The sequence below is a fragment of the Setaria viridis genome, chromosome 2, assembly GCF_005286985.2.
Source record: "Setaria viridis chromosome 2, Setaria_viridis_v4.0, whole genome shotgun sequence".
NCBI lineage: Eukaryota > Viridiplantae > Streptophyta > Magnoliopsida > Poales > Poaceae > Setaria > Setaria viridis.
The window spans coordinates 45,250,920-45,317,260 of NC_048264.2; the positions used below are offsets into that span (position 1 = coordinate 45,250,920).

General features: G+C 45.6%; 11 protein-coding genes across 21 annotated transcripts; 6 read left to right on the forward strand and 5 right to left on the reverse strand.

Annotated features, from left to right (window-relative positions):
- Positions 1-4,986: 4,986 nt before the first annotated feature.
- On the forward strand, positions 4,987-5,758 carry LOC117844686 (dirigent protein 5). The gene has a single exon (XM_034725439.2). The coding sequence runs from the start codon at positions 5,153-5,155 to the stop codon at positions 5,756-5,758; it is 606 nt and encodes a 201-aa protein (XP_034581330.1). The 5' UTR covers positions 4,987-5,152.
- A 3,724-nt stretch (positions 5,759-9,482) lies between these two features.
- LOC117843068 (CBL-interacting protein kinase 21) lies at positions 9,483-14,053 on the forward strand. Of its 2 annotated transcripts, XM_034723632.2 has the most exons (13): positions 9,499-9,701; positions 9,814-9,876; positions 11,476-11,547; positions 11,675-11,782; positions 11,890-11,970; positions 12,045-12,098; positions 12,215-12,340; positions 12,433-12,642; positions 12,738-12,839; positions 13,087-13,203; positions 13,291-13,362; positions 13,519-13,593; positions 13,710-14,053. In XM_034723632.2, the coding sequence occupies exons 1-13, from the start codon at positions 9,552-9,554 to the stop codon at positions 13,812-13,814; spliced, it is 1,335 nt and encodes a 444-aa protein (XP_034579523.1). In that variant the 5' UTR covers positions 9,499-9,551; the 3' UTR covers positions 13,815-14,053. The 2 variants fall into 2 exon arrangements, with proteins under 2 accessions (XP_034579524.1, XP_034579523.1); XM_034723633.2 differs by lacking the exon at positions 12,738-12,839 and having other exon boundaries at positions 9,483-9,701.
- Positions 10,201-16,247, reverse strand: LOC117843066 (pentatricopeptide repeat-containing protein At5g50990). 2 transcript variants are annotated; one of them, XM_034723627.2, is made up of 2 exons: positions 14,055-16,247; positions 10,201-10,949 (listed from the first exon to the last, which is right to left on the reverse strand). In XM_034723627.2, the coding sequence occupies exon 1, from the start codon at positions 16,117-16,119 to the stop codon at positions 14,275-14,277; it is 1,845 nt and encodes a 614-aa protein (XP_034579518.1). In that variant the 5' UTR covers positions 16,120-16,247; the 3' UTR covers positions 10,201-10,949; positions 14,055-14,274. The 2 variants fall into 2 exon arrangements, with proteins under 2 accessions (XP_034579518.1, XP_034579519.1); XM_034723628.2 differs by having other exon boundaries at positions 10,201-10,967.
- A 66-nt stretch (positions 16,248-16,313) lies between these two features.
- On the forward strand, positions 16,314-17,741 carry LOC117843069 (uncharacterized). Of its 2 annotated transcripts, XM_072291664.1 has the most exons (7): positions 16,314-16,485; positions 16,686-16,778; positions 16,981-17,016; positions 17,102-17,132; positions 17,244-17,270; positions 17,371-17,491; positions 17,581-17,741. In XM_072291664.1, exons 1-7 carry the CDS (start codon positions 16,420-16,422, stop codon positions 17,633-17,635), a joined length of 429 nt encoding a protein of 142 aa, XP_072147765.1. In that variant the 5' UTR covers positions 16,314-16,419; the 3' UTR covers positions 17,636-17,741. The 2 variants fall into 2 exon arrangements, with proteins under 2 accessions (XP_072147765.1, XP_034579525.1); XM_034723634.2 differs by lacking the exon at positions 16,981-17,016 and having other exon boundaries at positions 16,319-16,485.
- A 526-nt stretch (positions 17,742-18,267) lies between these two features.
- Positions 18,268-22,830, reverse strand: LOC117843064 (uncharacterized). 3 transcript variants are annotated; one of them, XM_072291663.1, is made up of 4 exons: positions 22,470-22,830; positions 19,694-21,245; positions 19,406-19,597; positions 18,268-18,617 (listed from the first exon to the last, which is right to left on the reverse strand). In XM_072291663.1, the coding sequence occupies exons 1-3, from the start codon at positions 22,699-22,701 to the stop codon at positions 19,411-19,413; spliced, it is 1,971 nt and encodes a 656-aa protein (XP_072147764.1). In that variant the 5' UTR covers positions 22,702-22,830; the 3' UTR covers positions 18,268-18,617; positions 19,406-19,410. The 3 variants fall into 3 exon arrangements, with proteins under 3 accessions (XP_072147764.1, XP_072147763.1, XP_034579517.1); XM_072291662.1 differs by having other exon boundaries at positions 18,268-18,819; XM_034723626.2 differs by having other exon boundaries at positions 18,268-19,597.
- A 1,816-nt stretch (positions 22,831-24,646) lies between these two features.
- On the reverse strand, positions 24,647-28,602 carry LOC117843067 (pyruvate dehydrogenase (acetyl-transferring) kinase, mitochondrial). The gene is made up of 6 exons (XM_034723631.2): positions 28,239-28,602; positions 27,165-27,426; positions 26,498-26,678; positions 26,145-26,292; positions 25,554-25,758; positions 24,647-25,451 (listed from the first exon to the last, which is right to left on the reverse strand). Exons 1-6 carry the CDS (start codon positions 28,506-28,508, stop codon positions 25,393-25,395), a joined length of 1,125 nt encoding a protein of 374 aa, XP_034579522.1. The 5' UTR covers positions 28,509-28,602; the 3' UTR covers positions 24,647-25,392.
- Positions 28,603-36,354: 7,752 nt separating this feature from the next.
- Positions 36,355-39,730, forward strand: LOC117845084 (novel plant SNARE 13). The gene is made up of 10 exons (XM_034725983.2): positions 36,355-36,730; positions 36,940-37,032; positions 37,222-37,315; positions 37,402-37,439; positions 37,611-37,702; positions 37,825-37,904; positions 38,102-38,158; positions 38,553-38,645; positions 38,726-38,800; positions 39,346-39,730. The coding sequence occupies exons 1-10, from the start codon at positions 36,654-36,656 to the stop codon at positions 39,445-39,447; spliced, it is 801 nt and encodes a 266-aa protein (XP_034581874.1). The 5' UTR covers positions 36,355-36,653; the 3' UTR covers positions 39,448-39,730.
- Positions 39,731-40,716: 986 nt separating this feature from the next.
- On the reverse strand, positions 40,717-46,787 carry LOC117845083 (serine/threonine-protein kinase haspin homolog). 3 transcript variants are annotated; one of them, XM_034725982.2, is made up of 16 exons: positions 46,554-46,785; positions 46,363-46,474; positions 46,169-46,249; positions 44,872-44,968; positions 44,627-44,796; positions 44,252-44,389; positions 44,029-44,152; positions 43,843-43,958; positions 43,496-43,607; positions 43,284-43,376; positions 43,135-43,196; positions 42,546-42,688; positions 41,651-41,721; positions 41,519-41,571; positions 41,222-41,291; positions 40,717-41,117 (listed from the first exon to the last, which is right to left on the reverse strand). In XM_034725982.2, the coding sequence occupies exons 1-16, from the start codon at positions 46,567-46,569 to the stop codon at positions 40,956-40,958; spliced, it is 1,620 nt and encodes a 539-aa protein (XP_034581873.1). In that variant the 5' UTR covers positions 46,570-46,785; the 3' UTR covers positions 40,717-40,955. The 3 variants fall into 3 exon arrangements, with proteins under 3 accessions (XP_034581873.1, XP_034581872.1, XP_072147766.1); XM_034725981.2 differs by having other exon boundaries at positions 44,252-44,796; positions 46,554-46,787; XM_072291665.1 differs by lacking the exons at positions 46,169-46,249; positions 46,363-46,474; positions 46,554-46,785 and adding an exon at positions 45,684-45,944 and having other exon boundaries at positions 44,252-44,796.
- A 425-nt stretch (positions 46,788-47,212) lies between these two features.
- On the reverse strand, positions 47,213-58,101 carry LOC117844868 (kinesin-like protein KIN-12E). 4 transcript variants are annotated; one of them, XM_034725684.2, is made up of 33 exons: positions 57,561-58,098; positions 57,018-57,173; positions 56,845-56,928; positions 56,705-56,765; positions 56,455-56,591; positions 56,284-56,376; positions 56,017-56,177; positions 55,878-55,952; positions 55,274-55,361; positions 55,120-55,178; positions 54,965-55,028; positions 54,813-54,878; positions 54,589-54,735; positions 54,411-54,515; positions 54,059-54,255; positions 53,854-53,923; positions 53,713-53,769; positions 53,417-53,496; positions 53,240-53,297; positions 53,115-53,171; positions 52,092-53,021; positions 49,986-51,188; positions 49,797-49,904; positions 49,368-49,519; positions 49,190-49,277; positions 49,038-49,112; positions 48,731-48,967; positions 48,502-48,600; positions 48,338-48,412; positions 48,194-48,252; positions 47,988-48,099; positions 47,723-47,818; positions 47,213-47,640 (listed from the first exon to the last, which is right to left on the reverse strand). In XM_034725684.2, exons 1-33 carry the CDS (start codon positions 57,984-57,986, stop codon positions 47,509-47,511), a joined length of 5,607 nt encoding a protein of 1,868 aa, XP_034581575.1. In that variant the 5' UTR covers positions 57,987-58,098; the 3' UTR covers positions 47,213-47,508. The 4 variants fall into 4 exon arrangements, 3 of the variants coding, with proteins under 3 accessions (XP_034581575.1, XP_034581574.1, XP_034581573.1); XM_034725683.2 differs by having other exon boundaries at positions 49,190-49,274; positions 56,455-56,568; positions 56,646-56,765; positions 57,561-58,097; XM_034725682.2 differs by having other exon boundaries at positions 56,455-56,568; positions 56,646-56,765; positions 57,561-58,097.
- A 3,138-nt stretch (positions 58,102-61,239) lies between these two features.
- Positions 61,240-63,477, forward strand: LOC117844489 (uncharacterized). The gene has a single exon (XM_034725185.2). It carries the CDS (start codon positions 61,315-61,317, stop codon positions 63,313-63,315), a length of 2,001 nt encoding a protein of 666 aa, XP_034581076.1. The 5' UTR covers positions 61,240-61,314; the 3' UTR covers positions 63,316-63,477.
- Positions 63,478-64,361: 884 nt separating this feature from the next.
- On the forward strand, positions 64,362-65,607 carry LOC117845850 (1-Cys peroxiredoxin PER1). Its single transcript, XM_034726934.2, has 2 exons — positions 64,362-64,628; positions 64,741-65,607. Exons 1-2 carry the CDS (start codon positions 64,511-64,513, stop codon positions 65,286-65,288), a joined length of 666 nt encoding a protein of 221 aa, XP_034582825.1. The 5' UTR covers positions 64,362-64,510; the 3' UTR covers positions 65,289-65,607.
- The last annotated feature ends 734 nt before the right edge of the window (positions 65,608-66,341 follow it).

The window sequence follows — 66,341 nt, forward strand, 5'->3', positions numbered from 1 at the left end:
TTCTGGACAGAGAATTAGTATGGACAAAGAATTAGTATGGACAAGTTCTCAATTCATTTTGCGAAGGGCTGCAGATGGTCTCTTCGTGAGGTGATCAAGGGAGTACTTGATATACATAATGAATCTCTGAGTGAAAAATACCTGGGTATGCCGACAGACGTGGATGTTTCCATTAATGGGGCTTTCAAATACATTAAAGATCGTGTGTGGAAAAAGATCAAGGGTTGGCTGGAGCAGTGTTTGTCATCGGGTGGCAAAGAGGTACTGATTAAATCAGTTGCGCAGGCTATACCTACCTATTCGATTTGCTGCTTTAAGCTCCCTAGAGGTTTATGCCATCACATCAATAATTTATTGAGGAACTTCTGGTGGGGTAGCAAGGATGGAAAAAGGAAAATGTGTTGGGTCGCTTAGGATGAGATGATCAAACCAAAGTGCATGGGCGGCCTGGGCTTCAGGGATATTGAGCTGTTTAATCTTGCATTATTGGCGAAACAGGCATGGCACATCCTCATGGATGAGAGCTCGTTAAGTGCCTCAATTTTAAAAGCAGTTTACTTTCTAAATGTGGATTTATTATATGCTAATCTGGGGTCCCTCTCAGATATGGCAATCCATACTTGATGGCAGGGAAGTTCTGGAGCGGGGATTAATTAGGAGGATTGGAACTGGAGAATCAACACATATATGGAATATGAATTGGATTCCGGGAGCGAATTATCTTCACCCCATCAGGATGGACTTGACAGATCCTCCGCAAATGGTTAGCGGGTTGATAGATCACACGACAACCTCATGGGATGTCCAAAAGCTTCATGCTGTTTTCTATCCGTCTGATGTTGAGGCGATTCTGAATATACACCTTTGTACTCGGAGACAAGGGGATTTCTGGGCATGGCACCATAAAAAGAGGGGTATTTTCTTAGTTCGTTCAGCTTACAAGATGTTGGTTGTAAATAAAGAACGAGCTACAGCGTATCTAGAGAATATTGTTGGGAGATCAGATTTAAGGTCTAAGGAAAATGAATGGAAGTCGCTATGGCAGGTTAAGGTACCATCAAAGATACATGTGTTCTTGTGGAGGCTTGCTCATCACTCCTTGCCATCAAGTGATGTGCTGCACCATAGGAACATGGCTACTCGAAGCACCTGTTCGATCTGTAGTATGTCTGATTCTTGGAAGCACTCGTTGATAGAGTGTAATATGGTGAAATGCGTGTGGGCTCTGGAACGCGAGGAAATTACACAGCTGACGAGTGAAACTCAGGAGACTGAGTCTAGGGGATGGTTAGCGGCTATTATCAGCTCGCTAAAGCATGAGGATCTGATGAGGATGGTGGTCACTCTTTGGGCCATCTGGTATGCTCGCAGGAAGGCGATCCACGAGAGCTCTTTTTAGAGTTCTTTATCCACTCATTGTTTTGTGAACAATTTTATAGCTGGCCTAGAGATGATCAAGACGGTGTAGGCAGCGTCGGTGAGACGTACCCAAGGTGTTCCACCTCGGTGGATCCCTCCACCACCGAGCCTTGTAAAAATCAATGTCGATGCAGCCACTTCGAAGAATTCAAGCAAGGCAGTGGCGGCTGCCATTGCTAGGGACGTTGTAGAAAACTTTCTGGGAGCATCTGTGCTGGTGATTCATGGACTCTTAGATGCAGAGATCGTTGAGGATATTGCGTGCAGGGAAGGCTTGGCATTGTCGAGTGACCTCATGGTTCAACACTTCATGCTAACTTCGGACAATGTTAATGTGATCAAAGGAATCAAAGAGAAAGAAATAGTCGCTCATGGCCATATTATCATGGAGATAAAGGCTACAGCAGTGCAGTTTGGGACTGCTGATTTTATTCATTTTCGCTCCAATGTGGATGCTCACACCATCGTAAGGAGTACGATTTATACTGAGTTTGGTAGGCAAGTTTGGCTATTAAATTCGCCTCAAGGCGTTTTTAACTCTTATAACTATGTTGACAAATAAAGAGTTATACTAAAAAAAAGCTAATCATTCGTTCCTCTGATTCTTCTCTTGATCCCAGCTACTTGCTGCTGCTAACACCTTTGCGAACGCACGATCACCCGCTCCTCCAATTGAATGTTTACCGCTTGAGCAGTTGAGCTACAAGTTCCTGAGCTCTCTACTCCTTGAGTGGGCTGGGCGTGCGGCGTGCCGCTGACGCATGGCCTCTCTCTCCTCATCTGCGCACGAGTTAGATCAGCAGCCCCACCGAATTTGGATTTTTGTTCATCCATGCATACCACACCATGCTTAATTATATGATATTGTCTACAGAGAAAAGATAGGAGAGCTCAGTCAGGCCCGTACATTAGGCAGCACAACTGGAGCGATCGAGCCGGACCTCCAAAAATTAGGGGGCCCAACTTTTAGACTTTAACTAGAGGTTAAGAAGATATTGGTACGTAATATTCGCCCTTTAATCAATACTATAACATGAGTACCTAATTTCATATTGCAGTTCTTTGTATGCAAAAAGGTATGTAAATTATCTCGATTATTTGTATTTCACTACTATAGTATATATAGGCTCCCATTTCTTGGTTTGCTCCAGGGCCTCAAAATCTCCAGTACGGCCCTGAGCTCAGTTCACCGTCATCACCTTTTTTCCAAAAGTGGAATCGTTCCAAAGGAATCTCCGTTTGCTTTCACTCTCTATGTCCTACCTAGCTACATTTGCAGAAAAACAGCCTTCATCCTCAATAAAAATCTCAATTGCTTTTAGACCCGAGACTAAAGAGGTTTTAGTCTCGGATCTAAATTTTATAGTCCGTAGAGAAACCTTTAATCCCGATTGGTGCAACTGATCCTTTAGTCCCGATTGGTGTTACAAATCCAGACTAAAGTTCCGAGGGCTTACTAACCGAGCCTAAAGGGTCCCCCACGAGTTACTAAAAAAGGATTGCATCCCCTGCTTAGTTTTATGTGCTGTGTAGGTGAGATGGTAAGGAACCTACATGCGAGGCTTGAGGTCGTGGGTTCGAATCCTACACACCGCGCATACGCATATTTCGCGTGAAAAATCGTGTGACTTGTGAAAGACCTGGGACTTAGGCCCTGTTTGGCACAGCTCCACTCCTAAACTCCAGCAACTCCATCAAAAAATTCAGCCAAACACTCCAACTCCAAAACTCCATGGAGTTGCCAACTCCATGGAGCTGTAGTGCAAAGGGAGGTGGAGTTTTGGAGCACCTCTTTTGGTGCTCCAGAAATCTCTCTTTTGAACCTCCTCGTGGAGTTGGTGGGTAATTACCCACCAATACCACTCGTTATGGAAGAAAACGTTTCGTTCTATTCTGTTCCCGTTCTTTTTCCCCGTCCCGCGCCTCCCTCGGTCGTATCCTCTTCCATTCGGATTTGGGCACCGCCGGCCGCACCCCCCGCCGCTTCCCTCTGCTCCCTGCCGCCAGCCGTACCCCCTCCCGCCCCCGCCGTCGGCCGCACCTCCCGCCGCCGGCACCGAGCGCCCTCTCCGCCGCCGGACTGAGCGCCCTCTCCGCCGGACCGAGCGCCGCGGCGTTCCCCCAGGCCGCCTCGACGACCCCCCGCGCGCCTCGACGCCCCCCGCGCCTCAACCCCTTCGATTGAAGGTCCCCGCCGCCGGCCGCCCTAGACGTCGCCGCCGGCAGCCTTTGTCCGCCGCCGAAGCCCGCCGCCAGGAGCCTTCGTCCGCCGCCGGCCGCAGCGCCCGACCGCCGGCCGGAGCGCCCCGCCGCTGAAGGCCGCCGACAGCCGCCGCGCCCCGCCGCGCCCTGCCGCCGAAGGCCGCCGCCGGCCCCAGTGCCCCGCCGCCGAAGGCCGGCCACCGGGTTGGAGGAGATCCCCCCTGTTCAAAGGTACTTATATCCAAAGGCCCGCCGCCGGCCTTTGCGCCCCGCTGCTGAACCCCCCCCCCCCCCCCCCCGCCGGCCGCTGCGCCCCGAGGCCGCCCATCTCGCCCCGCCGCCGGCCACAGCGCCCCACCGTCGGTTCGTCCCGCCGCCGAAGATCCCTCGCCGCCCGTTCACAAGGTATGGTGATGGCGCGGACAGCGGCGGTGGCCGCGGCTCTACTCCTCATGTTTGCTTTGAGCTTACGCGAGGCATCAATGCGATGCTTGTAGACGGCCATTAAGATGTTGTACTAAGAAATGCTTTTGATCATATGAGATATTTGTGCTCATAAGTGAGAGATTGTCACTTCATTTGTAAGTCTAAAATAAAAGGAAGAAGATGGGATAGAAAGGATGACAAGTGGGGTTTCAATTGGGGGGCAACAATGGCAATCTACACTGAAATTGGTCTTTTTTGGAGCTGAGAGCACCCATCTAGCCAAACACCCCATTTTATTTCTGGAGTTTTGGAGTGGAGCTGGCTCCACCTGGAGTTCTGGAGTGGAGCAGCTCCACCCAGAGCTGGAGCCATGCCAAACAGGGCCTAAAAATCGTGTGGGGAGCCTCCTGGGACTTTAGAATATTTTTTTGGCGCAAAACCTTTAATCCCAATTAATTAGTTCTGGATAGAAAAATCAGGATATACGAGATTTCTTAATCGGGACAGACGACCGTTTTTCTACAAGTGTACTCATATTTCCCTGCACTGCAGTAGGTAAGCGTGCAAGTAATAACATAACAACGGCCGCAGTACGTACGTGTCTTACGTTCAGATCGTTCCATGTTCATGTGCTACTCGAGCCCTTTATTTATATATATATACACAACAATGTTTAATTGAACAGATCGATCGATCGTCATTGTATTTGTATACATAGTCGGCATGGCACCAAGCATCTACACTAGTTAAGAAATGTACACACATGACACTGAAATCATACCAACACACATAGATGCACGAAGTGCCAACGAAACAGTACTGCCGCCGCGCCAACCATGCATTTGTCCCTCTGAATTTTCTTCCCACCCATCTGACAACCCCTCACGGCCTCACCTTACTGGCTAGCTGCTAGCTGAACCAAACCGATTAACTCCACATCAACTGTACTACCCAATCCCACAACCAGCCCTATAAATAGAGGCAGGCATGCGTAAAAACTCCGAGCCCTCAACACAGCAAAGAATTACCAAGACTTACCTGCTCAACGTGTAGTTTAGCGTTCTAGTTTTATAGAGATCAGGGTTCACGTACTGATCGATTAACGATGCAAGCCCTGAAGCCATCGTCTTCCAAGCTCACCCTGATCGTTGCTAGTGTCGTGTTTCTTCTTGGGCTGGCAGGCGTCGCCCATGGTGGCAGGAGGCTCATCTCCAGCCACGACGACAACAAGCCGTGCAAGAAGATGACGGTCTACTACCACGACATCCTCTACAACGGGAGCAACAACACGGCGAACGCGACGTCGGCGGCGGTGACGAAGCCGTCGGCGGCGCTGAGCAGGTCCAACTGGAGCAACGGCACCTTCGTCGGCATGCTCGTGGTGTTCGACGACCTGGTGACGGAGGAGCAGGCGCTGGCGTCGGAGCCGGTGGCGCGCGCGCAGGGCTTCTACCTCTACGACAAGAAGGAGGCGTACAACGTGTGGATCGCCTTCACCCTCGTCTTCGACTCCAAGGCGTACAAGGGCACCCTCAACCTCATGGGTGCAGACCTCATGGCCGAGGAGACACGGGACCTCTCTGTCGTCGGTGGCACCGGTGATTTCTTCATGTCGCGGGGCGTCGCCACGCTGAGCACCAATGCCACCGAGGGTTACTTCTACTTCCGCCTCAAGATGGACATCAAGCTCTACGAGTGCTACGTCGCCTGAGATCAGATCTCACTACTCGCTCGTCTAAGAGTATACAGAGATGCACGGGTGTCTTCACTGATTAAGTGCAAGCATGTTTAGTTTTATGTGTTAAAATGTGGTTTTGATTTCATTTCTTGTTGTGATGGATTAGTTACACGTGTGTATGTTTACTAGTGTTATGTGTTGACATCATGCATGTTTAGTTTTATGTGTTATTGGGATGTGTGGTTTGGATTGATGCAATATGGGTGTGCTTGACTCACCATTATTCAATAAAAAGGAGGAGATGCGAATGCTTCTTACTATTAATTCTGAAATTGTGGTACACAATAGCTTCCACTATGCATTCCTCGAGTCAAATTTCAGTTAGCACCATTCTGAACAAGAACCTCAGCTAGCACCACATGTGTGAAATACCCGGGTTTTGCATTTGACGAATGAAATTCAGAACAAGTGTGAAATACATATGTGGGATTTCTTTTTGTTACATTTATTATACTTAACATGGTGGTTCAAACGGAATAAAAAAACTCACAGTTCAACAAAAAATGCATTTCAAGTTTAATTAAATAACTAATCACCCATCCATCCCATACACTCAATTTTTTTAAACGAACCGGCACGAGAGCTACCTATTATATTAAAATGGAGAAGAGGCCGACCGGAGGGTTACAACCTAGAAGAAGCTACAAAAGCTCCAAAACAAACGAACACAACTCATATTCTATTTATAAGCCTTGCTAAGTGCTTTGCACCAGCTAAAATCCATGATGCCGCTTCTTCCTTGATTCTTGTTGTGATCCTAAACGATAGTGCCTCCGAGCGATCAAAAATACGAGCGTTACGCTCTTTCCAGACCTCCCAGCAGGTATGTACACTCAAATTGTGCCACATGATTATGCAAATGAATGATTGGCTTGTTCTCCCAGTCCCACCTCATCTCGAAGTCATATAAGCTAAAACCTTATAAAAGATTCATAGGATTTGATGTACTCTCGCCTCTTTCCATCCACGGCTCACAACACGACCCAACTACGGCTGCATGTCAAAGTGGTAGGGTGTGAATGAAGGTTGTGCCATTTCCGGATCTGGCCCTCCAAAACACTCTCAATTTGTTTTTTTTTTTGAGAGAAACGTTCCCACAGCTTGACACAGGGGATCGCAGGATACGCTGGTCCACCATGCGTAGTGGCTCTCGTTTTTTTAGAGGAGGTATAAAAAAGTAGACAACTCGCGCAAACTTGCAAGAAAGGCAAGATTTGCAAAAACAAGTGGAGAGAAAAGGCTAGCTAACACGCACGAGGCCCAGTACGCGCGGGCCGGAAGCCGATCTTCCCGGCCCGTGGCTCCCGCTGTCCTTCCGCGTGGGCTGGTGGGACGGGTCCATGCGATGCGACCACGGGAAGTCGGGCGGTGGTGCTTGGGCTCGTCCGCAGGCAATTTTTTTTTTTTTTTTTTGAGGGCGGCTCGTGCTTCACGCGCGCCACGAGGCCCGCGCGCGCGTACGGTTATTGTTTTTATATTTACCTTAGCAACGACATCGGCCGGAGATCGTGCTGTGCATGCGTGCCTGCGTCGCTGAGGAAATTTTGAAGTCGCTGGTGATGCCACCGCCCGCGGTCACCGCACGTGTTCTGGCCTCGCGTCGCGCCCCCGGGCCGGCCGCTGCGGGAGCAGCTACCACCAGGCACCAGCTATAGCAATCGCCGCTGCTGCCGTGCCCAATCTCCGGAGAAACCGGCTGGCGGCAACGACGGCCCGGGGACGCGTCGATCGTCGCGACGCGGTCGGTCGATCCATCCGTCGATCTCCGTTCCGCTGCCGGTCCCCGCAATCCTCCTCCATCCAATTAATCCAGCCGCGCGCGGTGACCCGATCGCCAGACAGCTTCGCCTTCGCATCGCATGAACCAACCACCACCACCACCACGCCGTGGGGTCGTGCTCCCGTCCCACCCCCACCGCACGCGCGCGCGCGGGTGGTGAACGCTCTCGGGATCGATGCCGACGGCCGGACCCCGGGACGGATGGCGACCGGCATGCCCGCCACCGCGACGCGAATTATATATGTCGATCCCCGATCCGGCCACCACTGTTAGGCCATCACGCGGCGGCACGAGATTTTAATTCCGCCTTGCTCTGTTCCTGTGGTGCTGGGGAGGCAGATTTAAAACTGGCGGTCTGGAACTTGGCCGAAGATAGGATCGGAGCAGCGCTAGCCGCGCACCAATTGAAAAAGGTCGTTTGCTTTGCAGCAAATTAAAAGGAATGGTTACAGTACAGGCTCTTGCTACCACCACGTAACGCTAGCACCCTAGCTACCGTATAATCAATCATTGCTGTGCACGTATGAAATGTGGATGTCGAAATGTGCTGAACCCTATCTGGTCAAGAAACCCCGCCTAGATCGCGAACGAATCAAAACGCAGATGAGCATGCATGGTCTTTCACATCATCATCATCGTCACTACAATGATGAGCAAAGACGAAAACTAACACGATGTTCTACAGCCAATTTGCCAAGTCACAGCAAAGTGCATGGCCCAGTGAAAGCTAATTAACGTGCGCGCCAAACATGTATGTAATCAGCAGTAGTCTTATACTCTTATACAAGAGAGTTGAAAAGATCAAACGCCAGCTTTTCTTATCCACATCTTTACGTTATGAAAAAAAATGAAACAAATAATGGCGGAATAACCCTCACATCACTATCGACCTAGTAAGCCAAAAAAACAGTCAATAATCAAGGGTACTCCTTCCATTCCAAATTGTAAGTCATTCCAAGAATCTTGGAGAGTCAAAGTATCTCAAGTTTGACTAAATTTATATGATAATATAATAACATTTATGATGTCAACTAAGTATCATTAGATTCTTTATCAATTATATTTTCATAGTATATCTATTTGATGTCATAAATCTTTATATTTTTCTCTATAATTTTGGTCAAACTTAAGATATTTTGACTCTTGAAAATTCTTAAAATGACTTACAATTTGGAACGGAAGGAGTACGCAATATTCTGAGTACGCAATATTCTGAAGCAAAGAGCGAGATCCGACGAGATACAACGCAAGCTGCTGGTGAAAGCAACTCATCAAACAAATGGGCAATTCGCAGTCTTATACAATAATAGAGTTTCGAACGATCATATACCCCACCTCATCTTCCTCTTATCCATATTTTTCGCATTTATCTTCTTGGAGACTGACCGACCGATCCACATCTCTCCGGCCATTAGCGAAACCAAAACCAACTACACGAACCAAAGGATTTTTTTTTAAAAAAAATGATTTCGCCTCCCCCAAATCATGAAAAGAACACCATCATGATCCGGACCAGTTTTCCTCATAAAATAAAATGCAAGGAAAGGGGGAAAAAAGGGGGCCAAGACAAGTACTAGCACACGGACGCTAGAATATTATTGAGAGGCGGGTCCCGGCCCGGTCGCCGTCGTCCCCTGCTACCGAGACACACCCCCAATCGCCATCGTATAAACCCGCTTGGCTCGACGCCGCTAGCTTCCCTCCATATCCCAGCCAAGTCCCCTTCTTCAGACTCCACCTAACGTTACACCGGCCGGTCAGCCTCCAGTCCACCACCGCGCTCGACGTCTCGACGCTTCCACCCGCCGAGGGCCGGGCGCCGCACAGCCTCAAGTTCCCCGCGCGGGCGCGCGAGAGCGTCTTCGAGCCTCGCCCCGGCCCTTACACCCGCCGCGAGGTAGGGAGCTAGCTCCGGCGTCGACGCCCGTTCGTACGCACGGCACCGGGGCCGGGCGAGGGCGGCGCGGCACGGCGGGCGGCGGAGGAATGCGGATGGGGAAGTACGAGATGGGGCGGACGCTCGGGGAGGGCCACTTCGGCAAGGTGAGGCTGGCGCGCCACGCCGAGACGGGCCGCGCCTTCGCCATCAAGATCCTCGACCGCCAGCGCATCCTCGCCATGAAGATCGACGAGCAGGTGCGTGTCCTGTTTGGTCGATGGCGATCGATTCCCTCTCAGCCCCGCTCTTTTCCTCCGATCGATCCTTTGCTCACCCAAGTTCTTCCGGTGCTGGGGATGGCCGGCGCAGATAAAGAGGGAGATCGCCACGCTGAAGCTGCTCAAGCACCCCAACGTCGTCCGGCTCTACGAGGTCAACCACCCTCACATCCTCCCCTCTCAAGATTCCTGCCCGTTCTTGAAGATTCCTGCCTGTTTCTTAGATTATATTTCATGCCGTTCTTTCCTGCTGAACTGAATTAAAAAAATACTGTTCTTGGATGGGGAAGAAGAAGGGGATGGGTAGTTTGGGCAATTAATTTGCGTGCGCCGCTGATGGCAACTTGGCAAGCAAGCAGCTCTACCGTGCCGTTGAACTTGGCGAGTTGCGTGTGAACCTCGAGGCTGCGGCCAAACATAGAAAAATCAGGCCGCAGCCCAGTCGTCTATACTCTTGTTTAAATGTTTCGCCGAAAAATAATCAGAGAAGCTTCTTTGAATAACATTATAGTCTCCATATGTTTAGTAAAAGTAATGCCACTTTCAGTTTCCTTTCCTTGACTTGGACACCCACGTTAAACAAAGAAACACATGGACGCCCTAAAGGACCTGCCGAAGTACAAAATTTCCACCCAACTCAACCAAAATCACCCAACCCAATTAAGCTCCGACTGCCCAACAAAGAGGCCCCACCTGTTGCATTCCAAGAATGATTTCTTTCCTTGTGGCTCTTATTTTTAATTTTATTGTACTTCATCCGGGTCTATTTCCAGTTGGTGCAGTGCAGACTTGTTGTATCAATTTTTTTTCAACGAAAACTTGGCTGTACCAATAATTCAAGAAAAAGATCCCGCCATGAAAACAAACCTCCGGGATGTCACGTCTCGGATCCTCCAAATCTGCTGACGGCCATCGGGCGCTCTTGCAGACGACGAGATCATCATCGTGTGCGAGGGTTGTCTGCACCCGAGGATCACGTGAGATCCCAGCCGTCAGACCTGATGATCCGATGGCGGCTGTTCCTCCCAGCACGCCACACCGAGATGAACGAGATAGCGACGGAGTTTTCTTGTCCTGAGGGTTGCCTGGTTACCTGTACGAAGTCCGGAAGCCAGCTAGTGGATAAAATGGCTTTTCACTTGTAGAAGTGGCGTGCACGGTCCCAATAATTGGATGCGCTGCGTCACCCACTCATCCTCTCTGCATTTCTTCAGGCAGCTTTTGGTCCTGCAAGGCAAAAGAAGGCTGCACAGCATGAGCCCACTGTTTCACATATGCATCTTGGGGCGTCATGGTCTCACTCCCACATCGCCAAGAATTTCATACAATAACGTATAGGTGAAGTGTTAATCAGAGTAACAAATGAATGTGTTTGGTTCACTGACTGATTTCATTAGTGGGTGATGTCCATGTCAAGCTTTGCTTCCTGCTAGAGAAATACGTATTAGAAAACGATGCCTGCCTGCTTTGGTAATTGCCGGCAGACCGATGTGGTAGTGACTCGGCCGGTATTTTAGATAGACAAGGCCAAAAGCTTTCTAGGCTGGGAAAAGTTGTTTTAACTTCTAGAAGTAAGACCATTGTTATGATAAGGGCGAAAGGGTTAGATAAGGGCATCCTTTATTGACAAGGACTACACCGAGTAATAGTCTATACTAAAATTGGCACTAGATTAAAGTATAGAGTTCTACAAGAACATAGCAGTAATTCATCCGTTTCAGAAATGGACTGAACCTTACCTTTTCTTGTGCAGGTTTCAGCAAGCAAAACAAAAATATACATGGTCCTTGAGTATGTAAATGGAGGAGAATTATTTGACAAAATCGTAAGGATTCGGCCCCTTAACTGTAAACTAGTCATGATGCATTGTGAACCAATGGAGCCAATTCTTCAATACGGTTTCTACTTTCTAATGCATATCGGACTCAATCTGTGAACTGTGATACATGTAGGCATTGAAGGGTAAGCTGACAGAGAAGGAAGGGAGAAAACTATTCCAGCAGCTAATCGATGCCGTAGGCTATTGCCACGAGAAGGGGGTTTATCATAGGGATCTCAAGGTAATCACTAACCTAGCGTTTGAGACTTGATATTTTCTGATACCATGCAATGATGGAAATAGTAAACAGATTCCATCATTAAGACCTTTCTTCTGAACCTTTTGCAGCCAGAGAATGTCCTTGTTGATGCGAAAGGAAACATAAAGGTATCTGATTTCGGACTAAGTGCACTTCCACAAAATCAACGGGTACAGCATTTTCTCTAACATCAAATCAATCTCAATCATTTTTTCTGTGCCTAAAATGATGGCTCTTTTTCCAGAAAGATGGTTTGTTGCATACCACATGTGGCAGCCCTAACTACATAGCCCCTGAGGTACGACCTAAGCACTATTTGTTTAGGGTTTAGGGACGCATGGTTCCATCATTACTATCTACTTCAGTTTTGATTGGTGCACATGGAAGAGGGAACACTGACAGTGGTACTTTTAGGTCCTTCTGAACAAAGGTTATGATGGCTCGATGGCTGATATATGGTCCTGTGGTGTTATTCTATATGTAATGCTTACAGGGAATCTTCCATTTGACGACCAAAATGTGGTTGTCCTTTATCAGAAGGTATAGAACAAGGAATGAAGCATTACAGGAACATATTTGGCTAATTCCATTTGATGCAACCATATCTCAGTGTGATATTTATTTGTTCTTAGATTCTGAAGGGGAATGCTCACATTCCAAAGTGGCTCTCACAAGGTGCCCAAGATATACTGCGAAAAATTCTGGATCCTAACCCAATTACCCGCATAGATGTGGATGGAATAAGGGCACATGATTGGTTCAAGCAAGGTTATACTCCTGCTGTGCCATTTACTGATGATGAAGATATCAGCATGGATGAAGGCAGCTTAAATGTGACTGAGGTAACCTATGTGAGCTTTACTTATATTTTTATAGTACCATGTTTTAGGATTTTAGCAGAGTGGTAAAGTCTGAAATTTGTCTGTGTTTTCTGAAGCATAATGGCATTCAAGACAACATAGCAATCAACCAAATCAATGCTTTCCAGCTCATTGGGATGTCCTCCTGCCTTGATTTATCTGGATTTTTTGAGAAAGAGGTTAGCTCAACATTTGTTTCAATTTAATTTTTAGCGTGTTTTAATTTCCTTGCATTTAGTTGGAAGGGTCCCAATTGAGATGGTAATAATGCTAAAAGATATATGGAAAGAATAACAGCCAGGAACCAGAAATTGACAACTACGTGTCAATATTGAGCATTAATACTGTTAAGACTCTAGAGATGTAGATGTTTTTCATTGTTGTTATGACCTTCCACTAAAGTCAGGCATGAAACTTGAAATGCAGGATGCTTCGGAAAGGAAAATCAGATTTGCATCAAATCATTCCCCAGCTTATTTATTTGAGAAGATTGGGAGCATCGTCAGAAAAATGGGTTTCCAAGTACATAAGAGCAATGGCAAGGTAAGTGATCTCCTAATGTATCTATGGACTTCTGGTTCTATGTGTTCAGAATCAGCACGTTGAGAATCATATTATCATGTCCTGCAGCTAAAAGTGATCCAAGATTGCAAGGGATCAGCAAATTCCAGAGGGAAAGAATCATTATTAATTTCTGCGGAGGTATTTATATTACATAACAGATTCATAGTTTAAAAATAATTTAATGCAGCTGTCTTAGAATGGTGCCTAGTGTGTTCCTATCAGACATTTCTTGTTTCTTTTTTATGATGTTTCTACTTGACATTCTTATTCTAAACACTGGTATTATGATTCCAGGTGTTTGAGATCAATGAATCTCTTTATGTTGTCGAGCTAAAGAAGTCATCTGGAGACTGCTCCCTGTACAGAAAGGTATTGCTCCCTCCCTTGACTATCCTGTATTTGAAAGGCTTGAATTTGTTACTGGTCATTTCATTTTTATCAAATATTTTATTCATTGTGTCTGTCATCTTGTTTCAATGATGCAGTTGTGTGAGACGCTCTCAGAGGACTTGGGCATATGCAAAAGCCAGCAACTTTTAAAGCAAGATTCTATTAAACAAGAAATAGGTAGATATAATAGTAGCTTTTAACAAAAAGCCCCCTGCTAACTAAGCAGTAGACAGAAACTAACAAAAACAATATACTGAATTTAAAAAACAGTATATTGGCCACGCACCTATTACAAGTGTGCGTTCTTATGCCTTTTGTCATGAATCTAGCCTTTAGAGGCTTAGATCACAACAAATTGGCAACTGACATGTATGGAATTTCTCCTAATGGATAATATGATGTAAACGAGTAAACTATACATATAAGGGTTTCTGAGTTACCTGGTCCCTTTGTTTCTCTTATATATTGATACTGGAATGTAAGATTCTTTCCTTCTGAAGCCCCTGACTGACTTTCACGACTCAAGAAAGAGATTATGATATGCTGTTACTTCGAATGAAGTCCTTTCAGATGCATGTTCAACTAAAGGAACTCTCAAGCTCTTGGATATAAGATAACGGCTCCTGCACAGTGCAGTTGTTTTGGTACAAGTTTGTGGCTTCACCAGTAGTCCTTGCATGAGCATTGTCCTTCACTGAAATGGTGGAAACGGTTACGGTCTCTAATGATTAACTTGCGATTGTATACCAAGGAAATAAGCTTAATAGCTGAATGGCAGTCTTCACAAGCTCTGAGATTCTTTGTTACTCGGAGAGTTGACCCTGCAGGAGAGGTTAGCAGACCAAAAGCAATGGCCAACTTCTCACTATGTTCAGCCAATGCACGCTCCTTAGATTGCTCATCAATGTCTTGCAAGACTAAGCCTGTCATTGGCCTATATCCGGCTTGTCTTAAGCGATCCATCATCTCTTCCAGCATTTTGTAGATCTCCTTGGACATTGGATGTGATCTATCGCCAGAAACAAACTCATGAATTGTGTTCTGCCACTCAATCGAGCTTCTTCCAGGAATTCTCTGAATGTTCTCCCTCCTAAGCATGGTCCTCATCTCTGCAACACCTTCCCACGAATTTGCTTGTGCATATATGTTTGACAGTAAGACATAGTGCCCGTCGGCATGAGGATCCAATACTCGCAGTTTAGCCATAGCTTCCTCTGCAACTTCTACATTCTTATAGATGCGACAAGCCCCAAGAAGTGCCCTCCATATAACTGCATCTGGCTCAAATGGCATGTCCCTGATGAGTTGCCTTGCCTCCTCAATATGACCTGATCGCCCCAAAAGATCGACCATGCATCCATAGTGCTCAACTTTTGGTGCTACACCATGCACTGCACTCATTGAGCTGAAATACTTCTTGCCATCACTGACGAGACCAAGATGAGTGCAGGCTATAAGAACTCCAATGAAGGTAATCTCATTTGGTGGCAATCCTTCTGATACCATCCTTGAGAACAAGCCGAGAGCATCATGGCCAAGCCCATGATTGGCCAACCCAATGATCATCGAGCTCCAAGTCAGCACATCCTTTGCTGGCATAGAGTGGAACACTCTCAGTGAATTCTCGATGTCACCGCACTTGGCATACATGTCGATAAGAGCAGTCCCAAGCTTGACATCCACCTCAATCCCGTTCCTCTCTACAAACTGATGCATCTCTACACCAACGGCCAGCGCCCCCATGTCTCCACACGCGGAGAGCACGCTCACCATGGTGATGCAGTCTGGGGTGACACGGGCCGCACACATTTCTCGCCACAGCTCCAGCGCCTCCTTGGACCGCCGACCTTTGGTGTATGCTGACATCATCGAGCTCCAGGAGAAGGCGTCCCTGTCATCCATCCCGTCGAATATCACCCTTGCCATGGAGACGTCTCCCTTCACCGCGTACCCGTGGATCATCGTGTTCCATGAGACCATGTCTCTGTCGCGCATTCCGTCGAACACCTTTCTCGCCTCCACAACCTCGCCGCGCGCAACGTATGCCGCGAGCATGACGTTGCAGAGGAACACGTCCCTGCGCGGCGACTCGTCGAACGCGGCGCGCGCGAGGTCCGCGCGCCCGGATTTGGCGTAGGCCTCGACGAGCGCGGTGCGCACGAAGAGGTCGGCGGCGGCGAAGCCGGACTTGAGCGCGCACGCGTGGAGGGACGCGGCGCGGAGGCTGATGCGGAGCGTGGCCGGCACGGATCCCGAGACCGCAGCGGTGGCCTGCAGCGCGAGTGAGAGGGAGAAGGAGTTGCCGAGGAGGCGAGGCGCCCGCGGCAGCAGCGAGCGGAGGAGGAGGAGGGCTTGCAGTGGGAGGCACGCGCGGAGGTAGCCGCGCATCGCGGTGGTGACGAGGAACGCGTCCGGGCACGCCGACTTGACGAGGCGCGCGTGCGCGGCCAGGTGCTCCGGCCGCGGCGCCGCCACCGCTCCACCTCCACCGCCCCGCACGCGCATCGCGCGAGAGAGCTCGCGTCGCGAGGCGTTCGAGTTTTGCAGCGGCGGGACCGCGGGAGAAGGGAAACCGCGCGGGCTTCCTGCTACTCTCAGTCATAGGGAGGGTTCTGGCCGTCGGATCGGCGGACGGGAGATCTGACGGCTGATGAGATGCCACCGCGGCGTCCGGGGGGCAGCAAAGCTCGTGGAATGGCTCTCGCCGCTCGATTCGTACGCGACTCGCGAGCCTTCTCCACCGACCTGACACCTGACCAGGCAACGCCTCGCCGCCGCCGCCGGAGACGGGGCCGGCGCGGCACGATGAGGAGCAGCGAGGCCATGGAGCTCCTGGGCTTCCCTCCCTACTCCCGGCCGTCCCCTTCCGAGGTCCGCCCTTGATTCCCATCTTTCTCTGTGCTCCTCCGCGAATGCGATTCAGCCTGAACTGCTCCTGGTTGCGTAGTCGCTGCTCCGCCAATTTCTGAGCTGATTCTGGTAGATTTTGGTCAAAGAGGGCGAAGGTTGAGGAGATTTTGCCTGTACGCTTCCGAATTTTTCAGTTTGTACTCTTCATCTTTACGATGCAGGTAAAGGCTGCGTATAGAAGAATGGTCATGGAGTCTCATCCCGATCGTGTCCCAACGCATCTGAAATCTCAGGCTGAGTTAAAATTCAAGGAGGTAAGGTAAATTTTTAGCAAAGAGCTTAATACCACCATGTACGTTCGTCAATATTGCTTGCTATTGTTCATCCTGAAACTGTTTGCTTCATTCTCATCTGCACTTATGATTTGAGCATTATAGCAAGCATCGCTGCCAGTTTTATATGCTATTCTAGTATCTATAGGATTCTTTAACTGACCAACAAGGCATTTCTGATCAGAGATGGTCCATATTGATATGTCCACATAGACATCAGGTATATTGCACAAGCAATTGTAGTGCATTCCTAGCTTTGGTTTTTCCTCCCCTGTACTTACAAAACATGTGTTTATACTTCGCAGATATCAGAAGCATATTCTTGTTTGAAGGATGGTATGTTCTTACTCGGATAATCACTACTTGCTTTGAGAAAACTAGAGGCAGTAAGTTGCTTACTGTGGTATGATGTTCCCTGATGAGTTGTATCTCCTCCATCGTTTGCAGGAAGAAGATCAGGGAGTAGGATGGAAGGTAAACTCGATTGCATTACGAAAACCATTCACACAATCTATATAGCTAATGAGCTTTTTTTTTTCCCGACCAAACCTAATGAGATATATCATTCACACAGTACATGTTATGAGGTCTGGTGTTCCAACTGGATACGGAAGATCAAATAAAGCACTGGTTAAAGCACCATTTCTACTCATAATGTTTGCAGCAGTTTCTTTTGGTGCCTTCAGCGCCTCAAGGTAAGACACACTTAGAATTTTTTCCATTTTGTTTTTCTTAGCACATTCTTTCTTACCTAATTGATGAAATCGTTTTTGGATTTATGAAGAGCGTATCAACGGCAAAAGGAACTCTGTTCCTCTCAGAACCCCTTTCTACCATAGAGGAAAACCATTGTACTGTGTCTATATTCATAGGCAAGAAGAGTATCTTACATTGTACAGATGTAAACAAGTCACACACTGAATAAAAGCAAACTTTCGTGCGTTATGACTTTGTTGTTCCCGAGCATGTGAAATCATATGGTTTTGGCTTTCTAATTTCGTCTGACTTTGCTGTTTCTTGTTGCTATCTTCAATGGTTGACCTTTCTTTTGAAATTGCTCCATGGGCAAGCATTCTTTATGTTGAACTGTTGGGTGTCATGGCAGATAGACAAGGTTGTACAGTTTATTGATCAAAGGAACTGTCAGAATGTGCCTTCAACAAAAGCTGCTTTCAGAATTCAGACATACCCATCTGTTAAGACTACGGAAGGGTTTCAACTAGTCGTTTCAGATTATGATATGCTCTGGTGCAAGATAAGTGTATGGGATATATGAACCAATGTAAAACCTGTTAATTGCATACGCTGTGTCGAAGCACAGCCACAAAATACAGACGTGAAGCATCTCGCAGAAACGTAGTGATTCTAAGTTTGAGGGAGTTCTTAACAGCAGAATCACACGCGCAACAGCAGTAACATGTAATGTAAAAGCATTTAACAAAATCAGCAACCATTAAACTGCTAAGCAACATGGCAACCAAAGCGCTGAGCAGAATCAGCAACCAGCATGAGATTTACAACCAGCCATAGTTTTGAGAACTGTCAGCATTACAAGATGCATACCACCATCTAAAGTGGGAAGAAGCAAAGAAAGACACCAAAAGGCGTTTAGATTTACTCCAAACCTTCCCCCAAGAATGGCAGACACCAAATAGGTAACCTACTAACCTTGCAGCAAATAGCATGACTGTCTTGAATGCAGTTTGTTTGCATTTCAGAATCCGTTGCCATGCAGCAAAAGTAGAAATCCAGATAGGATCAATCATCCAGAGCCACATGGAGTCACTGAACTTCACATGATCCATCCATTCATGTTCGTTGCTGTGAGTATATGTAGAAAATGGGGCTTCAATAATGATAGTTCAAGACTTCAAGGCTTCATAGAGTAGCTTAATTAGCAGCAGCTATGCTCATACTATGGAATATTTCCTCGAAATCAACTCATATTTTGAGGATCCTTTTAAACCATCTAGGTATAATGAGAGCATATAGTAACCACCAGCATCAGGGACTGATTTACTGCCTGAACAAAAGGCGATAGTCCTTCAGAACTACTTTATAGTCGATCGCAGAATTATCTTACCACAGCAACTAGCACCCATAAGAATAACCGCAACCAGGCTAACCGCGACGGAGTTCTTTTAACAGGCCAAATGGTGTATTGACAGACAGACTCCCACTAAGACATAACAAGTCTGAGAACTACTCCCTCCGTCCCATGAAGAGTGCAATTCTAGTTTTTCTAGGACAGATTAGTGGTGGCGTGAAAAGGCTAATACCCTCATTTGTTGGCCACATGCAGTAAGTTTTAGCATGCAAAACAGATCTGACCACTTAATTAGGCAGGTAGTTAGATCTATTTTCTAGGATTGCACTCTTTTGTGGGATTTTTTTCAAAAGCTAGGATTGCACTTTTCATGGGATGAAGTACTTACTATTCCACTGCTGCTAAGATATGTGTAAAACTACTTAATATCCCGAAACCTGGCAAAATGCAGATAAAAGCACTGTGCCAGGAAACTTCAACAGAACTTAGCTTTTGCAGACACAGATTTGCACCGACCACCAGAACCTCAAAGTGTTCATTTGATATGAGCAGACAAATGTACCAATGCTAAGCATTCCCGCTAGCATCTGTAGTCGCATCAGCCACTATTATGTTAAAGGACAATGGCTGCCACCCTGAAGAATTTGGCACAAACCACTTTTTTGTATTGATTATGATATTCAGAACCTGAAGAACTTCACCAAGGGCAAGATTCTTCAGGCATGTTTTCTTCAACATAGCAGCAGCTTGATACCTACAACCAAAAAAGAATTACAATAGTACAACCACACTCAGCCTCAGGGAAAGTATGATAAAATTCGACACATATTTCTGGGTAATGGAGCCTCACCTAGACTGAGAATTCTTTATCGCAGAGTAACCATGGGCAGAAGATATGAAAGTATGAACAGAATCTAGAGTTTCTTTTGGGTATTTTGCATTATCATCCATTATATTGACACATTTCCAGAGATTTTCATTCTTCCCAAGAAAGAATGACATTTTCCCTAACTTTTTCGTGACAACAACTTGATGCTGCATGGCAACCTGAAGAGCCTTCTTGACATCAAAATTTGGTAGATTAGCATCCCCATAATGTATACAATCTGCTATATTTTGTTCTGTTGGGGGAATCTTCTCAGTCTTCAATACTTCCAAAGCACCTAAGATATATCTTACAAGACCTTGAGGGTCCAAAGATGGTTGTGGACATCCCAGGTTGGCTCCCCAGTGTCCAGTATTTTGCATGTTGCTAGGCATGTTAGGTTGAGTTGGAGGTCTGTAACTATGATCACTGTAACCAGGTTGAACCATATGAGGGGCACCAGGATGGTTTGGATGGTAATTGACATTCAAACCTTGGTTATTATGAATTCCTCTAGGGTATTCAGAAATATTCAGCCGACTCATATCAGGATAATTGATTGGTGGTCCATGATAAGGTGGGCCGCCTTGCCAGGATTGCAACGGTGCAGTAGGAATACCATTATACCCAGCTGGTGCTGGACATGAGTTGCTTCTATGTGAAATTGATGATTGAAAATTGCTAGATCCACCATGAGGACGATGATTCACTGGATTCTGTGGTCTTGGTTGCTGAGAGGATTGGGGTTTCTGATGCTTTGGATGACCATGGCTATTAACATCTGAAGCACCATTTTTAGATGAAGACTCGGTTGACATACCAGGCTTCTTACCATGATAAAAGTCATGAGGAGCGCTCTTTTGATGGGAAAGAGCAGATTTTACAGGCTTTTTGGACAGGGAAAATGGCTGAACTTTTGGTGTATTCAGCTGATCCACCTGTGCCCCATCTTGCGAATCAGAACTAGATAATGACGCTGATGATGGCGTGAGAGATTGATTTGGTTGGCTAGCAATGCTTCCTTTAGAACTATCAGGTACTCCATCAACTGAGTTTTCCTCAGTCCTTGTTGGTTTAGATACATTGTCTGACTGGTTTTTCCGAGGTTGCCTAACTTTATATTGTTTATCTCCCTTTCCGTTACCACCTTTTTGCTGATCAAATGGAATGTTATTCAGCACTTGAGTACTGTTGTGTGGAGTTGCATCTGAAGAATCTGAAAGCATGTTCTTCAACGCATCCGAATGATCCATGCTGCCATTTGCTATGCTACTTATGTATGGCGACTCTGCCAATGGTGGTTCCCCAGCCACAAGGCTTTTCCATAGCCAAACATGTTTTGCTGCAGCTGTAAGTGCTTGAGACACATTTGGAGGTTGTGCTAGTAGAATATTATACCGTCTCTGTACTAGCTTATGAAGTGCATTTGAGAAGTCCCGGTCACCAGATATTAGCAAATAATTTGCTGGTGGAGGGTTGTCAATAGCCCAGATTAACATGTCAACTAAGATCTTTTTATCACTTGCATCTTTAATGCCTGTCATTTGTTACAAGAAAACAAACAATAATAATAATTAGACAACATTTAGACATCGCATAGATGAACAGAGAATTGTTGGACATTCAGTGCAAATGCATGAGTTTTAGAAAAATTGCTTGAGTGTGCCAAGATTATTGTATGCAAGCTATGTTAAAATTAAACTTGGAAACAGATGACAGTAATTGGTAGTTGTGCCAAGTCTGCTGGCCAATCGCTGTAAGGATATCCTAGTTTAGTGCAGTCAACCAAACATCGGCAAATATTACAGATAGAAATGCTAATTAAACAGTACTTTTCATTACTCATTCACAGGGGCGGATCCAACGTGGGGGCTGGAGCCCCCCCTACTCCCATGGAGCCCCCCAAAGCCCCCTCCCCCCCCCCCCCCCCCCCCCCCCTACAAATTTTAGACATAGATGAAGAGGAGGAAGGAGAAAAGGAGGAGGAGGAAGAAGGGAAAGAGAGGATGGAGGAAGAAGAAGAGAAAATTGAGCCCCCCTGTTGTGTGATCCTGGATCCGCCCCTGCTCATTCATAAAGAAAGTAGCTTTTACAATAGATATAAGACTAGCACGCATGCTTGTAATTGTAATAAAAATTAGTTCAGATACTATACTAGTCCTAAGAAAAAACAGGATAATAAAAAAATATACCATGGGAACAATCAACCTATTAAATACACTAAATCAAAGGAAAATACATGATAATTAGAAAATTCAAAACATAGTGTGTAAATATAATCAATAGTCTGGTCAACAAACAAAAGCAAACAAACACAGCAGACTCCACAATCCCACCAGCTATCACTTCGAGAGAAACCACATTTCTAAAATTCCACGAACAAACCAAAAGGTCAAACATCGTAAACCCTAAATCAATCACTTTCCCAACCCACACCCGGCAACCCCACCAATGCCAGCATAATCCACAAGCCAAAAAAAGTAAAAACCATCAGATGAACACATCTCCGATAAGGAAACTTCCAAACCCTAAGCTTCCACAGTTATCCCCAAGTATCACAACAGATCCATCGAACAGACGCAAACGAAAGCGTTGAAAGTGACTAGTGCAGCAACCCGGCTATTCAGTTCAGAGGCAATCGGAACGGCTCAATCCGCATGCATTGGCCAGGGTTCAGCGGATCAACTCGCGACGAGCCATTAGGGAACAATTGGGGGTGGTTGCCTGGTTGGGGAGTACGGGGCAGCGGGGTAATCCGTACCTGCGGGGACGTGGTTGAGGGCGATGCCGGTGCTGGAGAGGGCGTGCTGGACGGGGTTGGGGACGCAGTTGGTGTCTCCGTAGGCGGAGATGGTGATGGGGCCGGTGTAGCCGGCGGCTGTGAGGGCGGAACTCATGTTCTGGGCGATGAGGTGGGCATCGCAGTTGCGGGGGACTTGGCAGTTCTCGATGTCCCACCACACCGAGGTCTTCACCGTTGCGTACTCCCCCATAGTCGCCGCCGCCGCCCGCCCCGGTTTCGCCGGCGAGTACGGGGGGGTTGGGGGTTTTTTATGGTTTGCGACGGCGGCGGCGTCGAGGTGGCCTTGAAGGAAGGTACTGTTTTTCTGTTTAAAAAAAGTGTTGCAATTTTGCTGCCAAGTGGAGAGCTTATAATAAGGGGGCAGGTTGGTTTCCTTGTTTTTACATCCCGTATTAAAAAAAATTAAGCTTTGTGATACTATTCCTCTAATGAACTTCCTTTCTCTAATGGCACAAAATGGATTCCATTACGGAAGATTTTGTATAAATAAGGTCACTTGCGACATAGAGTTCTCCTAACATAGAACCACAGAGTCCAATCCAAAGGATCAAAAGAATCCTGAACCTAAATCTTGTGGATAGTTCTCTAAAGTTTCATTAACATTTGTATAGTTCCATTATAGCTAGATAATTTTGAGTCTTTGCAAACGAGCACAGTAAATCGAGCTTTTTATATTTTTATATTTTGGTTAAGAATCATATAAATATGTCATATGTAAACAAAGCTCTTCTTTGAATGAACCCAATACCTAAGTGTTTCTATAGGAAATATAAGATATATAAAACTAGTATAGTTTCTATTTACTCCGGAAATGTTTAATCTAAAAGAAGCTACATAATTTTAGTTAACAATAATTCATGGGGACAATACTACAGCACATAATGATGTGACGTTCACACTAGACAAGTAGATATCATCCTCAACTCGTCTCATGTTAGATGGATATATTCGTTCCTTCTTCGTACCGCTCTTGCTACGATTTTAATGCAAAATTTGTATTTCTAAGTTTCCCAAAAAAATGAAAAAAAATCTTAAGAGGACCTATATCCACTTATAGATATGTAGATAAAAATATTAATAAGAACCTTCTCAAAATGTCATGCAATTTAATATAGTTCAAGTCATGCTGAAAAAAGTTAGTATCCTATGACAGTCGATGGTTATTCAAGTGTAACCAGTAAAAAGAAAATATTCTAGTAACATATTCAGATCAGTTAAATAATACATTCTACCGTCGAAAAGTGGTGCGAAAATATTCCTTCAACTACTTGGAAAAAATGTTAGCCTATGAACATCTAAACATCTTACTCTTATAGGCAAACCATCTTACTTTTTCGGTCGATGGAAGATGTCAAGTTACATTTATGGGTTTTACAAGCGGATGACCTTTCATTAATGGAGGGTACATACCATAAACCACCTAAAAGCAAAGCAAAGCAAATAAAACTACAACATACTGGCATAAGAACAAGTTGCACCACCGGAGGACAAGCAAAAGCAAAACAAAGCCAATGCCGCCGCGTCAAAAGGCAAAAACCAGAAAGCTAAAATCCACAAGGGTTACGCCGAACCGACTGCGGCAGAGCGGAAAGCTGCTCGCTGGTTTCGGTTTGCTTCTCTCGTGGGGCTGCCGGAGCTCTTCCCCGTCCGCTTTACACGGCTGCTGGCACTGTGCCTTCGATCTTCTGCAGCAGGCGAGGGGGAGCCTCGGCATGCGAGCCGCAACCGTGCGTCATTTTTGTATCTTCTCATCCTCTGCAGCTGCGAACCTGCAAATCTCACACGGAGGGGAACAGAAGGTTCTGTTCAGAGCTAGCACGTGCACGTCACGTGCCTGGGGGCCCACTGCTCAGTGACTTGCAGAACTCATAAAATTTTGTAGAGGATTGGGGATTTGGGATCTGTAGTTGTAATGTAATCTGTGTCCCTTTCCCGTAATAACTGCACGAGCAGAGCTTAAAGGCTCCACCAACACTGACAGGATGACGCTCCGTTTCAAACTTTTTAGTCTTCTTAATTTAACAGGCAGTAGTCGAGTTCAGATAGATGTTTAATCATCGTGCGAGGATTTTCTCAGCGACCAAATATGCTGCTGGTGCTGGTAGAGGTTCCAGGCGTGAGGCGGTGACACTGCATTTGCTTTCGTTCTCTGTGAAGCCGAACTTTATTCCTTCAGGCAATCAGGCACGGGAGTGATTACATCGCACAGAGCAGGGGCAGCAGACCAGAGAGGCAGAGAGCTTCATCACGCGAATGGCAGATCACTCAAGTTGGTTGAGAAATCCCTGTATGCAGCAGGGCGGTGCTTCTCCATCACGGGAACTTGAGCTGGGCTCAATGCGAAGACTGCAACACTGAATCACTGATCCCACAATTCATCAGACCAGAGCTTAGAGGTACCACAGCTTGTAGTTGTAGAGACCACCCAGTCTTCATTGCTTTTTTTTTATAAAGGGTCTTCATTGTTTGTTGATGAAACTATACCACTTCAAAGACTGCACAGTGCTGAATTCAGACTCTGTACAACAAGGTGCAGTTGATGAAATAGCTGCTACTCAGAGTGAACTGCACTTTGCGATCAGCATCAACGCTCCAAGGGCCCATTTATAATGCTAATTTCTGGGAGGCCACTGCTAACAATGCTGATGGACTATTTTTTCTGAAACCCGGCAGAGGGATCATACTAATAACAGAAGTATGAGTGCCTCTGCTCCCAATGCAGCAGAGCTGAACGATGGAATCGAGGGGACTAGAAGATAGCAACCAGCTATAGCTATAGGTGGCTGGCCCGTCAGGACAATATTTGCAGACCAGCACCGGATTGTATTACAAGAAGAAGAGCATCCTAATTACAGGAAGATCAGGACATCAAATCGAGTCGTCAAGGCAAGGGCTCCTCTGAATCTCCCAGCCGTGACAAATGGAGGTAAGCATCAGTACCTACAACAACGAAACAATACTGCTGTAGCACATGAACTGCGGATAAACATGGTTAATTCGTGCTGACTGAATATGAGTCGACCAAGTGGAGTATGACCATACCATATCCTTCCATAGAGATGATTTGCAAGTCGCCACCAAAGTACTGAGCATAAAGGCGGCTGATTGGGAGCCCGAAACCATATCCGGCCATAGTTGCTCCTTCATTAGGTCCATCTAGATCAGGTGGATTCTTTGCAGTGGTATAGAGATATGTGAAAATTTTTGGGAGGCCACTTCTCGCTATCCCACCACCTTCATCACTAACCTGCATTAGCAAAGCGTTCAAGCTTAAACATCACATTGTGAACATCATATTTAGTTTTCCATATGCAGAAATACGTATTGCCTTGGTCCACAAACAAGTTTAGAAAAAAAAATAGCTGTCACATAAAAGAGAATTATATCTAGCACTTGACTTTGTATAAGTTACAATTAAGTTGATTGGTATATTATTGCACTTTGCATTAAATTTCAGCGAAATGCCAGTGGAAGTTCCATCAATTTTAGATAAGTTTACAGGTTTCTATAAAGTTGCTAAATATAGTATTGCAATGAAAAATATCCTGAAATTTACTAATTTTCCAGACTAGCTTTCATCAGTAAATAGCTGTACCAACAGTTCATGCATGATAGGTGATGTCAGACTACTACCTTGATAGTAACATCCTCTTCTCCATCAGCAACTATAATTCTAACTGGGGGAACATCTTTATCAGAATTCATATATCGTTCTTGCACTGCACGAAGGGAGTTCTTCACCAATTCAAATAACATCAGATGTAGGTGTAATGCCACATATCTGTATTCAGTGAAGTCAAAGAGTAAGCTAGCATTTCATTTTTGTATATTTATTTTCAATAAAAATGAACACAGCCAAACTATGTGAGCTATAAGAGGCATCCAAATTGAATATAAAACATATTTTAGGACAACACAACCACAAACAATATCCTCACTAAAGATCAAGCCGTCAAAGGTAACTCACGAGAGATTATAAGACTTACGGAAATGTAAAATTTGGATCGCCATAAATGTTAATATCAGGAGCTGATCCATATTCCCTTAAACAAATAGCACGGGCGTCTTCGCTGGCAGCTTGAGCCACCTGTACGGGGGACAATTTTGTATTGATGAGGCCTATGACGCCAGGCTCTGGTTCAGGATCATGCAAAGCCACATGCTGCCCTGAAATTAAGCAAGCACGAATAACTCAGGCCACGCATCTAATAACAACAGAGACTCGATTCCTGTTAATTATTTGATTTAGACCTACGCATGGGGCCAATAATATGCTCCATGTTTCAATTTAAAGTGGAACAAATTTTACACAGTGGTGGCAAATATGGATAGTGTAATTGATACAGTGGCACAAATCTAATTCTTTTCTACTATTCTAGCTGACCCAAGATAGAGTTTAGCAAAAAAAAAAAAACAGGCTGAAAAGTGCACTCTGCTTGATAGATTTACAGAGAAATTTCGTCACTAGACTGGTTTCGGCGAAAAGGTAGTATTCCCGTTACTACAGTAACTTCTAGACAAACTACCACGTAATGAGAGAAGATTTGGCATAGCATGTCCAAGTACTAAACTGGACAAGAACGAATTTTCCAGTAGATTTTACCCTTCACAAATTAAGCTCCTGACAAAAAAAAAGTTCGAAGGTTGGCAAACCTATCAGCATGCGGATGCCAATCCTTGACATGTAGAATCGATCAAGGAACTCATGGATCTCATCAAATCCAAAGGGAATATTCCTTGCGCGGCACAGGTGGTGCTTCAGCTGCTGCACCCCCAAAGCCATTGTTGGAACCACATTATTATGCCGCACCTTGACCATTTTAATCATCTCTGTGAAAGCGAGCTCATCGTTCCGATTTCTCACTTCTGGGAAGTATCTGATGTCGCGGAACGAGTCCAAGTACCAATCCCTCACCTTAAGAAACAAACAATTGTTAATAGACCAAACATCGGTGCCACTCCCACATCAGAATGGTCAATTTGGTAAGAATATTCATTTGGTTAACGAAATCTCTGTCTCTCAGTAAAATATACATTCTTTGCTGACTTCAGGTATTATAGTATTGACCAGGAAAGGTAAAGGAGATGAAAAAACCCACTAGGCCAAAAAAATAGTAAGCAAGACACCAAGCAAGGCTGCAAGAATCTCCCAGAATTTGCTTTTCAAAAGGAAGAATCTCCCACATTTAAAGATTCCTTCTCATCCAAAAAAACAACCTGTTGTTCCTCCAACAAATGCAACTACAATCTCGTAAGAACGAGGAATCAAAGAATAATTTTCTAGTGGCAAATCAAAATGAGACATGAGAGTGAATGTTGTACCACGAGTGGAATCGAAAGAAACAGACCTAAAAAAAAGAAAGAAAGAAAAGGAAGCAGCATCTACCCATAAGTGAACCACGTTTCCAGAATTATATTCGGAATTAAAATTCTGCTTATATTCGGAATCGAAATCCTGCTAAGAATCCCAAAAAGGCTACTTCAGTTACTTGGGAACTAAACCGAAAGCCAACCACAGTGAATGAAAGATGCTAGTCTGAAAAACAAATTTCCATCCCAGATGAACAGAGGTGCACCAAGCCTGTCAAATCACCCACGAGCTGATGGGAGACAAGGACAAACAATCAGGACAGCGAAATGGTCACTCAAATGAAACATCGAGTAAAAACTAGCTAAATTAATTTGGAGAGGCAGGGACAGAGAGAGGCGTGGGAGGCATCGACGGACCTTGAGGATGGCGGGCTTGTTGGAGAGCCCGAAGGGCAGGGACTCGAGCTCGAGCGCGCGGCGTGCGATGCGGATGGGGAGCTCCCTCTGCAGGAACTGCGCGGAGAGGAGCAGATTGCGCGGGGTGGGGCGCGAGCCGAACTCCATCATGTAGCGCAGGCTGACCCCCGTCTGCTTCATGCTCCCCCACCGCACCACCTCCTCCGCCACCGCCCTCGCCAGCGGCTCCGACGCCATCGCACCCCGAACCACGCCGCCGCTCGCCGCCATCTTAACCAGCCAGTAACCGCCCAATCTCACCGGTGGGATTAGCGAGCGAGCGAGGCGGCCATTCAAGGCAGGCGGGACGAGGACAACAGACGCACGACGGAGAGAGCCAAATGGCGGAGCGCTTATAAAGGCGGGCCAGAGCCCAGAGAGGGGTGGGAGAAGGGATCTGTGGTGGGCCCTTTTGTCAGTGGGCCGGTGTGCTGGCCCAGTTGTCAGACGCTGCAACGGTTTGTGCGGACGGTATCCGAATCGGGGAGGGAGGCGGTTAAGACCATGGCCCAATAGCGTGCGAGGAACCATGGGCTTATCCGCGAGGATTTGGGAATTAGAGAACCACATGTGCTTTTCATGGAACAATCTCGAGATCTTTACCAATTTTCTTCCGCAAAAGTGTGTTCGTGTTGAGACTTTAGTGTCGAGGCAGAGTATTCTGTGTGAGATTAAACGGAATTGGAAATGACTTTCCCTACCCGTTTTGCTAAAGGTGGAACAATCGTTAAGCAAAGAGTGGCGCATCAGTGCTAATCCGACCACTATTTGGGATAATTAGAACCCAGAGCTAGGATGCTGTCATTGCCGTCACTGTCACCGGCGACCATGATTTCTCCCAGAGGAATTTTTGGTACAGGGCCACTAGCAGGATTAAAAAAAGGAGTGATTCATGTGCACCAACTAATGGACAGTATCCATTGCTGGATCCACACCACAAGACATCCCCCGTTGCCCCACATACAACAAATCATAGAATACGACCGGTTGCTGATCGAGCTTTGGGTGCATGATTTTTCATTGAGGAGGTGGGGGAGTGAATGGTGACCATAGCTCTAAGAGGATTTTGATCCTCAATCTTTTCCGAGGGATATATCCATGGTTAATTTTGAGCAGGGGAGGTCGCAATTGCTAGAATCTTCAAAAGTTTTGTATATTATGATAGGAGCTGCAAAGATAATTCCAACCATAGAGTAAAATAGCAAGTCCACATGTTTATATGTGGCTCTGAGGACCTCCAATTGTACTGCACAATAGAAGAATTGCTATGCTAAACGGTCTTCTTTGATTGCCGTTGAATTAGATAAGGATAACGCACCATGCTTCTGGCCATGCATGTTAATAAATGCTTTGAGAGAGAAAAAATCTATAAACGATGTGACTAGAGTAAGTGGTTGGATATTTTGCAAGCTGCAACCTCTCGGAACCACTCTTCTATAAACACATGAGAGATAGAGCAAAAGGCAACTCCATGACCGGTTTCCTTGGGTTTCACGAGCGCGGAGGAATAGAAGGCAAATCTGAGGAGGCTACATGCTTCCTTCTTGAAGAGGTTAAATGTTTCACCATGTTGTTGTGAATTTTGGCAATTGCTTCATGAGGATTTTTAGGCCTCAATCTTATGTGGTGTGGGAATCCACGTTGAGTTGCTAGAATATGTGAGAAAGGGGGAAAAAAAGTTTCGAAAGTTGTATGTATGGTCATTGAGAGAGTTTCAACTTTCAACTATAGAGTGAATTGACTGATTTTGTAGAGCTCCAACTGTACCGGAGATTCATGTATATGTTCTTGACTGTGGGAACATCACACTTTAGTCTACTTTACTATGGTTGAATTAGACAAGCACATCATACTGTCGATCCTAATTAATAAACAAGAATACAACGTGCGTGTCCAAGTTACGCTTAACACTTAACACTTAGGGCCTGTTTGGATACACACTCATAATCTTTAGGACTTCACTTTTAATCCACTTTTAGGACTTGTGCATCCAAACATATGTCATAAAAGTGCATTCATAATGTTTAGGAGTGCTCTTTTCATTAGGAGGACCAAACCATCATAATGGGTCATTTTTCTCCTAAAAGTGGTCCCCAACCCATCATTTACCCCTCTTGCCCCTCCCTTCTCTCTCCACAGCGCTAGAAACGGAGCAGGGATGGAGTAATTAGGGGTACAAAAGTCATTTCCCCTCTAACATCCTAAAGATTATGATTCCATCCAAACAGCCCACTCATAAATTTTAGGACTACCAATTTCTAGCTCCTAAACTTTATGAGTGTCCTAAAGTTTATGAGGGTGTATCCAAACAGGCCCTTAAAAGAATCGGAGCGATCAGCAAGAGATCATTTTTCTTCCTGATTTACTACGTCCCAGTAGATCCACACTCTTGTGTGGACACTTGGAAATATAACACCATAATTATTATTACTAGATGAAATGATTAGGAGCACCAATTGTGTGCGGCCATTATGGAACGAAGGAGAGCAGCAGCAATCAGATGATGAAAGGCTCTGAAGCAAGCCCACCATGAAATCAAATCCATGGCTAGGAGCAAAGACCCTCTCCCTCCTGTTGCTGTCAGGTTTTTTCATCCAGTTCGCCTCAGCCATTACTTTGGGCGGAATTATTGGCAGGTCCCCAGCACTGACGTGGAGGGCCAAGGGACACATCCCCTCGGCTCCCAGTCCCAGTCCCAGTCCAGTTGGTACGAGCCGTGGGGCCCACCTGCCGCACAGTGTGGCTGCCTGGAGCGAGGCGGTCGGATTCGGATCGGATGGGAATCGCTGTGCGCTTGTCTGTTTGCGACCTGGATTAGCTCATGGCGCCGGCAGCTGCTTATATTAGGAGGGGAGTCGTGTGCTCTGATGAAGAAGAAGCTGATGAATGATGATGAGCTGAGGTGCCTGTTCTTCTCCGGCCTCCGCGCAACGAAAAGGAAGGAAGGAAGGAAGGTGCACGGTCTTCCTGGATAGAATTAGGATGCGGGCAGGAGAGTTTGCGTGCGCTGGGCGCAGCCGCGCTTGGATGTACGAGTAGCAGGCAGGAGAGCTAGCAGGGCAGGTGTGTGGTGGTCCAATGCCATTGCCAAAGCCCAAGAGGATCGATGGGTCACTGTTACCAACCACTGGATTGCCAGCGGCGCCCCGAGAGGGGCGACACGTACGCCGTGGTTCCGACCCGGTCGGATCAAAGCCAGATCGGCTCGCTTTGTAGTAGTAGTAGTAAGCAATTTTCCCTTGCTTGAACCTTTTCGAGGCAGAGCTTATCTGGAGTAGAGTACGTACCGTTCTTGGTCTGGTATACATAGATGCGTAGGGCACACGCACACTTACGCCAGCTCGTTAATGACTATTTCAACTACCCGTGTTTTTAGAAAACTGATTGACGATAGGTCTCGTACTGTCGACAACTGGTCGGAATCAACTCCAACTAGTCGGCTTCATCAACAACCGTCGCAACTTCATCGACAATCGTCCATGAATCAAACTAAGTCATTTTTTTAATAATTATTTTTCTCTAGCTTGTTTTTAGCATGGTTGGCGAATGCGCCGACTACTTTTTTTGTACGCCTCTAGATGGAAATTACCCTTCATAGCTACATTTTGCCAATTATTCCTAGGGCATGTTAACCGACATGTATGGGTTTGGTACACTAAATCATGGAGGCTATAGCCACAAAACCTGAGTTCCGGAAGCTCCGTCAACGAGTTTGGTACATCGAATTTCGGAGGCTATGGCCATGGGTTTGATGCACTGAGTGTTGGAGGCTCGCAGCGGCTACACCCTAAGGAGGCACAAATCCCATGCGCGGCAAACACACGCTCTCCTCGCCGAAAGGCAGAAAAGTCTCAATGACTACTTTATGCGCAATCGCACTCTCTTTTTATCGCAATGTCGACTGCTTATTTTAAATATCTTCTCTTAGCGGTCACTAATCTTCTCGAGCAGAACACACCTTGATTCGTGAAAGCTTCGGATCTTCTTTTCACGGATCTTCTACCGTGCCTAAACGTTAGGATGAGAGACAAAGATCTCCGTAGCAACAGTGCCACTACACGTACACGCGACAAAGATCTTACATGCAGTGATAATGACTAAACAGAGACCGGAAGCCTAAACGTAACAGACTAACTACTCGAGAAAAATATGAATGAAACAAGAGCATGACACACAACATTTACATTACATTTATCACTGAATAAATTTCAGTAGTTCCAAATTCTACAACTATGCTACATAATGTATGCATCTCTTTTTGCAGGTCAAGTTTCAACGACGACTTACCAAGACGCTCAACGTACCTCCAATGGCTCCGCTAGCTCTCAGCTCAACAGCTAAGTGCCAATTGCTACTCAGAATACCTCCAATGCAAGGATCTTGATGTCGCCTATGGGGTGAATAAGTGTAACCTGAAAATGTTGCCACTTAAAACAAGTTTATCAGCGACTTGCGGATTTTTTCAAAAATATCCGCAAATTACGGAATCTCTGAAGAAATCTTTGGAATTTCCGAAGATAGAAAACACATGCATTAAGCAGTGAACTAAAACTCTGTCTGCCTGAAAATCGGAACTTCCGGTTTCCAAAACAAAGAACTTCCGGTTTTGGCTCGATCAGAAAAAAAACCCCAAACCTTATGCGTAGCAAGTAAGGTAACAATCAAACCAGATTTAGAGAGTATGCTCCGATGGTGTATCTTAGTAGGATCACAAAGCTCCTGCACTTCACAAACACTAACACCCGAGTAGATCAACCAATATTACAAAATCAACAATGAAATGGAAGTGCAATGCAAATGTATGCAAACCTGTGAGGAGACACAGTGATTTGTTTCACCGAATTTTAGATTCACTACAGGCGAATCGTACATCTCCGATGGGTACTTCTAAAGAAGCTGGGTTGCACTCAACCCTTTCCCCACTTGATTAGTTAGTTTCTTCCCTTTCGGAGGCGAAGCTCGACCTGCACAAACTGTCCCGTGGCTCATCACATCTTGGGAGCTCTTGGGTGATGCCTAGCCGTTTAGGAGGAACACACCCAAGAGTAACAAATGCTTCACTTGAAACTTGACAAGGCAAACCAGTGCTCAAGCGTATGAATGCTCTTCTAGTGCTCTCAAATAGCTCCTCTCTATAACCCAACTCACAAGATCTAGCAAAAATCACACCACCTCACAAAGAGGGGTTAGGGGGAGCTATTTGACTTTAGTTCAGCTTAGAACAGGCAGAAAGTACACCAGCAACTGCAAAAATAGCAACCAGCCACTGAGGAGGTCGTGGGGTATAAATACTTCACCCCTCAAAAATAAGTCGTTAGAGTTGTCAGACCAAAACTGACACTTTTGGTTTCCCAAAATCGGAACCTCCGGTCACGTGGCAACCAAAACCGGAACCTCCTCTTTCCAAAACCAGAGCTTCCTGTTTTGCCACTGCTTGACCCGTCAGTGTGTACGTGTGGCTTTTGTGTCTCTCATCCCTCACATAGGATACTTGAGCACTGAGACTTTTGTCAAATGACCATGTGATACATTCCTCTTGATAGTACGCACATCTATACTCAAGATCAAAACATAAATACAATATTCATCCTCTCGAGCTTCATTACCATGAATCATGCCATACTTTTTCAACATATCCACTTGAGAGCTGCATCCAACTTTGTCACTTTAGTTTGAGCACTTCAACCTTGAGCTAGTGACTTGGATCAATATTCAACCACGTATGAATGAAACCTAATTTCAGATCACAAGTCATTTCTTCATATGACTCAATAAACATTTGATGCATCCCATTACTATACTCGGTAAGACTTGACTTGATACCTCAAAATACTCCAAGCACTAGCCGCTTCACCCTAGCAAAGCTCATGGCCCAAATCACCACTTGACCAAACTTTGCTTAGTACTCGTTGCTAATCACTTGCTTGATTCCTTCATCTAATCGCTGCCGCATTGAGTTTAGCTTTGTTTTGACATCAAGAATGAAATCCACTTGAGATCATATCTTGTTTAGACTTCTATATCCCATTTGTTCATAACAAGCTTCTCATTTTATTTAGAGACCAACTAATATCATAATGCCATCATGCCTCTACTTTTACTCAATTTGCTTGTCATATATCATACATAACCATCATGAAATTTACATAATATTCCTTATTATGATATTCATTTTTAACTCAAGCAATCTTGCAATATGAGGCTATCAACCAAGCCTCAACTCACTTTTACACCATTGCTTGCGTTCCATGCTTAGATGAATAATGCCATATACCACACTTGTTCTTTTCACTATATGAGCCATTTAATACAATCTTTTTCACAAAGATTATTCACCAATAGTATTATACCTGCTCATAGACTTAACGAGTTCATTAGACCTTTAATCAAGTTATTATTCAACTCACCAAAATCCATTAGGGGCCTGGATGCTCTTTCAACCTTGTAATCATACTAGAACTCCTCCTTATAACCGACTAGTAATCCCGCCCCTGGAGTATATAAAGGAGGGTAGGGATCCTGGATCGGTAGGCCAAGACCTTATAGAACCAAAATAGAGGACTAAATCCTTAACACCAAACAACACCTAAATGCTAAATGCAGGGCATAATATACAACACCCCAAATAGGATGTAGGGTATTACACTACTCTGGTGGCCCGAACTATTATAAATCTGTGTCTTGTGTCCTTACTTTTACCTTTGAGTTACAGATCCGACGATCCCCCAACAACTCATCTACTATCTCGGGATACCTCTCGGTAGGTTACCAGGTATAAAACACCGACACCGAGTTACTGTCGCAAAGACACACCAAGTGGCTAGGGGCCTGACGTGCGAGGTCTGAGCAAGAGCCTGGTTGCCGAGAAAATATAATTTCAACCGCTCTCCCGGGGGAACAGGAAAGGTCGATACGCATGGAGCCGAGTCCTTGGTGGATGGATAAAGGCTACACCGTGGATGGCTATTGGCTGAATATAACTAGATAAGCACGTCTCATGTTTTTCTTCTTTAATTTCCTTTCAAGCAGAGAAGAAGAAGGTGGTGGGCGTGTGCAAATAAGCAAATTGCAGCCTCGGGGGTGTACAGCACGAACTATAAAGCGACCTGAGGTCATGTGTAAGGCTATCTGTTTTTGTCTTGCATGCGTCCTAGACTTCCTATTTTGCTTCTCCTGTTCTGTCGACGCTAGCCTTCCAATTACAGGAGCTCGTGTGGTTTTGTCCAGATCAAAGCTTCCAACGGCCGTCAACCAACCTGAATTCCGATCCCCGCAGAGCATAGTCGTCATTCTGTCATGAGAGCATAGGAGACTGATCTGAGGTCAACAGGGCCCAAACACAAATGACATCTGTACTGGGCCACTGGACTAAGGGACGACGTCACGGCGGCCCACTGCGGCGGAGCAGGTGGATCGAAACTATACACATTTTTTATGATCACTCTCCTACTGTACGAAGGGTGTGTGGGCCCGTGACAGCGCTTGCCACCTAGCATCGCATTGCTTTGTGGCAAAGAAACCATCCTCCTCCTTTATCCGGTTATTATTCCGCAAAAAACTTTTTTTTTCTTTCCGTTGCAAGCAGTACGCGCACCAATTAAGGGGGTGTTTGGATACCCGTGCTAAAGTTTAGCACCTGTCACATCGGATGTTTGGATGCTAATTAGAAGTATTAAATATAGACTAATTACACAGATGGAGTCTAATTCGCGAGACGAGCCTATTAAGCTTAATTAGTCCATGATTTGACAATGTGGTGCTACAGTAACCATTTGCTAATGGTGGATTGATTAGGCTTAATAGATTCGTCTCGCGAATTAGCACAGGGGTTCTACAATTAGTTTTGTAATTAGCTCATGTTTAATCCTTCTAATCAGTATCCGAACATCCGATATAACACTGCTAAAGTTTAGCACCTAGTATTCAAACACCCCCTGACTCCGTCCCCTTTTATGTGCTACTCGATGGAAACGAGTGATTAAATTTTGTGATGAAGATGAGAATCAAATTCTCCGGAAAGATAACCTGAGCTACTAGTACAAGTTATCACCCCTAGCGGGCCATCATCATCTAGAGCAGCTACTGGACTTGCTGCGTGCGAGCTGCGAGCTAGCACACACAGACACAGTTCGCCACAGCTCATGCGCGTGGGATCACAGCTCGGCCCGGGCCCAACACACCCAACGGCTCGCACCAACCCCACCCCCCTCCTGGCTGGACCTGGACTCCTCCCACCTCCCGCCGCCAACCGCCGCCCTCCCCACCGGAATGCCGGGCTGACTGACGGCTGACGACAGCCCGACACGATTTCCGGAGGAGGCGCCGCCGCCGCTGCTCTGGGTGGTGGGTGGATCCCGCGAGGCGGAGCGCGGAGCCATGGCGAGCGACGTGCCCATGAGCCCCGAGCTCGAGCAGGTGGACGGCGAGATCCGGGACATCTTCCGCGACCTCCAGTGAGTCAGATCTCCCCCCGCCGCAATGCGCTCCTCTCCCTGCCAAATTCGGTCCCGGCTCGCGCTCCGGATGCTTTTACCTGCCGTCGACTCGAACAAAGTGGACTCAGCTGAGGCCTTAGTGGGGGATTTTTTGCAGCAATTGCAGCCAGCTGCTTTACAGTTTATTACCTTCGTGTGCTAACTCCGTCTGCTGCTGCTCGCTGCAGAAAGGGGTTCCAGAAGATGGACAAGATCAAGGACTCCAACAGGCAGTCCAAGCAGCTGGAGGATCTCACCGGCAAGATGAGGGAGTGCAAGCGGTGAGTCTGGCTGAACTCCACCCCGTGTTCTGTTCGATGCAGCCACCCCCGCGTGAACACTGAACGATACTTTTACCTTTTCCCGTCGACGTGCCATTCGTAACTTATAGGAACTCGAATGAGCAAAATTCAGATCTTCGAGTCTCGCGGATGTCTTAAGTTCTGTCAATGTGTCCTGTTTTTCTGCAGATTGATCAAAGAATTTGATCGCATTCTCAAAGATGAGGAGAAAAAGAACACTCCTGATGTCAACAAACAGCTAAATGATAAGAAGCAGTTCATGGTTGGTACTGTAGCTATTTCTCCACTAGTGTATCTTATGTCGTTTTCCCGCACAAGTGTAATCTTCTTTCTTGTGTGCTAGTACAGATCAAAGAGTTGAATTCCTATGTCACCTTGAGGAAAACGTAAGTACATTCAATTCTTTATCTTACGATGCCTTTAGAGTTGAAATATGCAATGTTTCAAATGCTGAAACTGAGTGCCCCTTTCCGTATTTACACCTGCAGTGATGCTTTGCTCCATCACAGTTCACTTCATTCTAATATGTATCCATTGCAACTCTTTTGGTGTTGCAGGTACCAAAGTAGCCTTGGTAATAAGAGGATCGAATTATTCGACACTGGTAACGATCAAGTGGCTGAGGACACACCAGTTCAAATGGCATCAGGTCATCATTAACTTTTAATATTACTAGTAAAATCCTCTTGAAACACTATTCGTGTTAACTTTCTCATTGATGTTTTCGAGAAAAAAAAACTTTATCATTGATGTGCCTGCATGACCTTACAGAAATGTCAAATCAAGAACTCATTAGCGCTGGAAGGAAACAAATGGATCAAACTGACCAAGCTATTGAGCGTTCAAAAATGGTACACAACTAGCACACTCCTTTTATTTCTTCGTTTTTTAACCAACAAGTAGAATCTCTGATATTGCATTGAGGAGTAGAAAAGACTCCATTATCAACAATTCCACATACTTGGGTAGCCTCTAAAAGGAGAAGAAAAGAACAGTGAGTTTCTTCAGCTCTTCCATAATGAATTTTACAGGAACCTTTTTCTCGTAGGTTGTAGCACAAACTGTTGAAGTTGGAGCTCAGACTGCTGCAACTCTGACACAGCAAGTAAGTTTTCTAGAATGGTGTTTTCTATCCAATCATGAGTGTAATAGCCTGTTTGTTTTCCACCATTTTTTTTCATTAAGCTTTCTGCTAACCCCTACTTGGACGCACTGAGCATAAAACTTAAATTTATTTTCTCAGACTTTCAATTGGATGTACTACTGAACTATTATGGGCTATAGGAGCGCTTTTTCCCCCTTTACATTTTCCTCTATATTGTAGTTTGCATCAATGTGCATATGTTTGTAAAGGCAGATCCCCATTTACTTAGAATCTGATTTCTTGATAGGTTAACTGTACTACATGTGGTTTTCAGGGTTAGCTTTGATAAGTTTTAGTTTCTGGTCTAAATTTGTTATCTCCTTGTTATCTAAAGATCCTTTCACCAATTTTACAGACAGAACAAATGAAGAGAATTGGCAATGAGCTTGACTCTGTTCATTTCTCCCTGAAGAAGGCTAGTCAAATGGTGAAAGAGATTGGTCGCCAGGTACTCTCTGTCTGCGTGTATGTTCATTCATTTGATATGTGAAATGACAGTACTTGGACTAAAAAGATCTGTTATTTCAGGTTGCAACTGACAAATGCATTATGGCGTTCCTGTTTCTGATTGTATGCGGTGTTATTGCAATAATTGTTGTCAAGGTAATGTTATTTTCTTTGCAAGGTAGCATTTGGTGTCTTTTTTTGCTCTTCCAAAACAGGATTAGTTTTGCTTGGTGTTTAGTTGAGGTAATTGTTGTTAAGGTAAAGTACAACTAGAAGCCAATACCTTTAGTAGTGCAATTCCGCGTGTCTGAGTCAGTTCTGGCATAGCAGCACCAGAATCTCATTTGTTGGAGAACTGTCGACTGTCCACGTTTTTTTTTCAGAATTCCTCATTTTTAAAAAATAATAATATAAAAAAATTCATTAAATATTGTGAAACAAAGGTGGGCAACTTGAGCCTTGCATCTTTAGGAGCAAAAGTAAGACAATTGTCAGCTAACTGAAAAACTAACCTAATGGTGATAAAGAATGGTGATGCAACTGCCCCCAGTTGTAAAGAAGCTAGCTGTTACTGAACCCAAGCATACCCTGCTCATCTCTTTTCCCTTAACCCATTTAGGCCATTGTCAGTTTACTTCATAGTTAGGGTTTTCCGTTTTCCTACACTGTACAATCAATAACCAAGCCCGCCTTTCTCGCAGATTGTCAACCCGCACAACAAGAGCCTCAGGGACATCCCGGGCCTGGCGCCTCCTGCTATGAACAGGAAGCTGCTCTCCATCGACCCTTTCGGAGGACTCTGAGCATTGCGAATGGCTCTTGTGAGCCACATAACACGATGTCACGATTCTTTCCTCGCTTGTATATTGTCTCGTTGTCGGTGTTTACATCGATCCATTCTTTCCCCATTGGTGAGTAGTAGCTTTGTGTTCCTAGCGGCAGTCGTGTTGTGTGTATTACTCGTGATCACCCCCCGGCTTTCTGGTTGTCTGTGCATACGCGGTAGTGATGTGAGATTGTGAATTTTCAGATTTTTCATGTTTCTTTTGGTTTGTGAGCTTGTTTGAAGGTCAAGTTTGCTACTCATCTGCTCTGTTTCTGCCCGTCCTCGGTTTTCAGCGACAGAGATTATAACGCTGCCCCCCGCACCGCATTAACCTCCGCTCAGCATCTCCAGGAGATTGAGAAAACTCATTCCCCTCTCATTCCCCTATAATAACTGCTTCTGCATAAAGGGAATAGCTGCTTCTGCAGATTGAGAAAAAATTGTCCCCCAAATTGAGAAACACATATCTACCTACAACCGCATAAGATCCCACTGTTGCCACACTCGATCCGGCCAGTAGTAGACCGCCATGTGCCCCAGAAGTGGCCCATGGCTGCCCGGCGGCGGCGGCTGGCGCGGCGAGCTGCCGGCGTGGGGCGAGGGCGAGCTCCGGGCGGCAGCTCGACGCGGCGAGCTCCGGGGCGTGGGCGAGGGCGAGCTCCGGGTGGGAGCGGCGGCGTCGGCTCAGCGTGGCGAGCTTCGGGCGGGGGATGGCGAGCTGCCGGCGTGGGGAATGACGACCCGCGCGACAGCGGGATGGGGCGGAGGCGTGGCGGCCTTGGCGGCGCCGCAGCCTCGCGCGGGCGCCGATGCGGGTGGCCCGGCGGCCACGGCCGGGCAGCGACACGGCGGCCACGCACGGGCCCGGGGCCTGGCGCGGGCGGGGGAGGGGCGGCCATGGCAGCCAGGCGCGAGAGAGGAGGAAAGGGGAATGAGAAAAAAAAGGATGATTGAGAAAAGAAAGGGGAGAGGGAGGAGGACAGAGGGAATTGAGAAAAATTACAAGGAAAGAGAATTGTGAAAGGGGATCTGATGGAACTATATTTTTCCTCTCAATCCCTTTTAACCAGGAATATAGGGGAAGGGGATTGATTTTCTCAATGCTCTTAACGCTGTCACGCAAGGTTCCGTGCTTCCCTAGCCGGTGTCGCCTGCACCTGCGCAGCATGCCCACTCCTCTCGTCTCTCCACAGGGAAAGGATAGCAACGTAGCAGGGTTGCAGAATCCGCCAAGAAAGACAGGTCATTGCAGCAGAACACTTGAATTAACATGGCTTCAGAAGCACCCGAATCCGGCCACGGCCAGGACCAACGAGTACACACCCTAATTACAAAAGGCGCCCGGGCAACAGCCAACAGCAAGCTCTCTTGCACGCCCAGGGCTGACGAGCCTGCGTTCGACCCGTTCTGTTTCTTCTGGGTCACACGGCGATAAGCCTAACCAACCCTAAAACCCTGAACCCCACAGCTATTCGATCTGCTAGTTCACAGATCGTATTCCAGCTGCGGCATTGGAGTGACCTGTGGATCCTCCTCCAACAGCAGATCACTGAAGAAGGGATCGGCGAGACAATCTCTAGCGGACTCGCACGACGCCAGGCGTTTCTTGAACGAGCGGAGCTCCCGGTCCACTTTGGCACCAAGAGCCTAGCATAAGGTGTTCACAAAGGTTAGAAATTCAGGTAGACTCTATGCGCCGGCCACAGGTAAATCAGTAACGATTGGAAAGTATAGGGGAAAGATGAACTCACAAGGGCTTTCATCTTGTGTAGCACCATATCTACAAGATAAATTAACCACACCACATTGGTCTTTGGGAAGCTGCAATACAACAATCAACAAGTGGAGCATCAGTAACAGTCCTGCAATCATGTTTTTCAGATGGAAAATAGTGCCTGATCCATTTCAAAGTTCTTTTTACCAGTCTATTTATCGAACTTGCGGGAAATATTACTTGATATTCATGCACAATTAACATTTTTTTCATGTTATAATGGAAACCCAACTTGGCATGTGCAATAGAAAAAGGACGCTTGAGTAATATATACCTGCCCTCCCAGTGTTCCTGGGTAATTTCTTTCATTTTTCGATATGTTTCTGCCTGCACACATGATATCCATATACATTAGGAAAACACACAATGTCTTAACATACTACTTTCTGGAAGATCGGAAGCAAACCTGCTTATCTCCTTTTTTCCCTTGAAACAATGCAGGATCCGCAGACAGGTCAAGAAAGAGAATGGCTGTCCCTGGAAAATAACATTGCGAACAACAATAAGGGATGATGAAACATAAGTGAGGCAAAATGTTACAGTGATGTACAAATATTCTTCAAATGACCCGTAATCACTTATGCGCTAGGAAACACGAAGTTTCAAAAGGTTGTTGATGCTGATTGCGTGAGGCACAAACTTCAATAAATGTTTCATAAATCTACCTCATTAGCTATCACCATATTATCTCAGTGCTCCCCAACTCTCTTCATAGATCCAATTATGATGATAAAATGTTCAGTAGAATAAGAGCGAGAGTGGTAGCTACTCTTGAATTAACATATATTGTCTTGTCATTATCTACAAAGCATTCTCCACTCTCTGTTCACCATTAAGTTAACATACTTGTAGGAAGCCAGCACATGATTGCATGGATAGGACAGGTGTGCACCACAGCCCACCAAAGCTTGAGTCCTAGATTTTACACTGGTGTCCATGGTAAATTTCTAGCGTGTAGAAGACCCACAGTTCCACACACATGTGTGCGTGGGTGGTGATGTCGGTATTGTGTTTGTTGAGTGTCTACCTTCTGCTCTTGAAATGAAGTTAATATATTTGGATAAGTTAGTACTCCCTTCGTTTCAAATTGTAGGTCGTTTTGGCATTTCTAGATTCATAGCTTTTGCTATGTATCTAGACATAGTGTATATCTAGGTGCACAGCAAAAACTATGAACCTACAAATGCCAAAACAACCTATAATTTGGGATGGAGGGAGTAGGTTGTAACATCCAGGTTTAAGAGATTTCTATGATTCAATTAGGACACCAAAGAATTCTGAACTAAAATTCAAAGGGGTACCTGTGTTGATCCGAGAAAGGGTGAAGTCAATTATTGAGACATTCAGACCAAAAGTTTTTGCATTCATCCTCTTCCCTTGAAGAGCAAACCTCACTGTATGATTTGTGTCTGGAGTTTCCTCTTGAGCCAAAAGAATGTTACCCCTGCCATGCCATGCACATTGTGGTGGTAAGTAAAATATGAGCACGCTCGATAGCATTTTCAATAGGAAATTTCATAGCAAATCACACTATAGCACCCTTGGTAGCATTCTCAATAGGAACTTTCATAGCAAGTCACACTATCCATTCCTTAAATCTAACGCTAACTAGAAACTTTCATACCTAGAATTCAGGCATGACTATATTTTTCTACCCACCTGCTCTATCAAGCTCGACATGAACTGATACAGCTCTAATGATGACAAAAAACAGTTTTGGCATTTTTAAATAGCATAGGACTGTGAAAGTAAATGCATTTAAGTATGGGATGTATTTTCTCAATTATGTCATAAATCGGAGCGCTGTTTTCACTATATATGGAATGATATTGGCACTGAGAATCTAAGTTAAAAACATGAATCAGCTGAAGCTGTGATGAGAGGACAAACCAGTGCAAATCTCTATGTTCAAATTCACAAGCACTTTCAGCTACTGCTAAGGAAGCAGTAACCTGCATTAATAAAAGAAATATTAGTTATCCTTAAAAACTTTGTAGTTCAGGTCACAAATATACTCTTAGGAAATGCATGGTCCATACCTGAACCAGTAAACTGCGAGCCTCATTATAGTCAACCAGAGCAAAACTTTCAAGATCAGTGCCACCATCAGCTAGCACAAAGACGATATAGCACTGAAACAAAAGTTGCTTATGTAAGAAATAGATACTTTACAGGCATGGTCTGTTTCTGATGATTCACCACAATGGTTAATGGTAAAATGATATTTTGTTTCTGTGAAATGAGGACTTACCTGCTCACTTGTAAACTCCTTTGGATGATCATTTTCAGATCCACGTTTAGCATCAAAGTCTTCCCAAGCACTAATCAGATAAGGGTCATATGGTCCCTGACAAACCCGAAAGCTGCAAGAAATATAATCTTGAGTGGCACTCAAAACCAGGGTATTTACTGTTATGCACCTTTGCGCAAACAAGGTCAAAACTATTGGTAACCATGCCAGGCTTTAATCATTCAACACAATTTCTAGATAAATGGTGTTGCAAAAGTTTCAAAGCATACAGGTTCTTCAGATAAGCTACAATTACAGTTAAATTTGACTATGTATTTTCCCACTGCAAAGATGATGAAGGCACATACTCTTTTGTCTCAATGAAGCCATTGCATGAATCTTTTTTCTCATCATCAGCTTGGTTTGATCTTAGATTATTAAGCGTCAGAGAAAGCAAAACTTCCTCAAGTATTTCTTCCGATCTCTACAAAACACAATCACATCATGATTACCAGAAATCTACAGACTGGGGAACACCAATGAATGAAATAAACCTTTTGGGTTTCTCCATTGACTAATAAGTCTCCGTCAAAAGGAACCACTTTGCACACAGTCCTTCCAGCTCTATAGGCCTCCCCATATGTGCCTTCACCCAGTTTCTTGATGCTTCCCGGCTCACTATTTTCATGAACATCTTCATTAAAACAGCGAACCAAAAAAAAACATACAGAAAATAATGGAACAATATTCACGTTAATAAAGGGTTAAAACACCTACCAATAAGCAGAGAAAACTTCTGCCAGTGTAACTGGTTCAGACTGCCTGCAAACCATCAGGAGCTGCTCAAAAGCAGTCAGAGCTTCACCACTCCATGGAATACTGGCTTCAACAGGCTCCTCCTTAATGTTCAGTTTACTGAATGATGTAAAGATGTTAGTTTCTTTTGCGGTGCTATTTAAACTGATATCAGTGTATCCTAGAGGGATTGCTCTTCCTGTGGTGTGTGTCCCTGACCATGTATCTTTTTCAGGGGTTCTAAATAAACTACTAGATGTACTATTGCTACTAAGTACAGATGGTATAATTGGCGTCTCCATTATGTGAAACAATGGCTCGGATGATACACGTCTTGCAAGCTTGGAAATTTTCCACCTCTCCAATATTGCAGGAAGATCATGAATAATGTGATTCTGCTCCATTTCTCTGTTCCATGAGCCAAAGGTCTTCGGAGAAGGACTCTCCTCGATGAGCTCAAAAGCATCAACTTCTTCAAAATATGCCTTCTCCTTCCTCAAATCCAGAGGGCCACTTGGAGTTTTCTTCTGTGAACAGTGTTGGAAAGCTTAACAAGTAAAGTACTACATTAATAAATAGGCCTGTAGCAATATTAGACTCACCACTCGGTTGCACGGTTTGGGTGGTCTTTTTTGTGCTCTGCTGGGTTTCTGTTGCTGAAGATGTGCACCAGGAGCAACAAAGATACTTTCTCGTCCTCTGTCAATCAAAACATCATTAGAAGCTAAAACTTTACTTGAGAGTAATGCCACTACAACTTGCCAAACTTCATAATTAATGTGTCAAATCTCCACGTATGATAGGAACAAGCTAAATCACAGAAAGTATATTAGATTCTAGTACTCAGATGACAGTGCATGTCAACTTCCAGAAAAGATAATTGCATTCCATTATTTTTTTATGATACAACTACCTATAGTAGCTCTTGAGCATAAGTTTTGCATGTTTTCACAATAGGTCTGTAGACCTACTGGTTTCTTACGTTTCAATCTTTAATAACTGGAATCTGTGTTAGAGAGGTCTATGATCTTGCTGAGTTAATGCCGCATAGGGTTCACAAACTTGCTAAAATAACGCCACTTAACCTCATTCATTAGCTAAGTATGGAAATAAATGACATTACATGAACCTAATGATTATTCCATAATTTGAACATAAAAGCGTAAGGGATAAATGGAAGCCCAAAGCAATGATAAGAACATAAAGATAATAAATCTGGGTGAGTTGGCTTGCAGGCTAGCACCATACATGGTGAGCTAACCAACCCAGCATTGATTCCTCCCTTCTACAAAATTATCAGGAGGGACGTCTCCCCTTGTTTGTGATTGTGCAAGCTCCCAACCCCACAACTGGAGCCTGGCGAAATACCATAACTCTATCAGCCTAATAAGAGCAAATAGAATCCCCTCAGTACCCTATAGCAATTACAACGATTGTAGAGTGTCCACTTGCAAATTCTCCGGGAAAGAAAAACAACAACGAAGGGTGTTCCTATGCTGAAGTAAGAGCTTTGAACAAGCAATCCACTATGCGATAAAGCCAAATATGAGAGGTAGGATCGTAGGACCCAATGAGGCGGCTTCAAATCTCTCACGGGTTTTACTCAAAGTGGATTGCTTTGGAGATCAAATCCTCTACTATCCACTCTTATGTGACCCTTAATTCCCCCCTCCCACCCCCAACCCCCACCCCACCCCCCAAAAAAAACACATAACATATCTACCAAGGTTGGAGTGGAGTGGGGGCCTTATAATATCTGTTTTACAGAAAGCCCCAGATGATATATAACATTGCGAATGGACATTTATTAACTAAAATGGAGCCAAAATGGTGAAAACAACAGCTGCCGCCTGCCCATCCCATGAATATTGCGACTGAAGAAATCCAAGGTATGCGCACCTGATGGAAAGCGACCGGTTCCAGCTGGTCCGCTTCCTCGGCGCGAAGCTCGGCCGCTGCTCGCCGCCGAAGCTGCCCCTCCTGCACGATACCGGAAACGCGTCACCCAATCGCACCAGAGGCAATCCTAAATCCACAAAACCTAGAACCAAACCGCCGAACGATCGGCAGCGGCAGCGGCTAGGAGCCCTTACATATCCGTGTTCCTCCGGCCTGACGACTCCTCGACCCGGCGACGACCGTACACGACGCCGATGTGGGGCGGCCGGAGCCCGCCGCTGGCAACGATCTCCGACCACGTGTCGCCTGCGCGAGGATAGGAGCAAGCGGGTTAGTGCAGTGGGCGGTGCGATCTCTCCGCGCGGCGGGCGCGGCGCGCTCGTACCTTCTCGAGACGCCATGGGGTTCGGCGGGAGAGCGAGAGGGATCGGAGGTCGACGGAGATGGAGCGTCGGGGGTTGGGGAGGAGGGAATGGGAGGGGAGGGGTCGAGGCGGGGGAGATTGGAATGGAGTCTGGACTCTGGAGTGCGTGTGAATTCGAATTCGGCGGCCGTTGGAATGGCGACTTGGCGAGGCCGAGGAGGGGAAGACCGGAAGACGCTGGATGATGTCAGGCGGTGGCGGGGAGCGGCGGTGTAGTGAGGTCTCGTCGGCTCGGGGGAATTGGGTTGGGCCTGGCAGGCTGGCACACACCCACCACGGACGGAGGGGTTTTGAGGACCGGCGGCCCAGTACTCGAGCTCTCAGTTATTCTGAGTTTTTTTTTTGATACTCCGTCATACAGACTGAGCTGTTTGCTCGGTGTCGTTATTGCCACAATTAACAGTAGCTTGGTGACGCGTTGAGATTTGCGTCTCGAAGAGTGTACATGATTCTTTTCTTTTTTTTCGAACGAATCATGTACATCGATCCATTTCAAGAGTTCTGAAATCTTGACCATTTCTCTTGTTGATATTTAGCGAGGTTCAGAACTTCATATCCCTGTGATAGCGATCCTATTTCAACTGGAGCCGTAGCCCGTAAACGTCGGTCACAATTGTACAAGACAGAAACGATCTCGGTGAGATCGTGACATTTTGAGCCGGTTCAGGGAACTAAATCTTTGTTGAAAGCCGGAATCTACCATGTAGAACACTTCACAAAAGCAACGCGTACATTGCATTCTCACTTATCAGATTTACAGGCGCGCAGGTCCTAAGACTACACGTCGAGAGTTTTTTCTAGTCATCGCCGTTTGGACCTCAGCTCTCGAAACAATCTGTACAAGTCCCTACGTGGTCGTGCCGCTGCCAATCTGCAAACACAAGCGGTGTCCGACGTCTGACGCACCAGCAATCCTTCAGCGATATCGGCCATGATGCGCCCTCGAGCTTCTGGTCGCGTGGCTGCGAGAGTGTTCCTGCCTCGCGTGGGAGAGGAGCATGTCCGACTGAGCTAGCCTCCTGCTGAACTCGCTGCTGCCATGATCACCCTGCAGGAATATTCCGATAATCAGAACGCAAAATTAACTGCCGAGTGGTCAGCATTTCTACTTTCTAGTAAAGGCATTTCACCATTCGTAGATTTGTATCTGGTTGATTTGATCCGACTAGCAGCTCCATGGTCTCGTCCATCTCCATTATCTTCTGTTGAAGGCTATCTTTCTCCAACTATACAAGAACACACAAGTACAGTTTAGCATTTGTCAGTCTGGGAAGGCTGAATAGAAATATGTTGCAGCGTTTCTCAAAGTTTCCAGTGGCATATGAGGAAATGCCCCCATATAATTTGCAGGTCAGTAGTGGAATGATGTTGGGAAGGAAGCTCTCGAATGCTGACCTGCAATATTTCGATCTGCGTTTCCAACATTTGCTCCCTTTGCTCAAGCTGTTCAACAAGCAGTTGAGTCTCCAATAGATCTGTCTTCCTTTGGTCCATGTCATCAAGCAAGCTTGAAAGAAACAAAATACAGCATGTTCACTTGATTTAGTAATTTCAGCTAAAAGCAAAATGATCAGATGAACATTCAGGAATAGAAGTTTCACCTGTCCCTTTCCAGAATGAGACGACCAAGTTCTTCTCTAAGCACCTCGAGTTCTGTGTCCTGCAGTGGCAAAACAGAAGAAAAATGAGGAATACCATCTCATTGTATGATGCAACTTTGTAGCACAGAGTTTTTGGTGGCCTACCTTCGCCTTTGATTGTTCAATTTGTTGTTGGGATGCTATTAGCAGCTTTTGCAGTTCTTCTTGGTCAAGCAAATTCTAGACATGTGAACAACAAATCTCACTAAATGAATTGTTTAAAAGTGACACCTAACGTTTAGCAGCTTGGAGAAACTTCTGCCACTTACAGCATAGTTTGTCATGTCTAGTTTGACGCCAAGTAGCTCCCTTATAATATCATGCGTCATGGTATCCACAGCAGCCAGTCTCGAGGTTAGCAAGCATATCTATAGTCAAGGAGAAAAAAACATAAGCTGTTTACCTCTTTCTGTTTACCAAAGGAGACAAAAACATATACTGACAAGTGCCAAATAATTCAATCCAAACTATTGCGAAAACAAAAGGATCAAATGTTACCTCTTTCTGTTTACCACTAACCAACCCTTCTAGTTCTTCAATTCGTTGGCGTGCCACTGAAATTTCTTGATCCTTCTCAGAGTTCATTTGTTGAATAATGCTAGATATGCACCGGAAAGGTGAACCAGATCCTCTTGCTCGCCCCGAAGGCTTTTCAGTTTTGGCATGGACAATATCAGAACTGGATTCATGTGGGACAAACTTCTGTCTTGAAACCATGTGCTCCATCTCATGATACTGTACAACAAGAATTATTAGCATATCTGCAGTAATGATACTTACAAAATAGCATAAGCAGTGCCCATACCTTCTCCTGATACAACAAAGATTGTGCTTCTGAGTGCAGGACCAATTCAGCAATATGCTCTTTGTATTGCCTAATCTGTATAAATGAAACACGTATTAGAAGAATTATTAAGAGAAGACAGGACTCAAAATCTCAAACAGTTAGACAAGTACCTCATCATCTTTATGTTTTACTTCCAGTGTGAGATGTTCAATCCTCTTTCTAACATCTTGATGTGCAAGAATCTCAGCTTGTAATCTTCTACATTGAAAATGCAATCAACTGAAACAAGCTCACATAGACATCTTATGCGTGCCTAATAACAAAAAAGCAATTCAATAGAATTCTTACTTTTCTAGATGACATTTCCCTTGACACAATTCCCCAGCAGCATCACATTTTGATGCTTTTTCTACAGAAAGCATGTCACCAACAGCTTGTAATTGGTCTTCAGATTGTTTATGTAGTTGATAGCTCCTTACTTCCTCTTTAAGGTTGCATACCTTCAGTGAAAACAAGAATATGTCACAGCTAATACTATGCAACAAAGTATACAGATCTATGGCTCTCCATGTTCACACACCAATCCGTGCATAGTTACATCAGAAAAGCTTAAATCCAATGGCAAATGGAAAATTGTGCTGTCTAACGTGGCTTGATTCAGATCAATGACATATATGCATTGTAATCACTATTTAGCAGCCATGTATTTCATTATGAGAAGTTGTCTGATAAGCCGAGAAAGCATCAAAAGGAAGAAGAGAAATAAAGAACCCGTACCTCTTCCTCGAGTACAGTTACTGTTCCTTCAAGTTCCTCAACAGATCGTTCAAGAATCTTAACTTCCTCCTCTTTCTCCTCAGCATAGATTTTACTGATCTCTGCAGTCTACAGAAGCATGACGAGCGAACACATTCAAATTAAATTCCGAGTTTTGGATGGGGCAAGAACCAAATACAATATACTTACTTGACGAGCTTCAATAGCAGCAGCTTCATTTTCCTCAGATAAAGCCATTGCCATCTCAAGCTTGTCCCTTAATGTAAGTATCTCTGCCTGGAGATTTTCCCTATTACTATTCATTATTTTAATGTTATTTTTTAATTCTTCAATATCTGACATTAATTGCCCCACTTCAGAACGATTTAGCAAAAGTATCTGGCTCTCCAATCCCTCTATGACATTAACTTTGTCTTCCAAAAGGACTTTTATTTCACTATTCTTCACAGTTTCCTCTTCCAACATTACTCTCAGATCTTTGTTCTCCTTCAATAGCGCCGATGATAAACTTTGAGATTTCTCTAACTCTGATCTTAAAACTGTGAGTACAGCACCATTTTCAACCAGTTCTTCCTCAAGTGCCTTCTGTTTTCTTAACATGTTTTCCATTGCATCAGTTTTCATATCTAGTTCTCTTTGAACATTGCTAAGGGCAGTAGATATTTCATCAGCTTTGTCTTTCATATCTTTCGCGTTTGAGGTGGACTCTTGCAGTAGTTTGAGGTCAAAAGACAATCCTTCTGCTATATTAATCTTCCTGTCAAACTCTCTTCTGAGTGATGCATAATCTGTACTATAATCAGATTGAGAAAAGTCAGGTTTGCTGCTACCGCATTGACATGTATGCGACTCTACCTGCTGACAAGCAGACCCAGAAGTATTTGCATTGAGGTGCTGGAACTGCTTTGTAGATCTGCCTTTTTCTTCTATAAGTGATGCCATGTTAACTATATATGACCTTGACTCCCTTATACATCTCTTCAAGTCTTGGCCAAAAGTAATAATCTCCGAGCAAAGAGCAAAGAGTTCTACTGTAGAGACCCTTTGCATTTGCTGAAACGACCCCCTTATTGTAGAAGCAAGCTCAGCCATCTCTACTACACAATCATTTATCTGTTGGTGCAATTTGTCATACCTCTGTGATGTACAAGAACTTGATGCTTCAAGTTCCTTCAACTCACTGATCAGAGAAGTTTTCTCAGACAATAACAATTCCACCGCTTGCCTACAATTATCTCTTTCAAGTTTCAATTCTTCATTGACCTTCAACAAAGCTGAAAGCATAAGTTCAGCCTCTTCCATGGTTTCTTGAGCCGCCTCAAAATTTGAGAATAAGGTCAGAACCTTATTTGATTTGTCTTCAACAAGTTGTAGCATGCTATCAAGATTTGACTGCAAGGTTTAGCACAATGAAGTTCCACATTATCAATCATATTTTCATAACCCAGACAGAAAACATCAACTGGGGTGTATGAAGAAAGCTTGTATTTTTTCTGTCCTTATATCATTTCAATCAAAATATAATTTCCATCGCATATTCTGATCGGTGATGCTGATGTCATCACCCATGTAAAACTATATGTTAAAGATGGTATGGAAGATAAATCACTTTGTACATATTACGAAACATGATTGATTATACTAGTAAGCCTTCATATAGCAAAGGTCTATGTAGCATAATTCTTAGCCTGACAACTGCTGTTCGATTTAACTTTTCTATGTTGGTCTAGCATGATACTCTGTTTCTACATAAATGTCTGACAAAATATGAACAGGCATCATCATTGACCACTAACTTTTCAATAATATGTTAGCAAAACTTGAGAGTGTATTTTGATGCCAAATCTACTAGTACCCTTTCCACATAAAAGTAAACTTTTGCGTTTCTTAATGATCAAGAATTTTAAAATACGGATTGACACATTCTACAGTTTGGATACATAATGGTACATGATCTGCTTGTGAACCATCATTGCGATTGTTTCCTAGTAAAATAATGTAATAAGAAAACATAAGTAGCCTACAACTTGGTGTGTAGTTACAGTATGGCTGAAGAAGTGATAGTGAGAGCTGGTAGGAAGTTGGATAATGGACTTGGTTAGTTTTAATAAAGAACCACGCTTCTGGAAGGTTAAAGTCAGCCATTGCTTGTTTTCACCTATACGGGAGATCCTATCAGTTATATTTTCCGTTTCAACATTAGTAGGTTAAGTTGTCTATGGAAATAATATCTCCCACTATTCTCATCAGATGCATGCATCCAAACATGTAGCTGTTTATTAGCTTGGAGCTTACCTGGTAATCTGGATTAGCTTGACCTGTTGGTTCATTTTCATCAGGCTGTTCCTCAATCATGTCAACTGAATTATCAGGCAATATTAGGTCATTACAAGAATGTTCTTCTGCTGTTTCTGCAAAGCGACATTTTCCTGCTTTCAAATGGTTCTTTAGTTCTTGTATTATACAATCCTTTTGGTGCAATAAACCTACTAGTTGTAGTTCTTCCTGAGAGCTTTCTTCATTATCCAACTGCTGAGCTTCAGTAATAGCAAGAGTTGCACCTCTTAAAATGTGCAACTTTTCCTTCACTTCCCTGCCAATTTTCTGTGCGGCTTGTAGTTCAATTTGAAGTTTGAAGATCATCTTTTCCTTCTCAATGCTAACTTTCATAGCCTTCTCCACATGTTCACTTACAGAACTACTACTGTGAGGAAATGAGCTAATCATATTATCAATGTTCTGATATGCATCATCTAGTGATCTACATCCATCTGTTAAGAAGCTCGTTAGATCAAAAATTGCAGCCTCCCATTCTTCAGACAAAGAAGCAATTTCTACATCTTTTGCAACAATAATCTCTGAAAGCCTGTTACTTTCTTCAGCCATAATGACTAACTTTTCTGTGAGCTCTCGATTTGTTCTTTTAAGGCGCTCCAACTCTTCATGTGATTGATGTTTCCTAGAGTTCACCATTTCACTCTCTTGACATAATAAAGTCTCATCATGTAAATGTATACCCATCACTGGAGCTTTTTCATGGGCATGACATAAATCATGTGTTTCTGGATAGTGCAAATGAGAAGGTGACTCCAGATCTTCGCTATCAATTTCATAAGGTAACTCAAGTTGAAATGATTCTGAAATATTAGCCATGGTCCCTGCTTGCATGAACTGCTTGCTAACATCATCTGATGATAAACATGAAAAATTCTGTCCAGCTTGATTCTGTTGTGATCAAAATAACAGGAAAATGTAAGTCACGTGTTGTCTTAAACCTATAATTAAGGGTTATATACAACAAAAGAGTAAATATCCCACATTTTGCATTGCATTGATGCTTGTGACCACAACATTCTCCTCTGCCTCAGGAGCAACCTGAAGATATGAAAGAAGATGAGCATTCAAGCACTGAATAATGGAGGCTGTGAAAACGCCATACTTACTTGATTTGTGCAAGCCTTCTGGTATTGTATCAGTTCACAGCGAAGTTTATTTACTTCACTGCAATCAACATGAATGGTCAATTGATTATTAGATTGTTTAAGGTCCCAGAAACAGTGATAATTAAAACCTATATATAAGTATACATTGAGATGTAGGACAGATGTAAAAATACTCACCGAGCTAACAGAACATTGTTTTCTAAGCATGCATCCAGTTCCTTCCTGCAATTGTCAAGCTCCTTGATGGTCTCATCACCCTAAAGCCATTGCATCCAATTAGAACAATGTTGTTCTCCATTATATGATGAGGCAAATTAGTTAAACTTCTAATTTGTCCTACTTCCCCTTACAGCTTATAATATAATGATATTGCTCAATAAAAATTTAGGCTAAGCTTTTGGCTTCCTTTGAAACAGAGAACAGAAACCACATCGATGCAAATAAGTAAAGAACCAAAACCAATCAGAACACACCTGAGTTTCTACATTTTTCGGAGCTGCTGTATATTTCTGCTCAAGAATGTGAAGGAACTACAAAAAGGAAAGTATCAGAATAGCATGTAAGATTTTTTTTCAAAAAAAGAGCAGAAAGAAACTCTGGCGGGTTGAATATACATGATTGCGCAAAAGAGATATCTCTGTTAGTAACATCTCTCTTTCCCCTTGCTTGTAGAAGTTTTGAAGCCTGTATGTCAGTGAAGTAGAATAAGCTAAACCCGGTTTATTCATCAAATGATCAAAAGACCCCAAGTTACTATGTAAAATTTATTGTCTGCAACAAAAACCACTAGGAATTCAAAATTTAATATTGAAATATTACATTGTAAGTTCCTCAATCAATCTCTTGTTTTCCAAAGCAAAGTGAGTCAATTGAGGATTCTCATTGATTTGTTCCTGCAATAGCTGAATCTCCTGGTACAATGCAGCATTTTCATCCATTGAATGCAATCTTTGTTTTTCACCACGAAGTTCGAGTCGCCTCCTCAAGCGTTGTGCATCAGATTCCATCAGGTTGATCTGTCAAAAGAGATAGCTAATATCCGTATGAAAAAGCAAACACTACTCACCTATATAAGGAGAAAGTTGTGTTCAGATTATTTGGGTATATAAACGCGATTATTTTCTCTCTTCTTTACTGCAGTTGAGATATCTTCAACAGAATATAATATTACCAAACGGTTCAAATGCTGTATTTCCGCTTCCTGTTTCCCAATCTTGGTCTCTGCTGATTTCTCTCTCCTGAGGCTCCCAACCAAGACATCTTCTAGGTGACTAACCTGTTATTTAATGTATGAGTAGTTAGTTGTATGTTACTATATATTACCAAAAGGGCAAATCATGCACTGTGACCTTTTGCTTTAGTATATTCAGATCACAGTCTGGTTGATCATCTACTCCACACAAAGATTTGAATTCGTTCGCAAAGTCTGAAACAAGCAGCTGCAAGCCAGGTGATCCAAGACAATTTTGCTGCTTCTTCAAGCATGTCAGTTGATCCTGTTAGGATGAAGCCATGCATTATACAAAGAATCACCTCTAATTTGACAAAGGAGTTCTGCAAAAACAACCTTTACCTTTAGTTCCTCTATCTGCCTTTGTAAAGCCATAACATCTCCCGAAGCGTCTTCATTTACTTTTGCCTAGCATAAGTAAATGAATCCCCAATTAAGTCATCAGGGAAAATTCACATATCTTAACAAATTTGATACACTTGAAAAATAAGTACATTATTTTGAATCAGCTTCGCACGTTGAGCAAACTTCAATGTACTCAATGTCTCACTGGAAGAACTGCAATATAGTAATCCATAAATGAGTCAAGCACATTGTGAAGTATCTAGAAAAATGCTAAATGTAAAATGAACATAGAGAAGATGGATACCAAATAGATGGGCTGATATTTGCAACAATTGTCGTTTTAGAGTTCCCTCCTAAGGAATCCTGGAAAGATATGATAATGAGCCAGAGAGAGAAAAATGGACACGGTGAGAGGGGGAAAAACATTCAGGAGCATGCTTTTTTTTCTGTATTTTAACCTGGAGGAGAAATGTAAGCCTTGAATCTCTATAGGGAACATGACGGTTTCTCCCATTTGCAACATCCACTAGAGTCATGATAACGAGCCTGAAAGAGGACTTAGATGGATTATGATTGTGACTGGTGCACTGGTGCTTCTTACACCACAACTTCTCATGCTAGCATATCAATCTTAGTAACAAAATATGCATATATGCTGATATAATAAAGAACCTTAATACCTTATAACAAAGGTTCACAGAAATAATGAACTTCCACACATATGTTATGTTCTAAAAATGTTAACCAACAATATCATGCACGAGTATTTTTTGTCTGGTTATGAAATAGAGCAGTTTTTTTAAAATAAAAAGTACAGGTTGATTTCTTTTCCTCGAATAAAAAGTACAGGTTGAATTGCAAAACTTAACGTACAAGGGTTTACATTTGCTATGCCAATATAAGTTCTGCAAGTGGTTACAATAAGCATGAAGTTTGCCGTGTGCTAAATAATATGTTTGCAGCTGGATTGACATGTGCAGTTATTTACTTTTGTCTCAGGTCCAAAAGAGAATGATCGACACCAAAGTGCATGTAGAATATTGTCAGAGAACAGAAGGTTACCCAAGGGTAGACAATGATCTATTAATGTTTGCAGCTTCTTTCAATCGTTCTCCTTCAGCACCTGAGCTTTTCTGCCTAGTTTGAACACAGTCAGTATTTGTGAAGCAAGAAAAGATTGCTACATTATTATGTAACTCACCTCTCAGAACCAGCAAGATCAACCAAGTTCAACCTCCCAAAACGAAGGTGTGTCATCGAATCACTTTCCCAACGGCTCTCAATTACACAAGTAAAGACACTATGTGAGCGGCTGCTCTCGCTATTCATATTTGTGGCAGCCATTTTCCTGTTTGCAACCCCCTAGAAAACATTTCAGAAACTTCATTGAAGTTATCGATTAACAAGCACAGCACCTAGATATTCAGATCCAATAGAAGGATAATAAAGAAGAAAAATATTCGAGCACCTGTAGCAATAGCAACATAACATCTTCAACAGATGACACATAACATTCCATAAGATTTTCAACATATACACCTTTCTTTATATCTTCACGGATCTAGAGCGAAAAATAGAAAGTTAGATTTCACATTTAGTTCATACAAGAGGAAGCAATTCCCACTCATAATTAGCTCACCTGAAGATTGGTTGATGATGGTTCAAGTAGATCAGTTATCTGTTCATTGTAAATCTCAAGAAAAGAGCATTTGCAGATATATTTAAGCTTTTCTTCTCTCCGGAGCTCTTCTTCCTTCACATTTGTTACATTTAAGTCTATCGATCAACAATGGTTCAGTAAAGTATTCACATAACATACAGACACCTTACCTCATTTATCCGTGCAAACAGATATTCAAAAATGCGAGGTGTCAAGCCAGAGTCCTTACTAAGCTCATTGCCCAACTTGGCAAGTTCTCCCATCATTGTGTAAGTTTTCCCACTTCCCGTCTATAGGAATATCATTATCAAACCACATATAAATAGATGAATTATTCTATGGACACAGAATAGTACAGCTTTGTCTTACCTGACCATAGGCAAACAAACAGCCATTGTATCCAGACATGCAGTTCTCCACCATTGGCAGACCCACAACTTTGAATAGCTTTTCCTAAATTGTTGTTTGACAAAAAAAAAATGCTTAGGCTAAAGGAAACTGATCCAGAAGGGAATAGAAAACAGTGCTAGTACACTAGACACCTGTGATATTGTTTCACATGCAACATGGTCAAACGTGAACATTGTTTCGGGAGGTCCATTCCAGCTCAATGTCTTTGAGCTATCCTGCAGCAAGCATCTTTTCTGACCATGAGTGGCATTCTCGGCATCATTAATTGGTCTTATTCGTATCAACACCTGTAGAAACCACAACAAAAGTTCACGCATTCGCCATAGCTTCAGAAACCATAAAGGGTGTCTGTATACGTATCGAATTTGGCCATATATTTAGTCACAAACTGGCATGATGCACACTCCCAGTCAAATGGAATATTAGAACTCAACGAGCATGTCACGCCTTCACAATGTATCAGCCAAGTTAAATGATACTAGCTACATATACTTGTATGATTTTTGCGTTGTTAAGCCAAAATAGCACTAGGATTACTTGATCGTCATCTAGGCCATTATTATTAGGGGGGCGCAGTTGCCAATCTAATTGACACATGATGATTATGTACTTTTTGTATTGCTGCTGGTGGAAAACATCACGGAGGGCAAAGGATCAAGTACAGACACCCATACCTGCACATTGCGATCCTTCCAGAACGCGGGGTCCTCGTCGAGCTCGAAGTGCGGCACCTCCAGAGGCACCTCCGGACCCCCGAGATCCCTCAGATCGAACACCCTCCTCGCCGCCCCAACCGACGAGGTCCGGTCCCTGGCCCCAGTCCCCGCCACGCAGGCCCTGGGCGTGCCGGCCAGCGACTTCGGCGTCACCGGCGCGGACCGCGGGTTCCGCCCGGGATCCGCGATGGCCGCGAGCGGCGACCTCGGGGGCAGCGAGAAATGCGGAACTGAGGCGGCGGGGTGTGCGAATACAGAGGAAGAGGTGGAGGGCGCAGCGGCGAGGTCGTCGTTCTCGTTGGACTCCACCGCCGCCGCGGAGGCGCGGCGGGGGCGGGAGGTGGAGGCGCGCCGGCTGCCGGCGCTGGCGCCGGGCGCGGCCATGGCGGAGGCGGGTGGGGTGGGGCAGTGATGCGGCGGAGTGAGGTGGCGAGAGTGTGGAGTGGGAGGCTGGGAGCGGGGCGGTCAGAGGCGGCGACCAGTAATGGCCGTTGGCCCGATGGGGTCTTCGCCGCTCCAATTCGAATTTGAACTGCTGGTGCGTGCCAGGAGCTCTGGAGCTGGATCTGACGCAGGCTTTCGGCTCAACCGTTGATCAGTTGCTGAGAGATGGTTAATTGGTTATCGGGAAAGCCGTTGGCTTAGGTCCGTTCATTAATGGTGATCTCCACTTTTGGTTGTCAAACTATATGCACGTTAATATTTCGAGCTACTTTAAATATACCTTGATTTTTGTTGAAATTGGTGCTACTTTTGAAAAATATTTAACTAAAGTAGGAGCAATAATTCTACACTATACAATAAAAACAATGAACAGAAGAGTGACCATCCTTAATTTTTTTTAAAAAAAAATGGAGCATGGCTTGCAACTTAGCAGCTTAGCTCACTTCCCCCTAACAGAAAAGGACAAAATTTCATCCTCGAAACAATGGTCGTATTTGTAGACAAATTTCATCCCCATATTTTTCTCTCGATGAATTAGTACATCATAGACACAAGATTATTTGTAGCCTATAAATATGCAGCTATTTACATAAATTTACTATTGGCACAAGATTAGCTTTTTTATATATAACCTTTGAATGCCGGACTAAAGTTTGTTTGTGACTAAAACCACGACGTGGTCGCAATTTGGTTAGATCTACGATGAGATACTAAAAAAATCATTTAAGGATCGGGCTAGCATCCCCTATTCTTTTTAGATAGGTAAAATTTAGCTTCCAGCCAAACAACAGCGAGGTTTCTAGGCATGATCATGGTTGAGTTTGGCCATCTAGAAAGCATTGTCGGTCCCTATTTATGTAAGTTGTTTGAATGTCGCTAGCTTTCCTAATTTCTTACTTAGCTCGTAATTTTTATACTATAGCAGCTTTTCCAAAGAGTCTTCCTAAAGCTGTGTAGATATTTTTGGCAAGAACATCTTGAACAAATTTTGCAAAGTTAGTTATCAGCCATTCAGCCGGACCAAGCAGACCATCATACTTATTTTTTTAGAACTTCACCCTTTATTAAACTGAATAAGAGTTACAAACCCATCGCATATCTTCCTAAAGAACATAAAATTGTACTTCTAGCTATTCTATGTACATCAACATTGGACTACCTATCTTTTGGATGAACTCAACCCTTCCGAAGCATCCTCTTCTAAAGTTAATCTCGACCATATGGTCCCATCCCCTTTCCCAGAATGCTTCTTACTACATTGGTGCGAATCACTTGCAACTCTAAAATTCTATAATGAGAGATCACTTGCCAATGCTAGGCCTTCCCGACATGCAATCGCTTCCACCATTTCGGCATCGACAATACCTTCCAACACTAGAGCTGAGGCGAAAAGGAAGTTGCCAGCTCCGTCACACGCCACAGCTGCCACGACAGAGATATTGGAGTTCTTCGATGTTTCAGCATCCACATTTTATCTTTGTGACCTCTTGTGGAGGCGGAATCCACTTTGGTACTATAACCTTGCCCATTTGCCGAACATTCCCCACATTTAACCATCTTTAGCTCAGTAACGAACCTTTCTACAAAGCAGTGAGTCGACAGCAGGTTCTGAAACATATTCTCGTGAATCGCTTTGTGCTTGGCGTGCCATATTACCCATAATCGCACCACAACCCAAGTTAAATCGTCACGTGCAAGGTGCTTCGTAACTGCCGCGAGCCACACTCGTGCGTCTATCTCCTATGCTTGGCATAAGACCATCATACTTATGAATTTAGCCACAAACAGGCCCAGAAAGGGACCAGCAGGATAGTCTCCTCGGTCTATACATGAGGCCCAGGCCCAGAAATAGCGCGCTAATGACAAACTTATCTTTTGCACTTAATCGAAAGCGAAGCAACAGAGCAGTCCCCTTGCGCAACATGAAACGAGTCATTACGCCATGTGGCATCGCTCTTTTCCCCTTTTGACCAAAGTTGGCATCGTCCGATGATGAACCTGCGTTCACATCTGATCAAGGCCGCATGACTGCACGATCAGCAAGATCATCTCGTCTCTGGGTCTCACAAACGCTGAAGTCTCTGCGTGTGCGTGGTCTACTCTAGGGCGTTTGGTTACTTTGTGTCACATCGAATGTTTAGATACTAATTAGGAGTATTAAATGTAGACTATTTACAAAACCCATTATATAAGTGGAGGCTAAACGGCGAGATGAATCTATTAAGCCTAATTAATCCATCATTAGCAATATTTACTGTAGCAACACATTGTCAAATTATGGACTAATTAGGCTTAATAGATCATCTCGTCGTTTAGCCTCCACTTATGTAATGGATTTTGTAAATAATCTACGTTTAATACTTCTAATTAGTATCTAAATATTCGATGTGACGGGTGCTAAAAATAAGTAGGAAACCAAACCAGGCCTTAGGGAGCATAGGCGAACACTGATTACGGAAAAGCTTCTTGGCCTAACGTGGGGATGGTCTAACAGATGATGAGCAAGCACACACCGTGATTGCGAAAACGTTTCTTGGCAAGCAAGCTCTCAAACGATGTAGGATTGTGCCTCGACCAAAACTCGAATCTGCCAACCATGCCATGCTTGTTGCTCGTCTGCGTTCACGCCTACCCATGAACTTTCCTCCCTTTCGAGTCAGGTACACTCTGCTCGTGGAGTCCCATGTTATGTTTAGAGCATCGCTCGCTTGACTTTACACGTCCTCCAGGCTCCAGCATAGTGGTAACACGCTCTCTAACCACAGCAGTTTCGTAGAAGCTAATTACCTTTCTCTACCCATAAATTACACATTCTGGCGGCGTGATTAGGACCATGCTATGCATGCGAACTCGTTTGCAATTTTTTTTATGGTGCTACACGATAGAGTATTGTTTTTTCTCTACTGACGTGGCCGGTGGGCCGCTGTCGCGAGCTGCAGAGGATACGCTCTACCCGCAGGCGTGATCGAGTGATCGGATCGTGCACGGCTACGTGATCCACAGATTCCTTTCGCCACACGCTCGTTCACACCCCGCCACCACATGTGGCTCAGCTCCGTCACTGCAGTGCCCCGACAAACCACTCCAATAGTCCACCACGTCCCAAGCAGATAATCGTTTCCCCACGTGGGCCCCACCACCAACCTACAAATATGGGCACACACCACGTCACTTTACTCACAGCTCAGCTCGCGGCTCGCGCGCACCGTCAGTCGTGTCCATCACACAAACGAACAAGGAGCATCCACCAGTCGCTTCCCAAGCCCCGATGGAGCCCACGGGCACAATCGTCTTCGCCTCCGTCGGCGTCTCCAGCTTCGGCTTCGACGTCTTCTCCGTCGCCGTGCCGCCGGCGGCCCCGGACGATGTCCCCGACGCGAAGAAGCTCGACGAGCGGCGGCACACGGACGGCGTGTCCGTCAACTTCAACGCCCAGTTCGCCGACGACGCCGGCGACGCGGTCGCGTTCGTCTCCGAGCGGACGGGCGCGGCGAGCCTGTTCCTTTCCAGACCAGGGTCCGAGCGCCCCGAGCCGCTCCCGGCGGCCGAGGGCAGCCTGTTCCACGACCGCCCCACGGTGCGGGGCGGGCGGGTGTACTTCGTCTCCGCGCACGAGAAGCCGGACCGGCCGTTCCGGAGCTGGGCGGCGGTGCACGCGGCGGGACTGGGCGGCGAGGGCGGGGCGGTGGAGCGGGTCACCCCGAGGGGCGTCGTGGACATGAGCCCCGCCGTGTCGGCGTCGGGGGAGCTCGTCGCAGTCGCGTCGTACGGGGACCGGCCCTGGGCGTTCGACTTCCGGGTCCTGGAGACGGAGATCGCCGTGTTCCGCGCCGCCGACCCGGCGCGCCGCGTCGTGGTCGCGGGGCGGGGCGGGTGGCCGACCTGGCACGGGGAGCGCACGCTCTTCTTCCACCGCGTCGCCGACGACGGGTGGTGGAGCGTGTTCCGGGTGGACCTCTCGCCGGACACCCTCGAGCCCACCGGCGACGGTGAGCGCCGCGTGACGCCGCTGGGGCTCCACTGCTTCACCCCCGCCGCGGCCGGCCGAGGTGGGGGCCGCTGGATCGCAGTCGCGACGCGGCGGAAGGACCGCGCGCAGCGGCACATCGAGCTGTTCGACCTCGAGACCGAGCGCTTCTCCCCGCTCACCGAGCTCCTCAACCCGGACCTCCACCACTACAACCCCTTCTTCTCGCCGTCCGGCAGTCGCCTCGGGTACCACCGGTTCCGCGGCGCCGGCGCTACTGGCGACTCGGTGGTCCCCTACCTGCAGCCGGTGCGGAGCCCTGTGAGGTCCATCCGGATGCTCCGCGTGAACGGCACGTTCCCGTCCTTCTCGCCCGACGCGTCGCACATCGCCGTGAACGGCGACTTCTTCGCGACGCCGGGCGTCATGGTGCTCCGTTCCGACGGCACCAGGCGGTGGACGATCAGCAAGGAGCCCAGCTTGTTCTTCACCACGTGGAGCCCCACCGAGCGCGGGGTCGTGTTCACCTCCGCGGGCCCCATCTTCGAGACCCCGAAAGCGACGGTCCGGATCGCGCGGGTGGAGTTCGACCCGAGCGAGCTCACCGACGACCGCAAGGAGGTGAGCGCGGCGACGGTGAGGGCGCTCACCCGCCCCGAGGCCGGCAACGACGCGTTCCCGGCGGTGTCCCCCTGCGGGCGGTGGCTGGTGTTCCGGTCCGGCCGCACGGGGCACAAGAACCTGTACGTGATCGACACGGCGCGCGGCGAGGAGGAGGAGGGCGGCGGCGCCGCCGTCCGGCGGCTGACGGAGGGCGAGTGGATCGACACGATGCCGAGCTGGTCCCCCGACGGGAGCCTGATCGCGTTCTCGTCGAATCGGCACGACCCGGCGAACCCGGCCGTGTTCAGCATCTACCTGGTGCGGCCCGACGGCTCCGGGCTGCGGCGCGTGTACGTGGCCGGACCCGAGGGCAGCGCGGAGGCGGACAAGGAGCGGATCAACCACGTGTGCTTCAGCCCGGACTCGCGGTGGCTGCTGTTCACGGCGAACCTCGGCGGCGTGATGGCGGAGCCGGTGTCGGGGCCCAACCAGTTCCAGCCGTACGGGGACCTGTACGTGTGCCGGCTGGACGGGTCGGGGCTCCAGCGGCTCACCTGCAACGCCTACGAGAACGGGACGCCGGCGTGGGGGCCCTCGAGCGCCGGGCTCGGGGTGGAGGCGATGTCGCTGGGCGCGCCCGCCGGGGAGGACCCGATGGGCCAGTTCGACGAGCCGCTCTGGCTCACTTGCGACGTCTGAGTTGATGAACGATGGTGATGGCGGTCGCTTTTTCACTTTTCAGTGACTTGTGATTGTAATAAGCTTGATTGGAATAATGATGTTGTTGGGGACGCTTTTGTTTCGTTGCTGAGTGAATAAAAGGATGTGCTTGCGTGGACTCCATTGTCCATTGCTACCGAAGGTTCTGCTTCTGCGTCAGTGAGTACGGAGTGCTGCTTTTGTTCGGTAGAGTGCTGGACGTCTTGGCGTTCGCCTGATGCCGACCGTTTGGTTATCTGCAACATCAAAAAAGCGTAAAAAAATGTTACAAAAGTGGGCGAGCTTACTTTTCGGGCATCTGAAAAAAGACAATTTCGAGGCGATGCATCTTACGTGTAATAAGATCCAAATTGGATGGTTCAGCGGCCGTCTTCATCCTTCAACCAAGTGACTTTTTTTGTTCTTCTTCGTCGAACCGCAATGCTGGTCCGTGCTACCCATTGATCAACTCGTTCCTGGTCATGGCGGTGGCGAAGACAGGGAGGGGCAGAGGCCCTCGATGACAAGTCTTGGGCTTTGCCTGGTACTGAAACTGAATCGTTGGTCATCGGTAACGTCAAGAAAGGATAAAAACATATGCAGAACACAAGCTTCGCATGGGATAGGCAGGCAGTGTGCAGGCAGAGTTGTGTCTTGCGTGTATAACGTTTTTTTTAGCTATAGCTTTTCCTTTTAAAAAAGAGTTGCGTGTATAACGTGACATTTGTGTTGGCGTGGGTGGTGCTTCGTTGAACGAGGAAAGTGGCCGAAAGTCACTCTACGCTCGAATGCTCGACTGAATTTTTACTGGGCCGGAAACTCAGCTGATCCCAAAAGTTCCCACGGACTAGGCCACCGAGCTGCAGACGGCCCATCTCCAGAACAAACCAAATGCCGCTCTGAAGCTGCCAGCTGGCTCCGAACTCTGACGCTATACCAGTTTGGGTGGGGGCAGGTCAAGCATACTAAACGCAGCAGCCTGAGGCAGCTGACACGAAGCCACCTACGCGGCGCCCATGCACTTCGCCTCGGTGCCACTTCTCCACCGAGCCCGTCATCGACCTCTCCTACAAATGCGGCCAGTGCCGCCCTGCTTGGAATTGGAGGCAAGCTTTGTAGCTGTAGCTTTGTGTGGCCAGTGGTAGCAGGCAAGCAGCGCGCCTCGAAGCATCGATCGTCTCGTCCGTCCACCACCATGCCGGGCCTTACCATCGGCGACACCGTCCCCAACCTGGAGCTGGACTCCACCCATGGCCGAATCCGCATCCACGACTTCATCGGCGACGGCTACGTCATCATCTTCTCCCATCCCGGTATGCTATCTTCCTGCCTCCATAGAGGCCTAATCCTTCGCTCCGTGCTTCTCTTGGCTATGTTTTTGGAGTCCACTCATTCCTTTTTGCTCCGTGTACCAACAATCTGCAGCTGACTTCACCCCGGTGTGCACGACGGAGATGGCGGCGATGGCGGGGTACGCGCAGGAGTTCAAGAAGCGTGGCGTGAAGCTGCTGGGCATCTCCTGCGACGACGTGGCGTCCCACAAGGAGTGGATCAAGGACATCGAGGCCTACAAGCCGGGGACGAACCTGACGTACCCGATCCTGGCGGACCCTGACCGGTCGGCGATCAAGCAGCTCAACATGGTGGACCCGGACGAGAAGGACGCGCAGGGGGTGAACCTCCCTTCCCGCACGCTCCACATCGTCGGGCCCGACCGGACGGTGAAGCTGAGCTTCCTGTACCCGGCGTGCACGGGGCGGAACATGGACGAGGTGCTCCGGGCAGTGGACTCGCTGCTCACGGCGGCAAGGCACAAGGGGAAGGTGGCCACACCCGCCAACTGGAAGCCCGGCGACCGCGTCGTCATCGGGCCCAGCGTCTCCGACGAGGAGGCCAGGAAGCTGTTCCCCGACGGGTTCGAGACCGCAGACCTGCCATCCAAGAAGGGGTACCTCCGCTTCACCAAGGTCTAGGCGACAAGGCCCGTCGCCGCCGTCCAGCAAGACGGACGGACGGTGCTGCGCGCAGTTTAGGCTGGTTCGGTGGCCGTCTCTTGCTCGGCCGGCGTCTCTTGCCGTCTTTTGTGTGATCTGCTGGTGTCTCCGAGCTATACTACTCTACTCTACTAGTGTACTTGCTGGCGCTCTGTATCACTGTATGTATGCCAGTGTCATGATGCCACCCCCGAGCAGAGGTGGCGTCAGTAGTAGTACCTGGACTTGATGTAATGTAACGTGTCGTGCCTTTGGAATTCTGTGTTCCACCCGGCAGTATAGCCGTGCCGAACATGTCTCGGTTGGTATGTCTTGTCTTGCGTGCCTGGACCGGCCAGTACTGTACGCGTGACTGGACGCGTCATGTACACGTCCGGGTGTACGTGTCTCGGTGTCTGCGTGGTTGCAATGTTAAAGTGTCCCCTGTTCCGACGATGGAGTGGATGTGCATGCGCCCTTACCCCTTAGCTTTTGCCGTATTGCGGACAGTGTAAGGTTTCACCGCGTGAGGGTTTCATCGCGTGATTTCCAAAAATGCGATTTTCGAGTGTCATTCGGAACGCACACGCGATTTAAACTTTGCAATTTTTACAATGTAAAGTTTGTAAATTTAAATGTAAAGTTTATATTGTTGGATTTACAATGATTATAATGATTATAAGTTTATAACCATAAACAAGATAAATGATTATAGTTATATAAGATAAATGATTACAATATTAAATGATTATAGTTATATAAGATAAATGATTACAATATAAAGTTTATAACTTTACTATGATTATAAGTTTATAACCATAAATAATGTAATATAAACAATATAACTTATAATCATAAATAATATAATATAAATAATATAATATAAGATAAATGAATATGTTATTTAGAAGATCGTGCCATGCCTAGCTGGTCTCGGTCTCTTAATGCATTTCGTGGTCAAGTTTCGCTTCACGGTTTAGATCTCTTTCAATGCAAAGTTTCACTTCACGGTTTAGATCTCTTTCAATATAAAGTCTCGCTTTATGAAAATCT

Coding starts and splice junctions, on each gene's coding strand:
- LOC117844686 (XM_034725439.2), top strand. CDS start 5,153: ATGCAAGCCCTGAAGCCATCGTCTTCCAAGCTCACCCTGATCGTTGCT.
- LOC117843068 (XM_034723632.2), top strand. CDS start 9,552: ATGCGGATGGGGAAGTACGAGATGGGGCGGACGCTCGGGGAGGGCCAC. Junction 11,783..11,889: donor TTTATCATAGGGATCTCAAG/GTAATCACTAAC, acceptor AACCTTTTGCAG/CCAGAGAATGTCCTTGTTGA. Junction 12,099..12,214: donor CTAACTACATAGCCCCTGAG/GTACGACCTAAG, acceptor TGGTACTTTTAG/GTCCTTCTGAACAAAGGTTA.
- LOC117843066 (XM_034723627.2), bottom strand. CDS start 16,119: ATGCGCGTGCGGGGCGGTGGAGGTGGAGCGGTGGCGGCGCCGCGGCCG.
- LOC117843069 (XM_072291664.1), top strand. CDS start 16,420: ATGAGGAGCAGCGAGGCCATGGAGCTCCTGGGCTTCCCTCCCTACTCC. Junction 16,486..16,685: donor CCCGGCCGTCCCCTTCCGAG/GTCCGCCCTTGA, acceptor TTTACGATGCAG/GTAAAGGCTGCGTATAGAAG. Junction 17,133..17,243: donor ATATTCTTGTTTGAAGGATG/GTATGTTCTTAC, acceptor CATCGTTTGCAG/GAAGAAGATCAGGGAGTAGG.
- LOC117843064 (XM_072291663.1), bottom strand. CDS start 22,701: ATGGGGGAGTACGCAACGGTGAAGACCTCGGTGTGGTGGGACATCGAG. Junction 21,246..22,469: donor CCTCAACCACGTCCCCGCAG/GTACGGATTACC, acceptor AACAAATGACAG/GCATTAAAGATGCAAGTGAT. Junction 19,598..19,693: donor ATAAAGAATTCTCAGTCTAG/GTGAGGCTCCAT, acceptor TTTTGGTTGTAG/GTATCAAGCTGCTGCTATGT.
- LOC117843067 (XM_034723631.2), bottom strand. CDS start 28,508: ATGGCGGCGAGCGGCGGCGTGGTTCGGGGTGCGATGGCGTCGGAGCCG. Junction 27,427..28,238: donor ACAAGCCCGCCATCCTCAAG/GTCCGTCGATGC, acceptor TTGTTTCTTAAG/GTGAGGGATTGGTACTTGGA. Junction 25,759..26,144: donor AAGAGGATGTTACTATCAAG/GTAGTAGTCTGA, acceptor TTGCTAATGCAG/GTTAGTGATGAAGGTGGTGG.
- LOC117845084 (XM_034725983.2), top strand. CDS start 36,654: ATGGCGAGCGACGTGCCCATGAGCCCCGAGCTCGAGCAGGTGGACGGC. Junction 37,440..37,610: donor TATGTCACCTTGAGGAAAAC/GTAAGTACATTC, acceptor TTGGTGTTGCAG/GTACCAAAGTAGCCTTGGTA. Junction 38,646..38,725: donor TGAAAGAGATTGGTCGCCAG/GTACTCTCTGTC, acceptor CTGTTATTTCAG/GTTGCAACTGACAAATGCAT.
- LOC117845083 (XM_034725981.2), bottom strand. Junction 43,608..43,842: donor GGCTTCATTGAGACAAAAGA/GTATGTGCCTTC, acceptor TATTTCTTGCAG/CTTTCGGGTTTGTCAGGGAC. Junction 41,722..42,545: donor CCTTTCTCGGATCAACACAG/GTACCCCTTTGA, acceptor GTTATTTTCCAG/GGACAGCCATTCTCTTTCTT.
- LOC117844868 (XM_034725682.2), bottom strand. CDS start 57,986: ATGGCCGCGCCCGGCGCCAGCGCCGGCAGCCGGCGCGCCTCCACCTCC. Junction 54,256..54,410: donor TACAGCATTTGAACCGTTTG/GTAATATTATAT, acceptor CTCTTTTGACAG/ATCAACCTGATGGAATCTGA. Junction 49,278..49,367: donor GGGAAATGTCATCTAGAAAA/GTAAGAATTCTA, acceptor TTTTCAATGTAG/AAGATTACAAGCTGAGATTC.
- LOC117844489 (XM_034725185.2), top strand. CDS start 61,315: ATGGAGCCCACGGGCACAATCGTCTTCGCCTCCGTCGGCGTCTCCAGC.
- LOC117845850 (XM_034726934.2), top strand. CDS start 64,511: ATGCCGGGCCTTACCATCGGCGACACCGTCCCCAACCTGGAGCTGGAC. Junction 64,629..64,740: donor CATCATCTTCTCCCATCCCG/GTATGCTATCTT, acceptor AACAATCTGCAG/CTGACTTCACCCCGGTGTGC.